The 72089-nt window shown below is 45.1% G+C and overlaps 2 protein-coding genes across 2 annotated transcripts in view; one reads left to right on the plus strand and one right to left on the minus strand.

The window, feature by feature from the left end:
* Positions 1 to 3170, plus strand: part of LOC137332884 (chloride intracellular channel protein 2-like) — an 18385-nt gene extending 15215 nt beyond the window's left edge. Inside the window, exon 6 of the mRNA XM_067996864.1 lies at positions 956 to 3170. Within this exon, the coding sequence (XP_067852965.1) occupies positions 956 to 1117 (162 nt within the window). The 3' untranslated portion in view covers positions 1118 to 3170. The remainder of the gene's footprint in view (positions 1 to 955) is intronic.
* Positions 3171 to 5250: 2080 nt separating this feature from the next.
* On the minus strand, positions 5251 to 28654 carry urp1 (urotensin-related peptide 1). The gene is made up of 4 exons (XM_067996866.1): positions 28340 to 28654; positions 27874 to 27908; positions 11213 to 11318; positions 5251 to 5464 (listed from the first exon to the last, which is right to left on the minus strand). Exons 1-4 carry the CDS (start codon positions 28473 to 28475, stop codon positions 5433 to 5435), a joined length of 309 nt encoding a protein of 102 aa, XP_067852967.1. The 5' UTR covers positions 28476 to 28654; the 3' UTR covers positions 5251 to 5432.
* Between the last annotated feature and the right edge of the window lie 43435 nt (positions 28655 to 72089).

Genomic DNA, 72089 nt, shown 5'->3' on the forward strand with positions numbered 1-72089 from the left:
TGGACTGGGAGCAGGAGCCAATCAGCCAATGTCCCCACTTCTGATCACTATTTAGTGACCCATGGAGGACAATTGCATATGTATGTGGGAGGGAGGGAGACATCAGGTGAGGCCAGGCTTAGGCCAAGCTATGATGCCCCCACAGTTGAATAAGTCAAACAACATTCATCGTCTAGGGTGACATATGAAGAATTGCCACTTGAGCAAGGTAGCAGTGAGCTATCAGTACCTGTGGGACTGTCCCCCAGATGAGTTGTTACCCTCCAGCTACAGTATCTGAATTAATCAATATATGAACTTTTGTCTGTTGTATATTCTGCCAGCATTGGGCTATTGATAGAAAATGTCTAACTGGAATCATAAAATAGGGCTGTTTTAATTTAATGTGTAACGTAAATATCCAGTTATGTGGAAGTTTAGGAATTACCTTAGCAACAGAAAGGTGCATTATGTTGTGCATTATATGGTGCAATAATTCAGTCATTTTAAAAAAGGACCTCACCTGAGCCATAAGCAATGCCACGAGATACCTGCTAGTAAATATTTTTAAAGTACTTAATGAATTCTGAGGTCAAAGGTCAATTCATTGGAAAAAATCATAGGCGTTTTAGTTTAGTTTCTTTTCTGTTTGTTGATGACTGATGGCTCTATAGATCAGATTTTAACTCAACCTGCCCAGCGCGAACGGTCAATAGTGTAGCGTAAAATTGGGCAGCCAAAATTGGGTGTCTGACCCGAACCTGCCAGGTTAAAATTGGGCCATTTGTTTCTTTGTATACATATGTTAAAGACATTTTGTAGCTTAGTACTGCTGACCGTTTAACATTACTTGGAGAGAGTGAGCTTCCAAACTACACTTAAGTTGATAATGTAGCCCACATGTACCTAACTGTATTTGTTTATTTTCTTCAACGCTAAAGTAATATTGTATCTGTCTGTCTGGCCTCTTCTGTAGGTGGCTGCAAAGAAGTATCGGAATTTTGAGATTCCTGTAGAAATGTTTGCTCTCTGGCGTTATCTGAACAATGCATATAAACGAAATGAGTTCAGCCACACCTGCCCAACCAATGAAGAGATTGAACGTGCCTATGCTGATATTGCCAAAAATCTGCAATGAAGATAAACCTATCCACGTTGTGGTGCAGAGTTCCAATGTATATAATTGCCCACAAGGCCATATATAATTTCTTGAACAGAAAGGTGACATGGACATCTGATTCATTTCCACTTGTTCATAATGCAGTCCTAGTGGGAAGCCTGTTGAGTGCAGCTTGGTTACTGCTAGTTATTATTACCATTTTTATGCTATTCTTCATGGGTGCCTCAATAGTGCTGGGCCATCTAACTATAAAAGTCTTGCATCTAGCATCACACTTCAGAGCCACATACTTGATACACTTTGTTACAGATGCAAAACAATCTTAAAAATAAAACATAGAGAAAGAAAGACAGTCATCGACCCAGAGCCTGAAATTCAAAAACAATTTCCAACCTGCAGCATTGCCTCACCAAACAGCACTTAAACTCTGCTTGCCCTGAAGCTTTGTTTACTTAACTACAATTAGACTTTGTGGCCTTAAAGGCATACAGCTCCACTTTAGCAGTAGTATAATACATTTTGCACTGCACAATATAATCCTTCTGTACTTATAAAACAACATATCATCTGAATTACCATAAGCAACACCACAGGGGGTGAATAATTTTGATGGCATACTTCAAAAACTGGCCTGTTCTTAACTCATGGGATGGAGTGCATAATCCATTCTTGCACTGAAGTGAACTTCAACAATGAATCTTATCTTCAGTGAAAACAGACCAGTTATTTTCAGAATGTATGTTCCCTTTCCTCTAATTATTCAGCCACTTTGTAGGCAAAGAAATCCAAATGTACATTTAATTTTTAATGAAAATTGTTGATACATCTTTAATTTCATTTTTGGAGAGAGCTGAGCCCCATTAACTCCTTGGAATCCCTTATTGTGTTTTTGCTTTTTCCTGGCAGTTTATGAATAAAATTTGAGCAAAATTGAATATAGATAAATACACAGACAATGAGACCTTGCTACATTGAACCTGGTTATAATAAACTCTGCTTACAGTAAAAAGTCCCAAAGTAGTTATAACCCTCTGACAGTTCCAGATACATTGAAATTGCACCTATAATGGTCATGGTAGTTTTTTGTACTCAAAGATAATGATCCTCATTAGAAAGAGATCAGTCATGATAAACAGGGCTGGTGTCTATTTAAATTTAAGTCTCCTCTAATAGGAAAAACACCTCGGGAATAGATTTAAGTAGAAGTGGTTTGTACTGAACCATCTCCACCCTCGCATTCCTCAGTTTGCATTCCAAAAGCCGGCCAAGGCATGATCGTTAACGAGCTTCCAACTTCAGAATGCAGCCCAAGGGCATCAATGGACAATCCTGGAGCACTCTCCACCTTGTAGCACAGCACTGGATTGTGCTGTAGCTCGATTCCACAGTTTTGCTATCCATGTATTTCTAAATCAGGACTCCATATGTGGGACAGTCAGACTGTAACTCAGCCGTTCCAGCTCACCGTGCCCACCCCCCCTCAAATCTTAGGATCTCATATTGATCCCTCCCTCTAGGCTCACAAAACTCAAACAGACAAAACCAACAGAGCAACAAATATAATGGCAAATGGAGGCTCTCAATTTGTAATATTGCAAATTTGTATTTTTGATTTGTAATTTTGCTGACGATTTTACAAATATTCCAGAAGGCATTTTGTCTGACCTTAAATGTATGTTTGAGTTGACAAAGGAATAAAACTCTGAATTCCTGTAAAAATAAATCTGCTTTATATTGACAGGTCAGATAATCCTAAAATTCTACCAGGGAATGAGATGAATGTATGCAACACAAAGATTGTTCCTTTATTAATAGTATTATCTGAAAAATGTAAAGAAATCGCAAATATATATAATATTTTAATAATATTGTGCAAAATTGTCTTGCAACATGTTCTTTAATATATTCCTGGAACTGTTTTGTTTAACTACAATATAGAATTGTAGTATTGTTTTCTTTCAAAGTCGGCTGATATTTTTACATGCTTTAGATATGCCTCGTTGATCTGCTAATTCATTGCATGCTCTTCTACAGCCTCATTTTCTTTTGAATTAAATATTCCTTAATTCAATTTTTCATGCTCTTCAAAGTGAATATTTGATCTAATGGTTTTTAGTAAATATTCAAACATCAAATAGGTTATTCATAAGCTTATACATCTGAATATCCTAGAGCAGAGGATGCTGCCATTGTAGCAGCAAAGGAGGAGGTAGTAGTGATAATGGATAGGATGAAAATAGATAAAGAGGAGGTACTTAAAAGATTGGCAGTATTCAAAGTAGAAAAGCCACCTAATCCAGATGGGATGCATCCTAGGTTACTGAGGGAAGTAAGGGTGGAAATTGCGGAGGCTCTGGCTACAATCTTCCACTCACCCTTAGATATGGGCAATGGTGCCGGAGGACTGGAGGATTGCAAATGTTACACCCCTGTGATAAACCCAGCAATTACAGGCCAATCAGCCTAACGCCAGTGGTGGGGAAACTTTTAGAGACAATAATGCAAGACAAAATCAATTGGCACTTGAAAAAGTATGGGCTAATAAATGAAAGTCAGCACGGATTTGTTAAAGGAAAATCATGTTTAACTAGCTTGCTTGAGTTCTTTGATGCAATAACTGAGAGAGTTGACCAGGGTAGTGCGGTTGATGTTGTGCATATAGACTTTCAAAAGGCATTTGATAAAGTACCACATAATAGACTTGTAAGCAAAATTAAAGCCCATGGGATTAAAGGGACAGTGCAGCATGGATATAAAATTGGCTAAAGGACAGAATGCAAAGAGTAGTGGTGAACGGTTGTTTTTCAGACTGGAGGGAAGTATACAATGGTGTTCCCCAGTGATCAGTATTAGGCCCACTGCTCTTTTTGATAAATGTAAGGAGTCTTACAACACCAGGTTATAGTCCAACAGCTTTATTTGAAATCACAAGCTTTCGGAACTTTCCTCCTTCGTCAGGTGAGTGCAGGGTTCCATAAAGGCACCGCATATATAGTCACAGAACAATGCCTGAACACCAGGTATTGTTCTCTGACTATATATTTTTTTACGCAGCGAATAGTTATGATCTGGAATGCAATGGCTGAAAGGGTGGTGGAAGCAGATTCAATAGTAACTTTCAAAAGGGAATTGGATCAGTACTTGAAGGGAAAAAATTTACAGGGCTATGGGGAAAAGCAGGGAAATGGGATTAATTGAATAGCTGTTTCAAAGAGCCGGCAAAGGCACAATGGGCCAAATAGCCTCCTCCTGTGCCGTACCCACTATGATACCATGATATCTAGCGTGAAGTCAGCTGTCAAATTTACGTTTATCCAGTTATTAATTATCCTGATTGAATGAAACTGTGGGGATTGAATTCATCGTTTGTATGTATATAGGTTTTGTGTTAATCAAAATAAGGAGTAATGATTCATTTCTTTCACATCAACAAAAAATCCCTGGTAGACATCGCATTGATCAAGTGCTGTTAAGTAGGGGGGCTACCATGGGTTAAGCAACAAAATCCCATGGAAATGTTTTCCTTTCTTTGTAATATTTTGGGGAATCCTTGTGCTTATTTAAGTGAAGGATGTTAGCAGCAGTCATGGAATACTTTCCCACATTAGGCGCCCAGAGGCTAACGTTCCCAGCTTCTTTACTCCATCGCAACAATGCACCAAACCTCATCCCCGACTGCATCTGTGTGACATTTCCATTTCTCACATCAGCTATCCCTGTGGGCTTTCTGAGTGAGATGGCCATTTTAGTGCAAATTCATGCCAAGCAAATTTTGAGCTGTGGACCCACACTCACAAGTAACCGTATTAAGGCTGCCCTTAATTAATTTCTTGTAAAACCTTTGCAGCCAGCAGAAAAATGAGACTTTCGTTTCCTAAGCCCGCATTGTATTCAGACCCATATCCCAGTGTAACAACATTATGTTAACCCATTGTAGCCTTAGTCACTTTCAAATTATCCACATAATATGAGTCAAACAATTTGTAGAAACTAAATGCTAGTCTTTCATTGCCACTTATATTTTATTTTATGACCATTTCATTTATTCTGGAAGTTGATGAGCTCTTCTCTAGTTGAGATTGGCAAACGAGTCGCACCTATGGAATCTTGGGTAACGTGTCTGTCCAATTCACAAGGAGCAATAGAACTGATCTCAGTACAAAAGTATCATTTATTAACATTGTGTTCTAGATGTTTAATTACAAAAGTATTTACACATCCTCTGGGCTGCAGCTTCTCACAGGATCTGCTAAAATAGGAATTAGAGATTGGCTCTGGCATTGTGTAGAGCTGCCTACCGAGCAGTGGGATGTTTAGGTGTTGAGTCTGTCAGTCAGTCGGTGACACAGTACTTCCAGAAACAGGCTAAAGAAGAAAAAAGAGACACCACGGTCACCCATTGCTCACAGCAGTGACTTTGACTTAGAAACATAGGAACAGGAGGAGACCATTCAGCCCCTCGAGCCTGTTCTGCCTTGATTGCTTGAAGATGCACTTATTGTATAATGTTCATATGCAAATCTAGATGTTATCAAAACATTCTAAAACACAAATGTCCTATTTAAAGTCATTTTTCTTCTTTTTGTATCATATGGAGCCTATTCAACACCATACTTCATTTCTAAATAAAAATAATCCAGTTTGCAAACTCCAACTTCAATTTTAAAAACAGTTAAAACTTTTCATACTAAAAATGATTCTTTTCCTTTTCTTTTGGTGTTAGCGCAATTTGTGCAGTGCAGGTGTGTGTTTCATTCACTCCACAAAGCATTATTTTCCACTTTCGTCATGAAATTTGGTCAAATACAAACCAATATATCTTTGCCCACCTCTGCTTTTGAATGTTTTGTAGAGAGAATACCAGCAATATCACTCACCACAGCTAAAGATACATTTGACTCTGATTCTCAGCTTTTATTTAGCTTCGTTTGAAATGTAGTAATTGGGGTCTCCTACCTCTCTGTAGTCAGAAGTCCATTCTTCCAACTATTTTAAAGTGTTCACTAAATTGGAATAGGTTTGAGGAAAGTATGAGACCAACTTTTAAACTGCCATGAAATTGCTGGACTATAACTTGGTGTTGTAAAATTGTTTACAATGATTTTCAGTGCCAACTTGAGGACTGATTCATTGACAGTCACTAATGGCAAGAACATAAGAACATAAGAAATAGGAGCCTTATGGCCCCTTGTGCCTGCTTCGCCATTCAATAAGATCATGGCTGATCTTCGATCTTATCTCCACTTTATTGCCTGATCCCCATATCCCTTGATTCCCATAGAGTCCAAAAATCTACCTATCTCAGCAATGAATATACTGAACGACTCAACATCCACAGCCCTCTGGGGTAGAGAATTCCAAAGATTCACAACCCTCTGAGTGAAGAAATTCCTCCTCATCTCAGTCTTAAATGGCCGACCCCTTATCCTGTGACTATGCCCCCTAGTTCTAGACTCTCCAGCCAGGAGAAACAACCTCTCAGCATCTGTCAAGCCCCCTCAGAATCTTATATGTTTCAATGAGATCCCCTCTCATTTTTCTAAACTCCAGAGAGTATAGGCCCATTCTACTCAATCTCTCCTCATAGGACAATCCTCTCATCCCAAGAATTAATCTAGTGAACCTTCATTGCACCGCCTCTAAGGCAAGTATATCCTTCCTTAGATAAGGAATGCCGGGCCGCCCCGAGCCTGTCACTTCTATTTCCCTCTTTTTTCCATCTTTTTTTCTTTTTTTCTCTTTACCCCTCTCTCCTGCCCTCATGCCTCTTTTCATTTCTCCCCTCTCGGGTACTCTACCCCCTCAAATTCCTACCCCAACCCTTCAGCACTCCTCGACATTCCTACTCTTCTGCCACCGTCCTAGGCTTGATTCTCTCTTTGACAAGCCTACGGCTTCCCTCTGTGCCTCTCTTGGCATCCACCGAATGGCCCATCGAGGCACTCATCGCTGCCTCCTTACAAGCAGCAACCCCAAATGCCTCATCCTACTCTCTCGCCAACCTTCCCGCCCAGCACGCCCACTGGGGATTAATCTTGCCAATCTCCTTCCCATCCCAGTCACCCCTCCCAGCACTGACCCTGTGGACTCTGCCAGCGGATCAGCTATCACCGCATCTCCCTCCAGAATGTCTATTCACTTGTGAACAAGGCCCTTGCTATCTATGAGCTTATTGTGGATGATCGCATCGCTATCATAGCCTTGACGGAAACTTGGCTGACGGGTGATGACACCTTCCCCCTTAATGAAGCCTCCGTGCCTGGCTTTATCTTCCACCACTTGCCCCGTCCAGACCGCCATGGTGGCAGTGTGACCCACATCACTTAATCACACCTTGGTCTGCCCCTGCTCCTCTGGTACCTTTTCCTCCTTTGAGCATCTCATTTTATTCTACCCCTTTCGCCTCTCCTTTAAAATCCTTGCTCTCTACCGCCCACCCAAGTACCACGCCAAGTTTCTCACTGAGATATCTTCACTGCTTTCCACCCTCAGCCTCTGGACCGAGCGACTTCTCATCCTCAGTGATTTCAACCACCATCTCAACTCATCATTCCCTCTCTCCTCTGAGTTCACTGCGCTACTATTCTTCCTTAATCTCTCCCTTCATATAAACTCCCCGACCCATATTCATGGCCACTCCCTTGACCTTGTCATTTCACGTGGCCTTTCTACTCCTATCGTGTCAATCACAGATACGGCCATCACTGATCACTTCCTTGTATCCCTCTCCACCCATATCCCCCTTCCCCCAACCAATCCGACTTCCTTCTGTGTCCACCCCTGGAAAAAACTCTCTCCCATGTCATTTACAACGGCACTTTCAAATTCCCAGATGTCTAGCGTTTGGCCTTCCATTCACCACAACATTTCTGCAGCTATTGATCTGCTCAAGCACACCCTCACTTCCATCTTTGATGCCCTTGTCCCCATTAAAACTATTACTTTCTCTCACCCTGGTCGCTCCTCCTGGCACGGTCTTCATCTCCACTCTGTTAAGTCCAAGGGACACAGGCTTGAACGTTTATGGCGGACAGTTGGTTTAGCCATTCATCACCAGACCTGGCTGGACCACATGAAGCACTATTGGGTCCTGCTCTCCTCTACCAAAACTGCTCACTATTCCAGGATCATCCTGGAATGCAAATATAACCCCCGGCTTCTCTTCTCCACTACAAACTGTCTTCTTAAACCCCTCTCCTCTGCTTCCACCACTCTCACCTCCAACAACAAGTGCGAGGGGCTCATGGACTTCTTTGTCACTGAGATTGAGACCATCCGTTCAGCTGCCTCTGCCGCTTCTCTCTCTTCTCCTAGTCCACCAAACCAAATTTCCCCTCAGGATCCCCTCTGCCCTAGCCCAGAACTCGCATCTTTCTCTACCTATCTCCCCTCATGCCCTCTCCAAGCTTACCTTGTCCATGAGACCCACCTCTTGCTCCCTCGACCCTATTCCCACCAAACTGCTGACCACCCAACTACCCTTCCTGGCCCCCATGTTAACTGATGTTGTTAACACCTCCCCCTCCTCAGGTACTGTTCGCTCCCCTTCAAATTTGCCATCGCCATCCCTCTCCTCAAAAAGCACATCATTGAATCCTCTGTCCTTCCAAACTACCACCTCATCACCAACCTCCCTTTCCTCTCCAAAGTCCCTGAACGTGTTGTCGCCTCCCAAATCCGTGCCCATCTTTCCTGCAACTCCATGTTTGAATCCCTCCAATCAGGTTTCCGCCCCTACCACAGTGGTGAATCAGCCCTAATCAAAGTCACAAATGATATCCTATGTGATTGTGACCATGGTAAACTATCCCTCCTCATCCTTCTCAACCTGTCTGCATCCTTTGACACGGTTGACCACACCATCCTCCTCCAACACCTCTCCTCTGTCATCCAGCTGGGTGGGACTGCCCTCACCTGATTCCATTCCTATCTATCCAGTCGTAACCTGCAATGGTTTCTCATCCCACTCCCACACCGGTACCTCTGGAGGCCCCAAGGATTTATCCTTAGCCCCCTCTTATTTCTCATCTAAATGCTGCCCCTCAGCGACAACATCCCAAAGCACAACGTCAAGCTCCACATGTACGCTGACGACACCCAGCTCTACTTCACCACCACCTCTCTCGATCCCTCCACTGTCTCTCTGCTGCTTTGTCACGCTGCTAGTCCGATATCCATTACTGGATGAGCAGAAATTTCCTCCAACTAGATATTGGGAAGACCAAAGTCATTGTCACTGCCACAAACTCCATTCCCTAGCCACTGACTCCATTCCTCTTCCTGGCCACTGTCTGAGGCTGAACCAAACTGTTCGCAACCTTGGCATCCTGTTTGACCCTGAGATTAGCTTCCTACCCCATTTCCGCTCCATCACCAAGACCGCCTACTTCCATCTCTGTAACATCGCCCAGCTCTGCCCATGCCTTAGCCCATCTGCTGCTGAAACCCTCATCCATGCCTTTGTTACCTCTGGACTTGACTATTCCAATGCTCTCATGGCCGGCCTCCCATTTTCCACCCTGCATAAACTTAAGCTCATCCAAAACTCTGCTGCCCATATCCTAACTCGAACCAAGTCCTGTTCACCCATCACCTCTGTGCTCACTGACCTACTTTGGCTTCCGATCCAGCAAGGCCTCGATTTTAAAATTCTCATCCTTTTTTTCAAACCTCTCCATGGCCTCGCCCCTCCCTATCTCTGTGATCTCTCCAACTCAACAACCTTCTGTGATCTCTGCACTCCTCCAATTCTGGCCTCGTGCGCATCCCCGACTTTCATCGCTCCACCATTGGCGGCCGTGCCTTCAGCTGCCTAGGCCCTAAGCTCTGAATTCCCTCCCTAAATCTCTCCGCCTCTCTACCTCTCTCTGCTCCTTTAAGATGCTCTGTAAAACCTACCTCTTCGACCAAGCTTTTGATCACCTGTCCTAATATCTCCTTATGTGGCTCAGTGTCAAATTTTGTTTGATAGTGCTCCTGTGAAGCACCTTGGGACGTTTTACTACATTAAAGGTGCTATATAAAGTCAAATTGTTGTTGTTGTAATAATTTTGGTAATTTTTATTTATTTGTGCTGTGCAGAATTACTGATAAAGGCAAATGGATAAATCTAATTTGAGATTTTGTTCCCAACTAAATGTTTTAATTGTCAGTATACTAAATGTTACCACATTACCTATTTTAACTATGCACATTGGAAATCTAATCTCTCACATGTTAGAGTCATAGAGTTATACAGCACGGATAGAGGCCCTTCGGCCCATCGTGTCCGCGCCGGCCATCAAGCCCTGTCTACTCTAATCCCATATTCCAGCATTTGGTCCGATAGCATTTCGCAGATGATATTTTGTGCAGTAAATAGTTTTGAATTATCATCATTCAGAGTCAGCTACATGGAATGACATAGAAATTACAGCACAGAAACAGGCCATTCAGCCCAATTAATCTATGCCGGTATTTATGATCCACACGAGCCTCCCCCCACATTACTTCATCTTACCCGATCAACACATCCTTCTATTCCTTTCTCCCTCAGGTGTTTATCTAGCTTCCCTTTAAATGCATCTATGCTATTCACTTTAACTACTCCATGTGGTAGCAAGTTGTACATTCTAACCACTAAAGAAGTTTCTCCTGAATTCCCTATTGGATTTATTAATGACTATCTTATATTTATGGCCCCTGGTTTTGGACCTCCCCACAAGAGGAAACATTTCCTTTACATCTACCCTATCAAACCCTTTCATAATTTTAAGGACCTCTATCAGGTTACCCCTCAGCCTTCTCTTTCCTCGAGAAAAGAGCCCCGGCCTGTTCAGTCTTTCCTGATAGGTATAGCCTTTCAGTTCTGGTATCATCCTAATAAATCTTTTTTGCACCTTCTCCAGTGCCGCTATAGCTTTTTTGTAATATGTTGCAGAATGAATGATTAAAAGGGCGGTTCATACAGGATATATTTGAATGCAGTGGTCGTTAAAAATCCCTAGTCAAAGCTTAAATGTTTTAGCAAATAAATGAAAGCCTTTCTCATGGTTTCAGCTGTGAATTGTGAAGATTTTCTGGGGCAGGGAGCGGTATAAATGAGCAGCTGTTTCTGTTTGCACAGACTCTCACCTCTCTTACTGGACTTCTCAGCAGTCAGGTCGGAATTTGTGAACCTGCGGTGTTGAAGATGTTGAGCAGCAGTAAGTTTCCACAATAGCACCTTCATGTCATCAACCTGCATGTGAAATGTCCACCAGAAGCAACAAAAATAAAATTGTCATTGAGAAAAATAAATAAATTACAACTCTATGACAAGATTTATGGAGTGTTTGGGCATGGCTACCAAAGTGATGAAATGTTCCATTAAGACAATTGGCACGAGTCCCTCTCTAGGTTATTTTTATCTGTTGCTTGTAGAGTTCTAGATAATGCCATCAGGGTGTGTTAGCACTGATGAGTGACAATGCAGAGTTAAGAAAAAAGGAACTCGTATTTATATTTTGTCTTCTCACATCCTCAGGCTGTCCCATAGCATTTCTCATCTATTAAATTACTTTAGAAGTGTAGTCACTGTTGTAATGTAGGAAATGTGGCAGCCAATTTCCACACAGTAAGGTCCCACAAACAGCAATGAGATAATGATCAGATAATCTGTATACTGATGTTGGTTAAGGGATAAATGTTGGCGAGGCACCAAAGAGAACTCCCCTGCTCTTCTTTGAAAGAGTGCCATGGGATCTTTTGCGGCCACCTGAGGTGAGAGTGCTACCTCTGAGCCATGGCTGGTCACACACGTCTGTTATTGTGTTCAGTCACTCGGTCACATTTGTTAAATTGGATGGTGATCAGCTGTTAGGGGATTTTCCTACACAGATTCAACTCCTGATCTTTCTGGACATTTATACCAAGGCTTTCCCTAGACAGTAAATTACACATCTCATAGAATCATAGAACGGTTACTGCACGGAAGGAGTCCGTGCCAGCTCTGTGCAAAAGTAATCCAGCTAGTCCCACTCCCCCGCCCTACCCACATAGGCCAGCAAAATTTTTCCTTTCATGTACTTGTCCAGTTCCCTTTTGAAGGCCATGATTGAATCTGCCTCCGCCACTCCCTTGGGCGGTGCATTCCAGATCCTAACCACTCGCTGTGTAAAAAAGCTTTTCCTTTGGTTCTTTTGCCAATCACCTTACATCTATGTCCTCTGGTTCTTGACCCATCCGCCAATAGGAACAGTTTCTCTCTATCTACTCTGTCTAGACCCTTCATGATTTTGACTACCTCTATCAAATCTCCTCTCAACCATCTCTGATCCAAGGAGAACAACCCCAGCTTCTCCAGTTTATCCAGGTAACTAAAGTCCCTCATCCCCAGAATCATTCTAGTAAATCTCTTCCGCACCCTCTCTAAGGCCGTCACATCTTTCCTAAAGTGCGGTGCCCAAAACTGGACACAATACTCCAGTTGTGGCTGAACCAGTGTTTTATAAAGGTTCATCATGACTTCCTTACTTTTGCACTCTATGCCTCTATTTATAAAGCCCAGGATCCCATGTGGTTTTTTTAACCACTTTCTCAACCTGCCCTGCCACCTTCAACGATTTGTGCACATATACCCCCAGATCTCTCTGTTCCTGTACCCCTTTTAGAGTTGTGCCCTCTAGTTTATATTGCCTCTCCTCGTTCTTCCTACCGAAATGTAACACTTCCCATTTTTCTGAATTAAATTTCATCTGCCACGTATCTGCCCCTGCCACCAGCCTGACTATACCTTCTTGAAGTCTATCACTATCCTCCTCACTGTTTCCTACCCTTCCAAGTTTTGAGTCATCTGCAAATTTTGAAATTGTGTCCTGTACACCCAAGTCCAAGTCACTAATATATATCAAGAAAAGCAGTGGTTCTAGTACTGACCCCTGGGGAACACCACTGTACACCTCCCTCCAGTCCGAAAAATAACCGTTCACCACTACTCTCTGTTTCCTGTCGCTTAGCCAATTCTGTATCCATGTTGCTACTGCCCCTTTATTCCATGGGCCGCAAACTTGTTGCTAAGCCTACCATGTGGCACTTTATCAAACGCCTTTTGAAAGTCCATATACACATCAACTAAATTGCCCTCATCTACCCTCTCTGTTACCTCATCAAAAAACTCAATCAGGTTAGTTAAACACGATTTGCCTTTAACAAATCCGTGCTGGCTTTCCCTAATAAATCCACACACTCATCCAAGTGACTGTTAATTCTGTCCCAGATTATCGGTTCTAAAAGTTTCCCCACCACTGAGGTTAAACCGACTGGCCTATAGTTGCTGGGTTTATCCTTACACCCCTTTTTGAACAAGGGTGTAACATTTGCAATTCTCCAGTCCTCTGGCACCATCCCTGTATCTACGGATGTTTGGAAGATTATGGCCAATGCCTCCGTAATTTCCACCTTTACTTGTCCCAGCTGCGACATTAAGCACATCCCCAAGATACGGTTGTGTAAATTCAGAGTGAGGGAAGTTATGTCACAGCACCACCAACTGGCCATCCCAGAAGCAGCATTTGGGTATTTATGTCGGCAATCAACACTGGAGGATTTTGTAGCATTGGATACGTAACTGAAAGAGGAGATATCAAAAGAGATCATTTCAAACATCGTTTTTTTCAGTTGACGAAGCTGAAGTGAAGTGCTAGCCTATCTTTTCTTTTCAGATGTTGACTGACGTGCTTTCATCGTCAACATTTTCTCCTTTTAGTTCTGATTTCCAGCATTTATATATTTTCATCGAGTTACATCGAGTCTACAGCACAGAAACAGGCCAATCGGCCAAATTGGTCAAAGCCAGCGTTTGTGCTCCACAAGAACCTCCTCCCTCCCTACTTCATCATACCCTTCTATTCCTTTCTCACTCATGTGCTTATCTAGCTTCCCCTTAAATGCTCAACTAGAAACATAGAATCATAGAAATCATGGAATCATAGAAAGATTACAGTATAGAAGGAAGCCATTTGGCCCATCGAATCCGCATCGGCTCTATGCAAGAGCAATCCAGCTAGTCCCATTCCCCCGCTCTATCCCTGTAGCCCTGCAAATTTTTTCCTTTCAACTGCTTATCCAGTTCCCTTTTGAAAGCCATGATTGAACCTGCCTCCACCACCGCCTCGGACAGTACACTCTGCTTCCTGTTACTTAGCCCATTCTGTATCCATGCTGCTACTGCCCCCTTTATTCCATGGGCTGCAATCTTGATGACAAGCCTATTATGCGGCACTTTATCAAGCGCTTTTTGAAAGTCCATATGCACCATAACAACCGCATTGCCCTCATCTACCCTCTCTGTTACCTCATCAAAAAACTCTATCAAGTTAGTTAAACATGATTTGCCTTTAACAAATCTGTGCTGCTTTCCCTAATCAATCCACACTTGTCCAAGTGACTGTTAATTCTATCCCGGATTATCGTTTCTAAAAGTTTCCCCACCACCGAGATTAAACTGACAGGCCTGTAGTTGCTGGGTTTATCCTTACACCCTTTTTTGAACAAGGGTGTAACATTTGCAATTCTCCAGTCCTCTGGCACCACCCCATATCTAAGGATGTTTGGAAGATTATGGCCAGTACCTCCACAATTTCCACCCTTACTTCCCTCAGCAACCTAGAATGCATTCCATCCTGACCGGGTGATTTATCTACTTTAAGTACAGCCAGCCTTTCTACTATCTACTCTTTATCAATTTTTAGCCCATCCAGTATCTCAACTATATCTTCCTTTACTGAGACTCTGGCAGCATCTTCTTCCTTGGTAAAGACAGATGCAAAGTACTCATTTAGTACCTCAGCCATGCCCTCTGCCTCCATGAGTAGATCTCCTTTTTGGTCGCTGATTGGCCCCACCCCTCCTCTTACTACCTGGTTACTGTTTACATGCCCGTAGAAGATTTTTGGATTCCCTTTCATGTTTGCCGCCAGTCTATTCTCTTATTCTTTCTTTGCCCCTCTTATTTCCTTTCTCACTTCCCCTCTGAACTTTCTATATTCAGCCTGGTTCTCACTTGTGGTATCAACCTGACATCTGTCATATGCCCCTTTTTACTGCTTCATCTTACTCTCTATCTCTTTTGTCATCCAGGGAGCTCTGGCTTTAGTTGCCCTAACTTTCTCCCACGTGGAAATGCACCTATCCTGTACTTGAACCATCTCCTCCTTAAAGGTCGGCCACTGTTCAATTACAGTTTTGCCTGTCAATCTTTGATTCCAATTTTCCCGGACCAGATCTCTTCTGATCCCTCTGAAATTGGCCCTCCTCCAATTAAGTATTTTTACTTTAGAGTGGTCCATGCCCTTTCCAAAAGTTTTTCTAAACCTTATCATACTATGATTGCTGTTCCCTAAATGTTCCCCCACTTACACGCTCCACTTGGCCCAATTCATTCCACAGAACCAAGTCCAGCAATGCCTCCTTCCTCATTGAGCCGGAAACGTACTGGTCAAGAAAATTCTCCTGAACACACTTCAAAAATTCCTCCCCCTCTTTGCCCCTTATATTATTACTATCCCAGTCTATATTAAGGTAGTTGAAGTCCCCAGTTATCATTACTCTATAGCTTTTGCACCTCTCTAATTTCCCTGCAAATTGGTGGCCTATAGAATACACCCAGTAGTGTAATGGCACCTCTATTGTTCCTTAACACTAACCAAATAGATTCTGTTCTTGACCCCACTAGGACATCCTCTCTCTCCAGTACTGCAATATTCTCCTTAATCAATATTGCCACCCCCCCCCTCCTTTCTTTCATTCCCTATCTTTGCTGAACACCTTGTATCCGGGAATATTTAGTACGCAATCCTGCCCTTTTTTGAGCCAGGTCTCCGTTATTGCCAAACATCATATTCCCATGTGGCTATTTGCGCCTGCAGCTCACCAACCTTGTTTACCACACTTTGTGTGGTAACACACATGCACTGTAAACCTATCTTAGACTATCTTGTACTCTCTCTCAGTCTGATCCCACCTAATACCATGCTATTTCTTGCTCCAGTGCTATCTGTCTCCCCTGATCCTTTGTGCCCCTTGTTTCTCCTTTCTAATGCTACATCGTGATGCCTATCCCCCTGCCAAATTAGTTTAAACCCTCCCCCACAGCACTAGTGAACCTCCCTGCGAGGACATTGGTCCCAGCTCTGTTGAGGTGCAACCCGTCCGGCCTATACAGGTCCCACTTCCCCCAGAACTTGTCCCAGTGCCCCAGGAATCTAAAGCCCTCCCTCCTGCACCAATTCTCCAGCCACGCATTTATGTGCTGTATCCTCCTATTTCTATACTCACTAGCACGAGGCACCAGGAGTAATCCGGAGATTACTACCTTTGAGGTCATGCTTCTTAATCCCTTTCCTAACTCCTTAAAATCTGCCTGCAGGACTTCATTCCTCTTTCTACCTATGTCATTGGTACTGATATGGACCACGGCCTCTGGCTGTTAACTCCCCACCCTCCAGAATGTTCTGCAGCCGCTCAGTGACCCTGGCACCAGGGAGGCAACATACCATCCGGGAATCATGTCTGCAGCCACAGAAACCCCTGTCTGTTCCCCTAACTATAGAATCCCCTATCACTATCGCTCTCCTGACATTTCTCCTTCCGCCCTGTACAGCTGAGCCATCCATGGTGCTGTGGACTTGGTTCTGGCTGCACTCCCCAGAGGAACCCTCTCCCCCACCAGTATTCAGAACCGAACACTGGTTAGAGAGTGAGATGCCCTCAGGGGACTCCTGCACTACCTGCCTGGTCCTCTTTGTCTGGCGGTCACTCAGTCCCTCTCTGCCTGCACTCTCTTAAGCTGTGGGGTGACCCCCACCTCCTGAAACGTGCTATCCATGTAGCTCTCAGCCTCGCGGATGCACTGCATTGACTCCAGCTGCTGCTCAAGCTCCGAAACCCAGAGCTCGAGCTCCTCCAGCTGACGACACATCCTTCCTATTTATTAGATTATTAACTAAACTTAACAAAAATAAACTTAAAGACTGGAAAAAAACACTCATCAGAAAAAGAACACTCACCAGCTACTCACCAATTAGCTCCTTCCCTTGTGTTGACGTCACTTTAGGTGTTTCTTTCACCTCTCACCCTAACTTGGACTCTCCTCCCGCTCTCGGACTCTCCTCTTACACCGTGCTCACCTCTCGGACTCTCCTCCCGCCCTCGGACTCTCCTCTTACACTGCACTCACCTCTCGGACTCTCCTCCCGCCCTCGGACTCTCCTCCCGCCCTCGGACTCTCCTCTTACACTGCACTCACCTCTCGGACTCTCCTCCCGCCCTCGGACTCTCCTCTTACACTGCGCTCACCTCTCGGACTCTCCTCCCGCCCTCGGACTCTCCTCTTACACTGCACTCACCTCTCGGACTCTCCTCCCGCCCTCGGACTCTCCTCCCGCCCTCGGACTCTCCTCTTACACTGCACTCACCTCTCGGACTCTCCTCCCGCTCTCGGACTCTCCTCTTACACCGTGCTCACCTCTCGGACTCTCCTCTTACACTGCGCTCAACTCTCGGACTCTCCTCCCGCCCTCGGACTCTCCTCCCGCCCTCAGATGCTCCTTTTACACTGCGCTCACCTCTCGGACTTTTCTTTTACACTGTGCTCACCTCTCGGACTCTCCTTTTACACTGCGCTCACCTCTCGGACTCTCCTTTTACACTGCGCTCACCTCTCGGACTCTCCTTTTACACTGCGCTCACCTCTTGGACTCTCCTTTTACACTGCGCTCACCTCTCGGACTCTCCTTTTACACTGCGCTCACCTCTCGGACCCTCCTTTTACACTGCGCTCACCTCTCGGACTCTCCTTTTACACTGCGCTCACCTCTCGGACTCTCCTTTTACACTGCGCTCACCTCTCGGACTCTCCTTTTACACTGCGCTCACCTCTCGGACTCTCCTTTTACACTGCGCTCACCTCTCGGACTCTCCTTTTACACTGCGCTCACCTCTCGGACTTTTCTTTTACACTGCGCTCACCTCTCGGACTTTTCTTTTACACTGCGCTCACCTCTCGGACTCTCCTTTTACACTGCGCTCACCTCTCGGACTCTCCTTTTACTCTGCGCTCACCTCTCGGACTCTCCTTTTACACTGCGCTCACCTCTCGGACTTTTCTTTTACACTGCGCTCACCTCTCGGACTTTTCTTTTACACTGCGCTCACCTCTCGGACTCTCCTTTTACACTGCGCTCACCTCTCGGACTCTCCTTTTACACTGCGCTCACCTCTCGGACTCTCCTTTTACACTGCGCTCACCTCTCGGACTCTCCTTTTACACTGCGCTCACCTCTCGGACTCTCCTTTTACACCGTGCTCACCTCTTGGACTCTCCTTTTACACTGCGCTCACCTCTTGGACTCTCCTTTTACACTGCGCTCACCTCTCGGACTCTCCTTTTACACTGCGCTCACCTCTTGGACTCTCCTTTTACACTGCGCTCACCTCTCGGACTCTCCTCCCACTCTCGGACTCTCCTTTTCACTGTGCTCACCTCTCGGACTCTCCTTTTACACTGCGCTCACCTCTTGGACTCTCCTTTTACACTGCGCTCACCTCTCGGACTCTCCTTTTACACTGCGCTCACCTCTCGGACTCTCCTCCCACTCTCGGACTCTCCTTTTACACTGTGCTCACCTCTCGGACTCTCCTCCCGCTCTCGGACTCTCCTTTTACACTGCGCTCACCTCTCGGACTCTCCTTTTACACTGCGCTCACCTCTCGGACTCTCCTCCCACTCTCGGACTCTCCTTTTACACTGTGCTCACCTCTCGGACTCTCCTCCCGCTCTCGGACTCTCCTTTTACACTGCGCTCACCTCTCGGACTCTCCTCCTGCTCCCGGACTCTCCTTTTATACTGTGCTCACCTCTCGGACTCTCCTTTTACACTGCGCTCACCTCTCGGACTTTTCTTTTACACTGCGCTCACCTCTCGGACTTTTCTTTTACACTGCGCTCACCTCTCGGACTCTCCTTTTACACTGCGCTCACCTCTCGGACTCTCCTTTTACACTGCGCTCACCTCTCGGACTCTCCTTTTACACTGCGCTCACCTCTCGGACTCTCCTTTTACACTGCGCTCACCTCTCGGACTCTCCTTTTACACTGCGCTCACCTCTCGGACTCTCCTTTTACACTGCGCTCACCTCTCGGACTCTCCTTTTACACTGCGCTCACCTCTCGGACTCTCCTTTTACACTGCGCTCACCTCTCGGACTCTCCTTTTACACTGCGCTCACCTCTCGGACTCTCCTTTTACACTGCGCTCACCTCTCGGACTCTCCTTTTACACTGCGCTCACCTCTCGGACTCTCCTTTTACACTGCGCTCACCTCTCGGACTTTTCTTTTACACTGCGCTCACCTCTCGGACTTTTCTTTTACACTGCGCTCACCTCTCGGACTTTTCTTTTACACTGCGCTCACCTCTCGGACTCTCCTTTTACACTACGCTCACCTCTCGGACTTTTCTTTTACACTGCGCTCACCTCTCGGACTCTCCTTTTACACTGCGCTCACCTCTCGGACTCTCCTTTTACACTGCGCTCACCTCTCGGACTTTTCTTTTACACTGCGCTCACCTCTCGGACTTTTCTTTTACACTGCGCTCACCTCTCGGACTCTCCTTTTACACTACGCTCACCTCTCGGACTTTTCTTTTACACTGCGCTCACCTCTCGGACTCTCCTTTTACACTGCGCTCACCTCTCGGACTCTCCTTTTACACTACGCTCACCTCTCGGACTTTTCTTTTACACTGCGCTCACCTCTCGGACTCTCCTTTCACACTGCGCTCACCTCTTGGACTCTCCTTTTACACTGCGCTCACCTCTTGGACTCTCCTTTTACACTGCGCTCACCTCTCGGACTCTCCTTTTACACTGCGCTCACCTCTTGGACTCTCCTTTTACACTGCGCTCACCTCTCGGACTCTCCTTTTACACTGCGCTCACCTCTTGGACTTTTCTTTTACACTGCGCTCACCTCTTGGACTCTCCTTTTACACTGCGCTCACCTCTCGGACTCTCCTTTTACACTGCGCTCACCTCTCGGACTCTCCTTTTACACTGTGCTCACCTCTCGGACTCTCCTCCCGCTCTCGGACTCTCCTTTTACACTGCGCTCACCTCTTGGACTCTCCTCTCACTCTCGGACTCTCCTTTTACACTGTGCTCACCTCTCGGACTCTCCTCCCGCTCTCGGTCTCTCCTTTTACACTGCGCTCACCTCTCGGACTCTCCTCCTGCTCCCGGACTCTCCTTTTATACTGTGCTCACCTCTCGGACTCTCCTTTTACACTGCGCTCACCTCTCGGACTCTCCTCCCGCTCTCGGACTCTCCTTTTACACTGCGCTCACCTCTCGGACTCTCCTCCCGCTCTCGGACTCTCCTTTTACACTGCTCACCTCTCGGACTCTCCTCCCGCTCTCGGACTCTCCTTTTACACTGCGCTCACCTCTCGGACTCTCCTTTTACACTGCGCTCACCTCTCGGACTCTCCTTTTACACTGCGCTCACCTCTCGGACTCTCCTTTTACACTGCGCTCACCTCTCGGACTCTCCTCCCGCTCTCGGACTCTCCTCCCGCTCTCGGACTCTCCTCCCGCTCTCGGACTCTCCTTTTACACCGTGCTCACCTCTCGGACTCTCCTCCCACTCTCGGACTCTCCTTTTACACCGTGCTCACCTCTCGGACTCTCCTCCCGCTCTCGGACTCTCCTCCCGCTCTCGGACTCTCCTCCCGCTCTCGGACTCTCCTCCCGCTCTCGGACTCTCCTCCCGCTCTCGGACTCTCCTCCCGCTCTCGGACTCTCCTCCCGCTCTCGGACTCTCCTCCCGCTCTCGGACTCTCCTCCTGCTCTCGGACTCTCCTCCCGCTCTCGGACTATACTTTTACACTGCGCTCACCTCTCGGACTTGGAATCATAGAATCATAGAATCATAGAATCATAGAAGTTACAACATGGAAACAGGCCCTTCGGCCCAACATGTCCATGTCGCCCAGTTTATACCACTAAGCTAGTCCCAATTGCCTGCACTTGGCCCATATCCCTCGATACCCATCTTACCCATGTAACTGTCCAAATGCTTTTTAAAAGACAAAATTGTACCCGCCTCTACTACTGCCTCTGGCAGCTCGTTCCAGACACTCACCACCCTTTGAGTGAAAAAATTGCCCCTCTGGACCCTTTTGTATCTCTCCCCTCTCACCTTAAATCTGTGCCCCCTCGTTATAGACTCCCCTACCTTTGGGAAAAGATTTTGACGCGTTACAGCACAGAAAGAGACCTTTCGGCCCATCGAGCCTGTACTGGCTCTTTGTAAGAGCAATCCAGCAATCCTGTTAGTCCCATTCCCCCACAATTTCCCATAGCCCTGCAAATTTTTTCCCTTCAAATATTTATCCAATTCCTTTTTGAAAGTTACGATTGAATCTGCTTCCACCACTCTTTCAGTCAATAGACTCCAGATGAAAACTACCAGCTCTGTAAAAATGTTTTTCCTCATGTTGCCTTCGGATCTTTTGCCAAACACCTTAAATCTGTGTCCTCTGGCTCTTGACCATTCTGCCAATGGGAACATTTTCTCTTTATTCATTTTGTCTAAACCATGAGGCAAGAAAGTAGGGCAACTAAAGCCAGAGCTCCCTGGATGACAAAAGAGATAGAGAGTAAGATGAAATGGAAAAAAAGGGGTGTATGACAGATGTCAGGTTGATAACACAAATGAGAACCATGCAGAACATAGAAAGTTCAGAGGGGAAGTGCAAAAGGAAATAAGAGGGGCAAAGAGAGAGTATGAGAATAGACTGGTGGCCAACATAAAATGGAATCCATAAGTCTTCTACAGGCATTTAAACAGTAAACGGGTAGTAAGAGGAGGTGTGGGGCCAATTAGGGATCATAAAGGAGATCTACTCATGAAGGCAGAGGGGATGGCTGAGGTACTAAATGAGTACTTTGCATCTGTCTTTACCAAGGAAGAAGATGCTGCCAGAGTCTCAGTAAAGGAAGATATAGTTGAGATAATGGATGGGCTAAAAATTGATAAAGAAGATGTACGAGAAAGGCTGGCTGTACTTAAAGTAGATAAGTCACCCAGTCTGGATGGGATGCATCCTAGGTTGCTGAGGGAAGTAAGGGTGGGAATTGCGGAGATACTGGCCATAATCTTCCAAACATCCGTAGATACGGGGGTGGTGCCAGAGGACTGGAGAATTGCAAATGTTACACCCTTGTTCAAAAAAGATGTAAGGATAAACCCAGCAACTACAGGTCAGTCAGTTTAACCTCGGTGGTGGGGAATCTTTTATAAACAATAATCCGGGACAGAATTAACAGTCACTTGGATGAGAGTGGATTGATTAGGGAAAGCCAGCACGGATTTGTTAAAGGCAAATCATGTTTAACTAACTTGATAGAGTTTTTTGATGAGGTAACAGAGAGGGTAGACGAGGGCAATGCAATTGATGTGGTGTATATGGACTTTCAAAAGGCGTTTGACAAAGTGCCGCATTGTAGGCTTATCATCAAGATTAGGGCCCATGGAATAAAGGGGGCAGTAGCAACATGGATGCAGAATTGGCTACGGGACAGGAAACAAAGAGTAGTGGTGAACGGTTGTTTTTCGGACTGGAGGGAGGTATTCAGTGGTGTTCCCCAGGGGTCAGTGCTGGGACCGCTGCTTTTCTTGATATATATTAGTGACTTGGACTTGGGTGTACATGGCCCAATTTCAAGTAAACAGTGAGGAGGATAGTGATAGACTTTAAGAGGATACACTCAGGCTGGTGGCAGGGGCGGATACCTGGCAGATGAAATTTAACTCAGAAAAATGGGAAGTGATACATTTCGGTAGGAAGAACGAGGAGAGGCAATATAAACTAGAGGGCACAACTCTAAAAGGGGTACAGGAACAGAGAGATCTGGAGGTATATGTGCACAAATTGTTGAAGGGTGGCAGGGCAGGTTGAGAAAGCGGTTCAAAAACCATATGGGATCCTGGGCTTTATAAATAGAGGCATAGAGTACAAAAGTACTTTACTCTCCTAGTTCTTTTATTTTCAGACTTATGCTATTTCCATCAGATCCCTCCCCCGTCTTACTAGTTTAAAGTCCTATCCACAGCCCTATTTATCATTTTCGCTCGGACACTGATCCCATTCAGGTGAAGCCCGTCCCAGTGGTACAACTCATTCCTGTCCCAGTACTGGTGCCAGTGTCCCATGAAATGGAATCACCCCTTCCCACACCACTTTCTCAGCCACGTATTCACATTCCTGATCTGCCTATCCCTGTGCCAATTGGCATGTGGCTTGGGTAGCGATCCCAAAATTACCATCTGTGAGGTCCTGTTTTTTTAAATTTAGTTCCTAACTTCTTATATTCCCTTACCAGGACCTCCTCCCTTTTCTTCCCTATGTCATTGGTCCCAACATAGACCACGACAACTGGATCTTTCCCTTCCCTTCCCAAGTTCCTCACCAGTTGCTCCAAGATATATTTTACCTTTGCACCAGGTAGGCAACACACCCTCCTGGATTCTCAGTCGCAACTGCAGAGTATGCTATCTATCCCCCTAATTATCAAATCCCCTATGACTATAACCTTTCTATTCTGGTCTTTCCCCCCTACCCCCCTGCCTTGGACTGCCTCCTGCTCCATGATGTCACGGTTAGCATTCTAGCTGTCCATCCCGCAACCTACATCCTTATCCTCACAGGTAGCAAGTACATTGTAGCTGTTGGATAGGACCAATGCCTGTGGGACCTCCTCCTCTATCTCCCCTCGGTTCCCCTTACCCTGCTGACTAACAGTTACACCCTCCTTTTCCTGTTCTTGTGCTTTCCTCTGATGTGTGACTGTATCCTCGGCAAAACTATCCAGAAATTCCTTCCCCTCCCTTATGTGTTGGAGTGTCTAATTCACACTCCAGCTCAAGGACACTGAGCTAGAGAGTCTCAAGGCAGAGACGTTTCCTGCAGATGTGAAAATCCGGGACAGTCTCACTGTCCACAAATTCCCACATATCACAATCCCGAAACGTAGCCTGCTCTGCCGTTTCTAGTTTTTTAAAATGTATTTATTTGTTAGTGTTAATTTAGTTCTAGATATAATATTTGAGATCTGGATTATGTTTAGTAGACGGGTTTAGCTGGATTTCAGATTATTATGCAGCTAATTAGCCTTGTTTTTGTTTATTAGCTTCTTTATTTTATTATTCCCTTAACTCCTATTTATTATTTATATATACCAGATTTTAATTTGATGAAATTCGGATCCCTTTAATGTTAGTATCCTCTGCTGAGTTTATTTTAATTTTATCCTCTTCGATCTGATTAATTAATTAAACACTTAGCTTCATTATATAATAAATTAAACACTTAGCTCAATTATATAGTAAATTAAACATTTAACTCAATTATATAATAAATTAAACACTTAGTTGTAATTCCTTGGGCTCCACTGCTCCTCCCCCTGCTCTGACATCACTTCCTCAGATTCAGAAATGTTTTTCAGATTTTTCCTTGCTTTTTGTTTTACAGCCACTTCTCTCTCGTGCTTTAAGTGCTCCTCTCAGCCGTTTCTCCCGCGCTTTAATGCTCCTCTCAGCCGCTTCTCTCTCGCGCTTTAATGCTCCTCTCAGCCACTTCTCTCTCGCGCTTTAATGCTCCTCTCAGCCACTTCTCTCTCGCGCTTTAATGCTCCTCTCAGCCACTTCTCTCGTGCTTTAATGCTCCTCTCAGCCACTTCTCTCGCGCTTTAATGCTCCTCTCAGCCACTTCTCTTGCGCTTTAATGCTCCGCTCAGCCACTTCTCTGTCGCGCTTTAATGCTCCGCTTAGCCGCTTCTCTCCCGCGCTTTAATGCTCCGCTCAGCCGTTTCTCCCGCGCTTTAATGCTCCTCTCAGCCACTTCTCCTGCGCTTTAATGCTCCGCTCAGCCGCTTCTCTCTCGCGCTTTAATGCTCCGCTCAGCCACTTCTCTCTCGCGCTTTAATGCTCCGCTCAGCCGTTTCTCCCGCGCTTTAATGCTCCGCTCAGCCGCTTCTCTCTCGCGCTTTAATGCTCCGCTCAGCCGCTTCTCTCTCGTGCTTTAAGTGCTCCTCTCAGCCACTTCTCCTGCGCTTTAATGCTCCGCTCAGCCACTTCTCCTGCGCTTTAATGCTCCGCTCAGCCACTTCTCCTGCGCTTTAATGCTCCGCTCAGCCACTTCTCCTGCGCTTTAATGCTCCGCTCAGCCGTTTCTCCCGCGCTTTAATGCTCCGCTCAGCCGCTTCTCTCCCGCGCTTTAAGTGCTCCGCTCAGCCACTTCTCTCTCGTGCTTCAAGTGCTCCTCTCAGTCGCTTCTCCCGCGCTTTAATGCTCCGCTCAGCCGCTTCTCTCGTGCTTTAACTGCTCCGCTCAGCTGCTTACCTTTTAGAGTATTGCGCTGTTAGTACAGCTGTTGGTGATTCGGTCCTCCGTGGGCCACAGCAGTATTTTGACATCATTAGCATATCCTAATCTGAGTTGAACTATCCTGAAACCCACAACTGAGGACATTGAATCTTGCAGCCAATCATCTATTAGTATCCCAATATTGAATTCATGCCCCAGAATTCTCTCCAACTGCAGACACCCACCCCCCAGTTTTCCCAGACCATCGAGTGCTGCCAAACAGACAATCTCTCCAAATGGTCCCAGATCCTAGCTTGTCTTCCCCTTCCCAAGTTCTCCTGAATCTCAGGGCCCCACCATTGCTTCCAGACCTCTCTTTCCCTGCACAGTACCAATGGACACCTAGCTAGCCACCTCCACCCCCACACCTGGACCCCACTGAGTGCTCCCAAGTTCCAACTTTCCCATCTTCCTCCCACACCCCCACTACAGACCCCCACATTCTCCTCGTCAGCTTGTGTTCCACCACCTGCCACATATCTTTTCCATTCCTAATCTGTGTACACACATCAATATTTTTATTGTACTCAGGATACGTTTCAATAGTACAGCTCCAATGATGGTGAAAGTAAGTTACAGGCAGAATTTATTGCCAGTACTAATAAATAATTTCGGGCACTTGGCAAGAAATAGTGTAGAAACTTGGAAGTGTAGTGAACCATAAGGAGGATAGTGATAGTCATCAAGAGGATATAGACAGGCTGGTGAAATGGGCGGACACGTGGCAGATGAAATTTAATTGCAGAAAAATGGGAAGTGATACATTTCGGTAGGAAGAACGAGGAGAGGCAATATAAACTAGAGGGCACAATTCTAAAAGGGGTACAGGAACAGAGAGATCTGGGGGTATATGGGCACAAATTGTTGAAAGTGGCAGGGCAAGTTGAGAAAGTGGTTAACAAAACATTAGGGATCCTGGGCTTTATAAATAGAGGCATAGAGTACAAAAGCAAGGAAGTCATGATGAGCCTTTATAAAACACTGGTTCAGCCACAACTGGAGCATTGTGTCCAGTTCTGAGTACCGCACTTTAGGAAAGATGTGAAGGCCTTAGAGAGGGTGCAGAAAATATTTACTAGAATGATTCTAGGGATGAAGGACTTTGGTTATGTGGATAGACTGGAGAAGTTGGGGTTGTTCTCCTTGGAACAGATACGGTTACAAGGAGATTTGATAGAGGTATTCAAAATCATGAAGGGTCAGACAGAGTAGATAGAGAGAAACTGTTCCCATTGGCTGAAGGGTCAAGAACCAGAGGACATAGATTTAAGGTGATTGGCAAAAGAACCAAAGGTGACACGAGGAAAAACGTTTTTACACAGTGAGTGGTTAGGATCTGGAATGCACTGCCCAAGGGGATATTGGAGGCAGATTGAATCATGGCCTTCAAAAGGGAACTGGATAAGAACTTGAAAGGAAAAAAATTGCAGGGCTACGGGGATAGGATGGGGGAGTGGGACTAGCTGGATTGCTCTTACATAGAGCTGGCTGGACTTGATGGGCCGAATGGCCTCCTCCCGTGTTGTAATCTTTCTATGATTCTGTGTAACTGAATTATCCCGCAGTTATTTAATCTTAGATCCGAGTTAAAGCATCTGAGATCGTAGCATTTTACAGCACAAAAAGAGGTTATTCAGATCACTGCACCTGCACCTGATGTCAAAAAAGTTATCCATTTGGTCCCATTCCTTTACCCCTTCTCGCTCCTTTCAAATATTATCCACTTCCCTTTTCAAAGGTATTATGGATTTTGCTTCCACCACCGTTTCTCATAGTACATTCCATGTCCTAACAACCGTCTACATAAAAAAGATCTTTTCCTAACCCCTGTCCGTTTGGTGATGATCTTAAAATGTTGCCCCCGTGATGGTAGGTGAAACTTAGTCCAGGATCCAGAAGGGAAACATTTATTTCCAAAAGGATAGCCCCTCATTAAAATCAACCGCTCTGGGGCTGATTTGGATGCTCGAGCTGTTTAAATGCTCGACTCCCAAGCAACATGTTGCAAGTTCAACATTCAGGAGCGCCTGTCATTGACACTTGGAATTTGCTTGAGGGGATCAAACAACTTCAATATTTCTCAGCTGGGTTGCTAGCTGGAGCACCTCACAAAAAAGGAGGCATTTTATTCCCGGATGTCATCCACCTCACTTCATTGGATTGCACCCGTTGCTATCCAGTCCCGCAGTGACTATGACAGAAATCTATGGCCCCAATGTTCTTATTCTTCCACAAGAGGCACATGATGGCAGGTGACTCAACGGGGAAAATAACAGAGAACAAGAAGAAATACAATCTACAAAAGTTAGTGAACTCATCCTGTCACTTACCAGGTTGGCATTATCTCCAAGTTGCTGTATGGTATCTGTAAATGATTAAAGCAATATATTAGTATTGGGTTCTTAAGGAAGGATTATTGCCAGCAATCCTGAAACCAAGGCAACTGAATATGGCACAACTCAATGCCAAAAACAGTACAGGAGGGAATTTAATTGTGGATGAGATGGTGTTCAGAAATGTGTTGTATTGGCCAAAGTAAAGTGTAACTTCGTCAAAAACATGCAGAAGAGCATTAAATATTTACAAACTCATGATGGTTCGAGTTGGGCCTAATTCAGGTATTCACAAGTAAATCAAATGTGAGCTGCACTCGATTTTCCTTGCAGCTTTCCATCCATTGTCGTACACCAAGAGCAGTTTGCAAAGGTAAAAAAAAGGAGAAAGATTCTAGAAAAGAGAAAGGAAATGGGTCAATCACACAATGAAGAGTTGTTAGGAAGGCATTACATGCATTACCTTCCTTCAGACCAGCTCGTCCCATATCTATCACCGTCTCCTCTCGCTTTGGAAGCACAGAATAGAAATCAGCCATCCTCCTAGCTCCAACAGAGGAAATGTCATTCGACAGGAACCCAACTGCATCCTCAGCCATGCTGGGGTCGAATTCTATCAAACGTTAATGCACAATGATACTAACAGTTAGGCAAAAGCATTAGCTGCATTATCTTTGCATATTTTCACATTTTTCCAGAGCTATTAGCAATTCTATTTTCTACAAGTCAACTGTCAGTGTTTCATGCTGACAGTTGACTTTCGATCCACATGTCAGCCTGTTGATTTTTGGAAAGGAAAAATCAGCTTGTTTTCACCAGGATTGGAGGTTGTCAGTATCAACCAATCAGAATGATTGGAGAGCAGAGCAGCGGGCTGCTAGTGTCAATCAAATCATTTTGCGATTGAAGGCTGTTAGGACCAATTAGATCAGTTGGAGGGTGGGGCTGAAGGCTGGTTGAACCAATCAGATCAGTTGGAGGGTGGGATTGAAGGCTGGTTGAACCAATCAGATCAGTTGGAGGGTGGGACTGAAGGCTGGTTGAACCAATCAGATCAGTTGGAGGGTGGGATTGAAGACTGGTTGAACCAATCAGATCAGTTGGAGGGTGAGACTGAAGGCTGTTAGAACCAATCAGATGTTTCTTCTACCATTGTTGGTAGCACACAAATTTTAAGACAGAAAACTTCATATTGAGCTGTTGGTTTCTGAGAGCTGCAATTAGTTGTCTTGTTTATTTAATGCTTGTCTCCAAAGAAGTTATACATAACAAATAATATTCCTTAAAAACACTCATAGAAAATAGGAGCAGGAGTAGGCCATTCAGCCCTTCGAGCCTGCTCCGCCATTCAATAATATCATGACTGATATTCTATCTCAATACCATATTCCCGCTCTCTCCCCATACCCCTTGATGCCTTTTGTGTCGAGAAATCTATTTAGCTCCTTCTTAAATATATTCAGTGACTTGGCCTCCACAGCCTTCTGTGGTAGAAAATTCCACAGGTTCACCACCCTCTGAGTGAAGAAATTTCTCCTCATCTCAGTCCTAAATGTCCTACCCCGTATCCTGAGACTGTGACCCCTCGTTCTAGACCCCCCCAGCCAGGGGAAACATCCTCCATGCATCCAGTCTGTGTAGCCCTGTCAGAATTTTATATGTTTCAATTAGATCCCCTCTCATTCTTCTAAACTCGAGTGAATACAGGCAGAGTCAACCCAATCTCTCCTCATACAACAGTCTAGTATATCCTTTCTTAGGTAAGGAGACCAAAACTGCACACAATACTCCAGGTGAGGTCTCACCAAGATCCTGTATAACTACAGGAAGACATCCTTGCTCCTGTACTCAAATCCTCTTGCAATGAAGGCCAACATACCATTTACCTTCCTAACTGCTTGCTGCACCTGCATGTTTGCTTTCAGTGACTGGTGTACAAGGACACCCAGGTCCCTTTGTACATCAGCATTTCCCAATCTATCATCTCCTGGGACATGCTGAGCTGTAGTCTTATGAAAAGATTTGTTTTCTTCATGACTTGTTGCAGCTTCCTTTTTGAGATAAGAGCCTAAATTTTAACTCGGATAAACGGTGGGTTGGGGCAGTAAAAATTTTAAAAATCTAAAACCCACCCCAACCTGCCTCCAACCCGCCCATTTCCGGTTTAGCGGAGGCGGGACGAGGGGCGGGCGACCAACCCGCTCTCTGGAGGCAGGTCGGTCGCTAAAAGCTTTCAAAGATGCTCCGGGTCTCCATTTTTACAGCTTTTTTGATTTTAACCCCTGGGCGTCAGGGTTCCCAGGCCTTCTACTTCATGCCACGTGAGAAGAGGTGAAAGGGCCTGAATCAGCAGGTAAGTGCCTTTATAGCACAGCTTGTAGGCCCGGAGGAGCAGGAGTTCATCCCCCAGGCCCAACAAGCCTACCTGCAGTGACCCCCCGCCACGATCTCCGACCCCCCGATGAACCCCGTTCCCCCAATGAACCCTGATCCCGACCTCCAATGACTCCCGACTCCGACCCCCTGATGACCCCATCCCCTGATGACCCCCGACCTCGACTGCGATGATTCCCGACCCCGGCCACCCACACCCCCATGACCAACCCCCCCCCCCTCCCCCCATCCAAGAGTTACCTCCTCGCATCCGTTTCCTTCCTTTTCTCCCGACCGACTGAGACCAGCCTTTCTATCATGTTGGCCTGTGGGTGGGAAACTGACAAAAAATAATAAAAACCCCGTACTTCCAGGTTTTCCTTAAGAAATTCCCCCTCCATCCCTGTCCTCTTCCTGGCTCCGTGTTAAAATTTAAGCCAAGAAATCTGTTCCCTGGTGTAAAGGCATTGTCTGATTTTAGTGGAACATTCCTGTCGCTACATTTGTGGAATCACCAGTGTTTGGAAATAAAATAATCCTTGGACACCTCCCAGAACTGACCAGGATGAGATTTCGTATGGGGCTATCACAGATGTCCTATTGCTGATAACAGTGGAGTGGCTCCATGGTGATACATGGTGAGTTAAAGGGCCACGGATGGCTGAGTGGCTAAATTTAAGTTGTGCTGAGCCATCCAAAGCACAAAGATTCCAAAGTTCAAGTCTTGAGCCATGGCGATTTAGCCAATCTCTGCAACAATTGGTCTCAGTATCCTCTGACTAGGGAGGGGTAAATCATCCAGCATTCTGACTCCTTGTAGCTGTACAGCGAACCTCGCTGAAAGTTCACGGGTGTGGATATCAGGCCAGGCTAGGCTCCACTGTGAAGTAGCCTGTGAACATTCATTGTCCAGGTTGACATGCGAATGACTGCCACTTGGGTGAGGTACCAGAGAGTTGCCTGCACACTTGGGACCACAACATACCCCGCATGAGTCACTGTCTTTGTAATGGAAGAGACGAGGGGAAATTAGGGGAGAAAAACGATGGGCTTGAAAATTATGAAAATCACATTAGGAACATAGGAACAGGAGTAGGCCATTCAGCCCCTCATGCCTGCTCCGCCATTTGATAAGATTATGGCTGATCTGTGATCTAACTCCATATACCTGCCTTTGGCCCATATCCCTTAATACCTTTGGTTGCCAAAAAGCTACCTATCTCACATTTAAATTTAGCAATTGATCTAGTATCAATTGCTGTTTGCGGAAGAGAGTTCCAAACTTCTATCACCCTTTGTGTGTAGAAATGTTTTCTAATCTCGCTCCTGAAAGGTCTGGCTCTAATTTTTAGACTGTGCCCCCTACTCCTAAAATCCCCAACCAGCAGAAATAGTTTCTCTCTATCCACCCTATCTGTTCCCCTTAATATCTTATAAACTTCGATCAGATCACCCCTTAACCTTCGAAACTCCAGAGAATACAACCCCAATTTGTGTAATCTCTCCTCGTAACTTAACCCTTGAAGTCCGGGTATCATTCCAGTAAACTTCCGCTGCACACCCTCCAAGGCCAATATGTCCTTCCGAAGGTGCGGTGCCCAGAACTACTCACAGTACTCCAGGTGCAGTCTAACCAGGGTTTTGTATCACTGCAGCATAACTTCTGCCTCCTTGTACTCTAGTCCTCTAGATATAAAGGCCAGCATTCCATTAGCCTTATTGATTATTACCTCCTCTGAGTTATGAATTTTTAAACTGCCTCGTCAGAATACTTTGGGAGTAATGCTTAATGCCGAGAGAACTCCTCCCTTCTTTTTTATTCCTTAAACACGTTGAATTTTTGGCGAAGGTTTATGCTGCTCAAGGGATACAACGCTGTTTAACTTCAAATACCCAGTGTCAGCATCAAGTACTCTCCGATTACACAAATAACACCGGTAAATTGCCTTAACCTCAATCTCAGATAAGAAAGAAAGCCAGTCATTTCCAACACACAGAGAAACTTTCCTGCCAACGAACAATACCTTCTAATTGACTTCAGGAGTCACACTTTAAAAAACGATTATGAGAAAGAAAGGAACTCTGCCGATTAATTAACCTGAGGGCGACTAATTGACTGAGGAAGGCACAGCAGTTACATCGTGTGGCCTGAAAGGGACATTTTAAATTTAGACACAGCTGTACTTTTGCAGAATAATTGTGCATCACATGGTATAGTACCCCTGATGTTATAAAAGAATGAAAGGGCTTGCATTGATATAGTATCTTTCATGATCTCAGGACTTCCCAAAGTGCTTCAAAGACAATTAAGTACTTTTGAAGTGTAGTCACTGACGTAATGTAGGTGAACACGACAGCCAATTTGTGCACAGCAAGGTCCCACAAACAGTGATAAGATAAAAACCGGATAATCTGTTATGGTAATGTTGGTTGAGAAATAAATGTTAGCTAGGACACCGGGGGGGGGGGGGGACTGCCCTGCTCTTCTTCCAATAGTGCCAGGGGATCTTTTGCATCAGTCTAAGAGGGAAGATGGGGGCTCGGTTTAATGTCTGATTCAAAAGACGGCACCTCTGACAATGCAGCACTCCTTCAGTACAACAACATATCCTCCGACTTACCAGAAGCTGGCTATTGGAGCAGCACCACAGAAAATCTGTCTGTTTTGGCAAAAAGTTAGACACGAATATAAAGTGATGGAGCCTGCTTTATAGTCACATCCACTAATACTAGAGGAAGATATAGCCCTAAATGTGTGGATGAACACAATAGGGTAAATCACAAAGTTTAACCTTATAGATCAGCTGAGTTCTGGTCTTTCACTCAGTTTGTGTATTATGCTGTTCATTCTAATTCAGAAGCAGAATAAAGGTCATACATTTAGAATATTAAACCTTTGATGACCTGCATTAAAAATCAAACATAGATATTCCATATTGTGGGCTAACCAATGTTCTGTGTGCACCATCTCAATTCTTCTTCACAGCACCAGCTTAGAATTTGGCATTTTGTTGATACGATGCTATATAAAATAAAAGATGCATTTGTATTTTGAAGGATAAAATCAGTGTTCAAGAGAGTTAGAAAACAAATGAGCACATCCATCACAGAATTGCGCTGAGTGGCGATCGAACGTTGCCCGCCACTCATTGGTTATAAACTTACCCACAAACTATTAGTGGGCTTTTGTGCAGCAACTTGCTTCAATGGAGAGCAGCAAAAAGTGCAACGTTCTTTCCTGGGCTTCTGTGAGCTGTGAGAGCGGGGAAAGAATTGCCCTCTCCCCTCAATCAATCAGCTTGAAGCATCTTTGACAAACCGCGCAGTCAGAACCAGGAAGTGAAATCTACAACAGTAAATTCAATATAAAATCAGTTAGAGAAAGCAAAATAAAGAGAGTGTAAGAAATATCAAGTTAAATGACAGAGATAAAAGAGACAGAAAGGAAAAAGTAAAAAAAAGTTTAATTTTTTTTTATAAATGTCCAACGACAATTAAAATCGGAACTAATGAGACTCCATATTTTTAAAAGTAAATTTTAAATGTCAGAGAGGTTGTTTGGCAGTTATTAATACTTACCACACCCTTAAAAGTTGGTTTAGACCTAAAAACAAAACCCAGCGTACCTTTTTTCTGGAGAGATTAGTTTGTTTCCAGCTGTGCGGGAGAGCAAGTTCGCGCTGGTCCATTGATTCAGCCGGCGAGCTGTGCTTCCTGCGCAACTTTCGGAGGAGCAGGGAAAATGTTAGAGCAATTTCCGGATTTCCATGTTCAACTGCGCAAGTGCGCTCGCTGGAACTTGCTCTTCCATTTGCCCTGAAATGAGCCCAGTTAGCATCGCCGTTATTTTATGAGCAATTTTCAGGCCATTATGTCTTCCGAAGTATATCCTCTGAGTAGATCTACCAAAGATTGCGGAAATGGGTTTGTGGCTTTTTGGGATGAGCACGAAATTGGCATGTGTAGGTGGCGTCAGCGTGAAAAATGATCTGGAAAACTGTACCAAAAAAGTGTGAAAGTGCAAGAAATATAATTATTTATATGAGTTCATTTTCCTTGATTCTGTCTGCAGCGCTATTGTCTACAGTGCAATCAATGCACACTTTTAACACCTAAGTAAAAGTTTGCAGAGGAAGCAGACAGAAGGTATGGATGGACGACAGTATGAATGGAGCAAAATTCGAGAATAATCCTCCTAGAATAACAGACAAAATGTTTGAAGATGACGTAACATTGGCTAGAGTTTAGTGCCTCGCAGAGAATTACTGGGAAAATGCTTTGATGCTACTTGCCTTTATGAGAGGAATATTTTGACCTTTGTCTGTTGGTGATTTTCTCCATTTCTTGCATAATTGTCTCTGTTCTCACCATTGTTAAGAAACAATAGAGGCACCATTACACTACTGGGGGTAGTCTATAGGCCACCAACTAGTGGGAAGGATATAGAGGAGCAAATTTGCAGGGAAATTACAGAGATGTGCAAGAACCATAGAGTAGTATCGGGAGACTGGAGTACAGAGCGAGCGCAGACCTGCAAGAGACCGGGGCCGGAGCATCGGAGCATCGGAGCAGGTAAAAAGCGAGGCCCACGGAGCGAGGAAGAAACTTAAAGTGATGTGAGCACAGGGGACAGAATTGATTGGTGAGTAGCTGGTGAGTGTTTTTTTCTGCTAAGTTTATTTAGTAGTCTAATAAATCGAGGCATGGCAGGGCAGCTCAGACCCATTGGATGCACAGCCTATGCCATGTGGGAACTCCAGGACAACCAGATGTGCAGGAAGTGTCATCAGCTGGAGGAGCTCAAGCTCCGGATTTCGGAGCTTGAGCATCAGCTGGTGTCACTGCAGTGCATCCGCGAGGCTGAGAGCTACGTGGTTAGCACATTTCAGGAGGACGTCACCCCGCAGCTCAAGAGAGTGCAGGCAGAGAGGGAATGAATGACTGCTAGACAGACAAGGAGGACCAAGCAGGTAGTGCAGGAATTCCCTGTGTGCATCTCACTCTCTAACCGGAATACTGGTGGGGGAGAGGGTTCCTCTGCGGAGTGCAGCCAGAGCCAAGTCTACAGCACCATGGGTGGTTCAGCTGTACAGGAGGGGAGGAACAAGATCAGGAGAGTAATAGTGATAGGGGATTCAATAGTTAGCGAACAGACAGGTGTTTCTGCAGCCACAGACGTGATTCCAGGATGGTATGTTGCCTCCCTGGTGCCAGGGTTAAGGATGTCACTGAGCAGCTGCAGAACATTCTGAAGGGGGAGGGTGAACAGCCAGAGAGAGGATGTCCTGGTGAGGTCAAGGACAGAATCTATTTGGTTAGTGTTAAGAAACAATAGAAGTGCCATTACACTACTGGGGGTAGTCTAAAGACCACCAACTAGTGGGAAGGAGATAAAGGAGCAAATTTGCAGGGAAATTACAGAGATGTGCAAGACCCATAGAGTACCATGATAATGGGGGACTTCAACTATCCTACTATAGACTGGGATAGTAATAGTGTAAGGGGCAAAGAGGGGGAGGAATTTTTGAAGTGTGGTCTGGAGAACTTTCTTGACCAGTACGTTTCCAGTCCAACGAAGAAGGAGGCATTGATGGATCTGGTTCTGGGGAATAAGGTGGGCCAAGTGGAGCAAGTGGAGGAACATTTAGGGAACAGTGATCATAGTATCATAAGGTTTAGATTAGCTATGGAAAAGGACAAGGACCACTCTAAAGTAAAAATACTCAATTGGAGGAGGGCCAATTTCAGTGGAATGAGAACGGATCTGGCCCGGGTAAATTGGAATCAAAGATTGACAGGCAAAACTGTAATTAACAATGGGTGGCCTTTAAAGAGGAGATGGTTCAGGTACAGTCTAGGTACATTCCCACAAGGGAAAATGGTAGGGCAACTAAAGCCAGAACTCCCTGGATGACAAAAGAGATAGAGAGTAAGACGAAGCAGAAAAAAGGGGCATATGACAGATGTCAGGTAGATAATACAAAGGAGAACCAGGCTGAATATAGAAGTGAAGTGAAAAAGGAAATAAGAGGGGCAAAGAGAGAGTATGAGAATAGACTGGCGGCTAACATAAAAGGGAATTCAAAAGTCTTCTATAGGCATATAAGTAGTAATCGGGTAGTAAGAGGGGGAATGGTGCCGCTTAGGGACCAAAAAGGAGATCTACTCATGGAGGCAGAGGGCATGGCTGTGGTACTAAATGAGTACTTTGCATCTGACTTTACCAAGGAAGAAGATGCTGCAAATGTCACAGTAAAAGAGGAGGTAGTTGAGATACTGGATGGGCTAAAAATTGATAAAGAGGAGGTACTAGAAAGACGAACTGTACTTAAAGTAGATAAGTCACCCGGTCCAGATGGGATGCATCCTAGGTTGCTGTAAAGGTGGAAATTGCAGAGGTACTGGCCGTAATCTTCCAAACATCTTAGATACGGGAGTGGTGCCAGAGGACTGGAGAATTGCAAATGTTACACCCTTGTTCAAAAAAGGATGTAAGGATAAACCCAGCAACTACAGGCCAGTCAGTTTAACCTTGGGGAAACTTTTAGAAACGATAATCCGGGACAAAATTAACAGTCACTTGGACAAGTGTGGATTAATTAAGGAAAGCCAGCACGGATTTGTTAAAGGCAAATCGTGTTTAACTAACTTGGTAGAGTTTCTTGATGAGGTAACAGAGAGGGTCGATGAGGGCAATGCGGTAGATGTTGTGTATATGGACTTCCAAAAGGTGTTTGATAAAGTGCTGCACAATAGGCTTGTCAGCAAAGTTGAAGCCCATGTAATAAAAGGGGCAGAGGCGGCATGGATACAAAATTGGCTAAGTAACACGAAACAGAGTGTAGTGGTGAACGGTTGTTTCTCGAACTGGATGGAGGTGTACAGTGGTGTTCCCCAGGGGTCGGTACTAGGACCGTTGCTTTTCTTGATATATATTAATGACTTGGACTTGGGTGTACAGGGCACAATTTCAAAATTTGCAGATGATGCAAAACTTGGAAGTGTGGTGAACAGTGAGGAGGATAGTATTAGACTTCAAGAGGCTATAGACAGGCTAGTGGAATGGATGGGCACGTGGCAAATGAAATCCAATGCAGAAAAGTGTGAAGTGATACATTTCGGTAGGAAGAATGAGGAGAGGCAATATAAATTAAAGGGTACAACTCTAAAAGAGGGTGCAGGAACAGAGAGATCTGGGGGTACATGTGCACAGGTGGCAGGGCAGGTTGAGAAAGCAGTTAAAAAAGCATACGGGATCCTGGGCTTTATGAATAGAGGCATAGAGTACAAAAGCAAGGAGGTTAGGATAAACCTTTATAAAACACTGGTTCGACCACAACTGAAGTACTGTTTCCAGTTCTGGGCACTACACTTTAGGAAGGATGTGAAGGCCTTGGAAAGGGTGCAGAAGAGATTTACTAGAATGATTCCAGAGATGAGCGACTTCAGTTACTGGATAGACTGGAGAAGCTGGGCTTGTTCTCTTTAGAGCAGAGAAATTTGAGAGAAGATTTGATTGAGATATTCAAAATCATGAAGAGTCCAGACAGAGTAGATAGAGAGAAACTGTTTCCATTGGCAGAAGGGTCAAGAACTAGAGGACATGGATTGGCAAATGAACCAAAGGCTACATGAGAAAAAACTTTTTTACACAGTGAGTGGTTATGATCTGGAATGCACTGCCTGAAAAGATAGTGGAGGCAGATTCAGTCGTGGCTTTCAAAAGGGAATTGGATAAGTACTTGAAGGGGAAAAAATTGCAGGGCTATGGGATAGGGCGGGGGAGTGGGACCACCTGGATTGCTCTTGCAGAGAGCCGGCATGGACTCGATGGGCCGAATGGCCTCCTTCCGTACTGTAACCATTTTATGATTCTATGAACTATAATTTCCAGTACTTAGATCAATCTTGTTTCCCATCATAACATTACCTAACACCAGTTATTTAAATGAAATTTGTGAGCTTAGATTAGGTGGCATTGGAGCATTGTGTTCAAACACTGTTCTTTCACTTCCAAGACCTGGGCTGTCTTTCAACATACAGAAGTTGGATGAAGCTCTCCCGTGTGCTAGCTGTTAGTGTCCTGAGTTAGGCCAATCTCAGCCCAGTTATCCATGGACATGAATCCATAGGACAAACTCAGCATAACAAACACACAAAAAAAGGTTTGCAAATATCAATGTTAACTTTTACATTAAATGTGCTGCTGGCGTTCCACTTACCTTCTTGTATCCTGGAGGTCTCAGGAAAGACTGGAAGAGCTTTCAATCGACTGGCTGCCGACAGAATAGCCACGGCACAGATGAACGTCCAGGTGTACATGATGTCTCTGAGGTGTCTGCTGACTCTCTGCTCCTCCAAGCACTATTTAAAACCCTCTGAGGCCAATCGATCTTCCAGTGGCTATTTTGTCATGTCACCCTTTTCCGCTTGCATTTGCTCCAGTCCTTTTCTGTAATTGATGTTAGTGACAGGTCAGACGTCAGTACCTTCACAGAAGGTGATGAGGGCTCTAAATCTCTTGTTATCACTGCTTTAACAGGAAGAGTTCACAAATACCTACAATTCTTGTCTTATCTGTTTTCCGACCTGTATTGGGGATTTTTTATTTTCTTAATGATAGTTTATCTGGTAACAAAAGACCTGAATACACAGTGCAGGAAATATGAAAGGCAAAACTCAGGAAACCAACTCTTTGCCTAGAATGTGAACAAGGATGTTGACCATTAGAATTTTTAATATTTTTACAGGATTTCCATTCAACAAGACATGTATACAAAAGGATTTTGACCCAATAGATTGCAAAATATAATAAAACATAATTTAATAAATAAATACAATTTAAATGCAGATAAGGCAAATCGTTAACTGTTAAATACACATTGTAAACCAAATATTGGCTGTGCTATTATGTAATTATCGGAACAATATCAAGGCTTCTGTTGTGCAGCTTATAACGCAATTATAGCGCAATAACTGTTTGTCACACTTATTGAAGGATTTGCAGTTTACCCCGTCATTAATGCACACAGGAAGGTAATGGGGCAATAAAGGTTAGACATTTAAGCCCTGGTTTTAACTCGGAGGCGTGAGTGCAGGGAGCAGGGGCGGGGCAGGTGGCCAATGTCCATGATGTCGCCGGTGTGTGAAGCTTGGCCCATTTTAATTCGCGGGCCTGATTTCAATGTTCCAAGTCGATCCCGGTGGGAATGCCTAACTGGCCAGCAGGCAGGAGCAGGATTTCACGTGGCAGGAGGAGGCAGCCACCGGGGACCCGAGAGATCAGTCCCCGGAATAAGATAAGTGATGAGGAGATGTGGGGGGGGTGGCATCTGCTACTCCCAGCCCACAGGGAAACCACAAAAAAAATTGATTACTAACTTTCCTGGCCCCACTCCTGTTTGCCGCCATCTTTCACTGGTGGCTCTGGTACTTAGCACTAATGGTGCAATCCTGAGTTAAAATAGAGACAGACGGGTGCACGGTGCGAACACAGAGGTAAGGACATGCACCCGATTTTAACCCTCCGCCCGCTCCATTCTTGTCGGGTGCGGGGGAGGGAGGGGCTTAAAATCAGGGCTTCAAACTAGTTAGTCCACCAAAATCAGTTTCAACTCAATTCATTTTTTACGGTACTATGAAGGGAAGAATTACGTTTGCTTTTTATAATTTGCCACATGCATGTTTGGTTTGTGAACTCTGTAAGGTGGAGTTTTGGTCAATGTTGAAATATAGGAATATGTTGTGTATTGGGTATCTATAACATCTAGTAATGTGTTTGTTCTTTATGGAGGGTGCAGGGAGAGAGATGGTTAGGTAATATTCACTCTCGGAGAGTAAAATACAGAAGATTTATGGGTAAACTTGCCACTGTTGTACTGCTGGTGTGGAGTCTTGCCTTCAGCGGTTAGGAAACTGGCCTTTCATGACCAATGTTCTTATGTCCATTAATTTTAGTGGATGGATAATTATGATCTGTGCACGCACAGTTTTCGGATATGTCCTTCTGATGGATGAGGTTCCCCTGTGGGGTGCAAAGGCAAAGAATGAACCCTTTAATTGTTAGCAAATCTATCATTTTATAAACATTGATTCAAAATAATGGACACCAAATGCACAGTCCAGGATGGACAAGTTATTTCTTACTGCACTTCATAATGCTGGTTCGGATGATGTGGCTCAAACATTTTTGGGTAGGTTTTGTCTCTCTCTCCAAGTAAAACAACAACAAGAACTTCCTGCATTTAAGTAGCATCTTTAATGTTGCAAGACACTTCACAGAGGTGTGAGGAAAATAGGCAGCGAGCCAAAGAGGTGGATTTTAAAGAGGGTCTTAAAGGAGGAGAGAAAGATGAAAAGGCCGAGCGGTGTTGGGAGGGATTTCCAGAGAGCGGGATGTAGGTAGCTGATGGCATAATTGCCAATGATAGGACAATGGGAGGTGGGGGGAAGCACAAGAGGCCAGAGTAAGAGCAACGGAGAGAGGCTGGGTGGGAGAGGGAGTTATAGGAGCTGGAGGAGATTACAGAAGTAGGGGGGGACAATGCCATGCAGGGATTTAAACACAAGAACAAGAATTTTAAATTATAGGCACCTGAGTTTTGGATGAGCTGGAGTTTATGGAGGATGTAGGATGGGAGGTTGCCAAGGAGAGCATTGGTGTAATGGAGTCTAGAGATGATAAAGACATGTATGAGAGTTTAAGCAGCAGATGGACTGAGGTGGGGGCAGAGGTAGCGATGTTACAGTGATGGAAGTAGGCAATGATGTTGGGGTTCTAAAACTGGCTTCAGAATCACTTGGAAGAGGAAACATCAGCAAAGTTTCCTGTTCCGTACTGACCCTGGTAGGATATATAAATGTACAGATACCAGGTGAGAATCCTCCATGGTGAATAGCTTATTTTATTTGCTCCTGGGATGTTGGCAACACTGGCATGGCCACATTTATTGCCCATCCCCAGTTGCCCTGAGAAGAATAGCAATTGTTTGTACAACTGGCTTGCTGGTCCACTTCAGAGGGGATTGAGAGTCAACCCTGTAATGTAGATTAGAATTTGGGCTGAACATCTATGTGTCTATTAACTTTTAATATGCTACAGAAAAGTGTACTTATCCATTGGCTTCCTGATAACACATGTCAGGACCAACTTGAGCAATCAATCTTTAAGTCTTGGAAACAAGAATGCACAAAAAACTTAAAAACAATATACAAAAAGATTACATTGGTGGGATCCATCATATAAATTAGGAAAAGTAAAAGTATTAAATTAAAATAATATGAATAGAAGACAGAGATAATGGGGATAAGGAAGACACTGTGAGATGTAAAACATTTTAAATGTTCTGTTCTTATTAAACTGTATTTTAAGCATTTATTTTATCTCTATAGGTCGATCATATAGTTTTATTCAAAGCTGGATTTAATTCACTATAGAGTTCTGTGGGAGCCTAGTGCATTATCATGGGCCAAATCTTGCTGGAGTGGGGCATCTCACGGTGTGCGCTTTATTTAGATTTTTTCCTGCACCCTTCTGCTTAAAAATAATTTGCACCATAACTTGCTGGAAGTGCAAGCTGATAATGGCGTGGTGAAGGCAATAGGGAATCTGGGGCCTTAGTGAACAACGGAACCAACAGTATATCTCCTTAACCAACAAGATTTAAGGGTAGAGACACTAAGGGAATTAATGGATATGGGGATTGGGCGGGAAAGTGGAGTTAAGGTCGAAGATCAGCCATGATCTTATTAAACGGCGGAGCAGGCTCGAGGGGCCGTATGGCCTACTCCTGCTCCTATTTCTTATGTTCTTATGTAGAAAGAAACAGCAGAACAACGGAGAGGGAGGGTGAATTAGAGTGGGTGAAGTAGAGTCAGATCAGATACAGAAAGAGAAATAAAGAGAGGGAAAGATTGGATTCAGAGAGAGAGAAAAAAGCGACAGAAAGGAAAAGTAAGAAAAAATTTTAAAATGTAATTTTGAAACTTTTTAAATCTCTAAGGACAATTTACGACATGCAGAAATGGGACTCCACAGTTTAAATTGTTCCATCTCTGGGCGGAAGAGATCAATTGACATTACATCAACAATTATCACATCATTAAAAGGGTACTTACGCTGTTAATTATGAGCCCTAAATTTCTGCAGCAAATTTAATGGGCAATTAATGTGCAAATCCAGCGAGTACTTAAAAATAATGGGGAAGCTAAAGGCGAGATGTCATTTGTGCAAAGCATACGGCGGAGTGGAGTAAATCAACCAGCAAAGTCTGGAGATTCGCACCTCACAGCGAATCCCTTCATCCTCTGAACTTACTGGTCGATTTGCTCATTAATGAAAGCGTGCGTTGAGAACTCGGCGTTATTTTTCCAGGAAGATTTGGCCCAATCTGTTTATATTGCATTAAGAACAAAGTTTGGGAATAAAAATTGAAGCCCAAGTTCTTCAATTGGTTTAAATCCCTCCCATTGCCGTAAATAATGCATTTAAGTTGCTGTAAAAGATTTTGTAAAAGTAGAAAAGATATTGGAAAATATATTCAACAAGAATACAGCGTATCACTGATGTAGTAACATGTGTTTATTCACCGTAAATGTGCAAATCATGTTATAGTCAATGCAAAACCAATGGGCGCTAAATTAGGCCGTGGTGTGCCCGTTGTTTCGGCGCTACAAGGCCTCTCCGACATCCAAGATGGCGTCTTGGATGTGCATGCACGTTTCCTGCGTGACTTCGCCAGACGCCATCTTGGTGTAGGAGTTAGCGCAGGCGCAAATACCGAACACTGGAAGCATGTAAAGTAGGGAGAAAATGCATGCAATCAGTGTGCAACGCTGATTTAAAGTGATACACACCATTTTCGACCTTAACGCTTAACTCAACACACAGTCTTAACCCCGACCATCGAAACGTGTCTTACAATGCCTGAAGGACCCTCCACCAGCGCTATTTAAAGGGACCATGCAGTTGTTGCAGATTAGTTGCTGGATTATTGCCTCTGGCTGCTAGAGGAGTAGGAAGTGTTTTTTGAAGCTCCCTATTCTTACTGAGAGTTCCTAAGCTACTTTTGAGAGTGGTTTGGCAGGTACTGCCTTACGGGTCGGAAAGTTACAACCTTGGTGGAACAACATTCCTGCCAACCATGGGTGGTCTGCTAGGGCTATCACTGGGCATTGAGTAAGACTGGGAGCATGCAGAGAGGCCACGCACAGCAAGTCAAGCTGTGAGGAGATGGAGGACGAGGAGGTGCAGGGCACTGAGCAGGAGGCCCTACCCAATGAGGGCCTTCAGGGATCAATTTTCTTACCTCAACATGACCGAGGAGGATTGCATCCAACGCCTGAGGTTCACCAAGGAAGCCGTGACCGAGATCTGTCAACTGGTGCGGCCACAACTGCAGCCTCAGAGCAGGGTGAGGACAGCATTGCCTGTGGCTGTGAAGGTCACCGTGGTGCTGAATTTCTACTGTTCAGGATCATTTCAGGCCTCTGCTGGTGACATGTGCAACATCTCACAGTATGCAGTGCACTGCTGCATAAGGGAGGTCACAGACGCACTGTACCAGATGAGGAACAGAGTCATCACCTTCCCTCTTGACAGAGACGAGCAGAACGAGTGAGCACGGGGGTTCGCTCACATTGCTGGATTCCCCATGGTGTAGGGTGCCATTGACTGTACGTATATTGCCCTGCGTGCCCCGAATATCAACTCAGCCGTCTTCGTCAACCGAAAGGGCTTCCACTCCCTGAACATGCAGCTGGTGTATGACCACACGCATCGAATCATGGAGGTCGATGCCCGCTACCCTGGGAGCAGTCATGACGCCTTCGGCATGCGGCAGTCCAATGTGCCAGCTATCTTTCACCCGACTCGGCAAGTCAAAGGCTGGCTACTGGACGACAAGAGCTATCCCCTCACGCCGTGGCTCATGACACCAGTCAGGAACCCACGCACACGTACACAGCAGGCCTATAATGAGAGCCATGGTGCCGCACACAGCATCGTGGAGCACACCATAGGTCTCCTCAAACAATGCTTCCGCTGCCTGGACTGGTCTGGAGGAGCCCTGCAGTACTCCCCTGAGTGGGTGGGCAGATTCGTGGTGTTATGCTGCATGCTGCACAACCTCACCATCATGAGGGACCAGCCTTTGCCACCAATGATTGCAGAAGACCCTGAGCCAGAGGTGGAGGAGGAGGAGGCTGAGGAGGAAGAGGCTGAGGAGGAGGAGGAAGAGGCTGAGGAGGAGGAGGAAGAGGCTGAGGAGGAGGAGGGGGTGGAGCCGGAAGAGGAAGTGGAGGAAGACGTAACGGTGCAACAGGAACCACACGCCTTGTCTGCAAGGGCTCTGTGTGCTCGCCTGATCCGTGCCCGCTATCAATAATGTGAACTACATCCCCCAACTCACCAACAGTCCTGCACTCCTCACCTTTCCGCTCACACAAGACAATCAAATGGCCCGCCATCTGATTACACATTGGTGTCCCTCTCAGCTCATTGCATAAATAAAAATCACCACCAAATGCAAAATCAAAGTCTCATTTATCAATGAATAAATGAAATTATGCAAACATAACAGAACTATTCACCCTTGCACATTCCCTTAGTGCCTGTTCTTCGTGTGCCTTTACCTATCTTAGTGCTCCTACGAGATGCTTCCCCAATGGCTGGAGCATGGGTGGTGGGAGGCTGCTGGCCTTCAATTGAGGAGAGTGCAGATGGCCTTGGAGGACGACTTCGAGCAGCTCTGGGCCGGGAGGGCCCGGCTTCAGACTGCACCATCTCAGCATGGGCTGCAGCAGTCTGGCCTGGCTGGCTGAGAGGCAACAACAGGGGCACTGGCGGAGTGGCAGGGGTGGGAGCAGGAAGGCTGTCACTCTAAGAGAGGACAGCAGGTCCGACTGCCATGGCACCACTGCCACTCTAGCGGGGCGGCGCCTCAGCAATCCTGGTGATCAGCTGGAGAACGGATTGCTGGAGTGCTGTGATGCCCTGGAAGCCCCGTTCCACAGTGGTCCCCAGACCCACAATAGCAGCAGTCTGAGCTTCCAAGGCAGCAGTCAGACCTTGGATGGCAGGTGTTTGTGCTGCAATGGAAGCTGTGACATCAGTTATCAGACACTGCGTCATGGTGGGTTCCACAGGTGCGCTGATGGAGGTGACCACCCATTCCATGTTGGAAAGGGTGGGCTCCAAGCTCTGCGCAAAGTCCTGTGCCAAGTTGGAGCTGGACTCCTTCATGCCCCTTCTTATTGTGCACAGGCTTTCTGGCAGGTTGTCCAGTGCCCCAAGCATTTGTTGGTGTACGCTCATCAGCCGTCTTCTGTAGCCTGGCCCATCGAGGTCATCATCTGACTCCTCTGCAGCAGAACTAGTGAGTGACCTCACCCTCCGGCGAGCTGGCACCTGTGGTATCCGTTCCCCCCACCCCGGCTCCTGTGCACTTGTGCTCGGTGTCTCACCATGTGCAGATCCCTCCTCTAACCTGACCTCTAAAGGACGCGCAGTGTCAGTCTCTGAGCTGGTGGAAGCAAGTGTCAGATCGAGTGACGGTGTGGCTTTAGTGTCCTCCTCCTCCTCGTGTGCCGTCACGTGTTCTTGGGTATCTGCAATGACAAAGGGAAACAGGTTGAGTTGTGGAGTGGGGAGAGGAGCAAGTAAGACGTGTGTGCTGGCAGCATGTGCAGCACATGAGTCAGAAAAGATTATGGGAGGAGAGAGATGTGGAAAAGGAGAAGGTGCATTAGATATGCAGAAACCCCCTTCACCGGGACCTCCAGTGCGGCATGCTGTGACAGCTGCAGTGACGGCCCGCCCAATGATCCTGAGCACTGTCTCCACTAGGGTGGGTGAGGACGTGTAAACGTGCCCGTCCACCCTCAGATCCCTCCTGCTGCCGGCTGTTATGCGCCACCTTCTCCTGCAAGACAGAGGACAGTGTGTCAGTGAGTGTCCTGCAAGGTGTGTGGGTGATGTGCCTGTTGTGGTCGAATAGCTGCCAGTTTGTGTGACTTGTGAATGGTGGTTGTGTGGCCTGCAAGTGTGGTATTATGTGCGGGTGAGATGCAGCATGCCGAGAGCAGTATTGCGCTTGGATGGGCAGTGTTTGTTGGTGGGTGGGTGACTGCAGGTGTGATGTGTGGAGCAGTGGTGCAGTTGATAGAATAGGTAGGATATGCCACTTGACACTTGTATTCACTCACCTTGACCGCTCGTGTCAAATCATTGAACATCTTCTGGCACTGCACCCACATTCGTGGTGTAATGCTCCTGGCATTAACTTCCTGCGCCACAGCCTGCCAATACCTGCGGAGCTGCAGCCTGGAGGGTCTCCAGCCACCCTGTGGGTACATGCTGGCCCTCCTTTCATACACCCCTTCCACCAGAGCCTCCAGAGCATCATCCGAGAAGCGTGGAGCCCTCTCTCGTGCCGGTCCTGCTATTCTCGTGGCCATCTTTCCCTCCTGCAAGTAAGCTGTGTACTTGCCATTTGAAATGTGCACCTTCATCTTTAAGAGGTGCAGGCTGCTGATGATGTGCGCTGTGCACGCCCCATTTCTAACTTCCTCATTCTTCATGCAGCCTCTCAGCAGTGCGAAATGCGTTGGCTGCACGGAGATTTCATGGTAAGTAGCAGGCATCGCACTACCACCGCCCAAAACGGACCCTTATCGAAATTTTCTCCCAATGGTGTCTTAAGAAAATTACTGAAATATTGCAACTACATTTTTCTAACATTTAGGTTTAAATTATATTTCACACAAAGTATAATATGTAATGCACATACAAAATTTTGTATCACTTGTGCATTATACTATACATGCTAGAACACTGTTAACTCCTCCTCCTATAATCCTTCGAGAACTCTGCCTTATATAAATGTAAGTTGTTGTTGTTGTTGAGTTCATGATCCCAAGCCACCAACCCTGCTGTATGGTCCTGAAATTGGATTCTACGATCCATCTGACCAACATCACACAGAACACATGCTCCTATCATCAACCATAAGAGACCAGAAGAGATAGGAGCAGGAGTAGGCCATTCGGCCCCTCGAGCCTGCTCCACCATTTAATGAGATCATGGCTGATCTGATTTTTACCTCAACTCCACTTTCCCGCCCTTTCCCCATAACCTTTGACTCCGTAGCTGATCAAAAATTTGTCTAATTCAGCCTTGAATGTATTCAATGACTCAGCCTCCACAGCTTTTTGGGGTAAAGAATTCCAAAGATTCACGACCCTCTGGGAGAAGAAATTCCTCCTCGTTTTCGTCTTAAACGGGCAACCCCTTATTCTGAGACTATGCCCGCTAGTTTTAGATTCCCCCATGAGGGGTAACATCCTCTCAGCATCTACCCTATTGAGTCCCCTCAGAATCTTGTATGTTTCAATAAGGTCTCCTCTCATTCTTCTAAACTCCAATGAGTATAGACCCAACCTGTTCAATCTTTCCTCACAAGACAACCCTTCCATACCCGGAATCAACCTAGTGAACCTTCTCTGAACTGCCTCCAATGCAAGTATGTCCTTCCTTAAATAAGGGCACCAGAACTGTACGCAGTACTCCAGGTGTGGTCTCACCAGCACCCTGTACAGTTTTAGCATGACTTCCCTGCTTTTATACTCCATCCCCTTAGAAATAAAGGCCAATATTCCGTTTGCTCCCGGATTACCTGCTGCACCTGTATGTTGACTTATTGTGTTTCATGTACGAGGACACCCAGATCCCTCTGTACCACAGCATTTTGTAGTATTTCTCCATTCAAATAATATTTTGCTTTTTTATTTTCCTCCCAAAGTGGATGACTTCACATTTTCCCACATTATATTCCATCTGCCAAATTTTTGCCCATTCGCTTAACCTGTCAATATCCCTTTGCAGACACTTTGGGCCCGATTTTACCAGGGGTGCGGGTTGGCAGCGGGTGGTCAGTCGGGCTCGAGGAAAACGCGCCGTGCGAATTGAGTGCGTTGCGCGCGCGATCGCGGGATGATTGATGTAATTAGCCGGCAGTTACGGGTTCCGCGCTTCTCAGCTGCGTGCCGGCGGCCTGCGCATGCGCATTGACATCTGAGCGATGGTGGAGCTCTATTTAAAGGGGCAGTCCACCAAAGCCCCTCCAGCCACAAACTATACTCCATGAAGGATGGAGGAGCGCAGGGGTAAGGCTGCTCCCTGTTTCACGGACCACGCCCTCCAGGTGCTGCTGGACGGGGTCCGCATGAGGAGGGAGACGCTGTTCCCCACAGATGGAAGGAGGTGCCCTGCCAGCGCCACCAAGAGGGCATGGGAGGAGGTGGCCGCTGAGGTCACAAGCAGGGGAAACACCACCCGCACTTGGATGCAGTGCCGCAAGAGATTCAATGACCTCACCAGGTCCGGGAAGGTGAGTACACTAATGCACTCTGCGTCACTCCGTCTTCCACATCACCTCAAACACCTCACAACCCCATCTCCACTGACAGCACTGCGCTCCCGCACCAATCCTCACAGCCACCCAACTATCATACTCACAGTGCCTGCACGTACCCACCGTCCCTGTCCCCACTCGACCACTACTACACACCCCAATGCCCATACAATGGGATGGCCATGTGGCACACGCATCCTCCCATCCATCTGGCACACGCTCAACCCACTCACACCAATGCTTGAAGCGTCTCACATTGTAATCATCACTCAATAACGTTTTTGTGTTTTGCCCTCACAGGAGAAGAGGGCCAGGAACGCACGCGATAGGGCACGCACCGGAGGGGGCCCGCCACACGAGGTGGCTCTGACAGACGCCGAGGTCGAGGCACTGGAGATCGGCCGCACGCTGCATTGCCTGTCGGTGGCGGATGGCGAGTCTGGTTCTGGCGAAACGGCGGGTAAGGGAAAGCTGGCACTCATGACTCATGAGCGCGAATGATCTTAGCATCACATGGCATATGCCACACCGCCACATTTGGTCACATGCCTCATATTGCCCTCTGTTCTCTTGCAGGACCGTCTGCGATCGACGTTTCAGTTGAGGGCGATTCCTCAGAGGACATGCCCGTCTCTGAGGGTGCATTGTCACACATGAGCCTTGCATCCACCAGCGCAGATACACACACCTCGGTGGGTCCCCCCCTCAGTTAGTTGGGATTGCACATGGTGAGTCACCGCGCACACGTGAGCATGAGCAGACCCTGGTGGCAGGGCCAGCCGCGGAGGGTCCGCGTCGGTGGGAGCACTCTTCTCCAGGCTCTGCTCAGCCGGACCCAGATGCTGAACCCAGGGGGCCACCAGTCAAAAGGAGAGTCATCGAGGGGCACCAGCACATTGCTGAGGTACTGGGAGAGGTGCCACGCGCACTCTCCACAATTGCACAGAGGATGGAGGAGTCCAACTCCTGCATGAGGGGAATGGTGGCACAGGTGCAGGAGGGTATCGCCGAGATAGTGTCGCAGGGACGTGAAGGCATCTCTGAGATAGTGTCGCGGGTAGGTGTGGGAACGTTTGCGGTGGAGGACAGGCTAGCCTCCCTCGAGCGTCACGCACAGCTCACCAATGAGTCCTTCCAGGCCCTCACAACGGCTGTTCGGATTCAGGGTGAGCAACATTCCGCCGCCATAAACAGGCTGACGGACACACTAGAGGTGGCCTTGCAAGGTCTCACCCACGTCATCCAAACTGCCGTCCAGCAGGGTGGAAGGGGTGATGTGGGCCTTGGCCATGAGAGGGAAGATGGTGAACGGGGAAATGGAAGTGTGGACGCTACTCAAGGCGCCCCCACGTCTCACCCGTTGCCCCCCTCTCAACCAGTGCCCGCAATAGTCCATCCTCTCCAGGTGGCCGAGTCTGCCCCTGCTCAGGTGCAGGAGGAGCAGTCTGTGGAGGTGCCCTCACGGGCACCAAAACCCAGGGAGCGTCGGCCCAAAGCATCTACCAGGTCAGGGCACGAACAGGAGCCACCTGCCACCACCTCTGCTGGAGCCACAGGGGTAGCACCACGTAGGGGTACCCGGAAACGAAAGCCTAAAGTTCCGTGAGCACACAGGGATTGCACCAGGGTGTTTGCCTATTTGTTTTTTTTTAATTTCCACTCTTCGAATGTCAACACAAAATAAACTCACTTTTTCTCACCAATGCAGCCACCTCTTGTCCATAATTCTGCGGCTTGTGCAATATGTCCCTTCCGTGCGCCTCATCATGACGACGACCATCCCGTCCCACCCATTGGGCATAATACAGTGGGTGCAGGTGTACAGGCACCACTCTTCTGTGGAGGGAGCCTGTACGGACCCTCGTCTGTGCACGTTATGACATGTGAATGCCTCACACAGTGTGATGTTAGGAGAACCGTTGGCATATGAGTGCCTCCCTGGCCTGACGAGCACGCAGGTGAGCCGGTGTTCGGCCCATGGGTCGTTCCTCCTCCTCTCCCTCTTCCTCTTCCTCCTCCTCCTCCTCCTCCTCCTCATTGTCGTCCTCAATGTGGGTGGCGGGTGTGCATGGGGCCTCCTCCAGCGGCTCCCCTCTCTGTAGTGCCATGTTATGCAGGGCACAGCAGACAATTATAATTCGTCCCACTCGGAGTGGCGTGTATTGGAGCGCCCCCCCGGAACGATCAAGGCACCTGAAGCGCATCTTGAGCAGCCCTATAGCCTGCTCAATTGTAGACCTGGTAGCAATGTGGCTGTCATTATACCGACGCTGCGGCTCAGTAATGGGGTTCCTCAGAGGTGTCATAAGCCACGTGTGCAGGGGATATCCCTTGTCGCCGAGGAGCCAGCCGTTGCCGGCGTTGGGTGCGTGGAAGAGGGGCGGGACGGTGGACTCCCTGAGGACGAAGGCATCGTGGCAGCTGCCAGGGTATCTGGCGCACACGTGTGGGAATCTCTGGCGGTGGTCACAAATGAGCTGGGCGTTCATGGAGTGATACCCTTTCCTGTCGATGAGCAGCCCTGCCTCATGTGGAGGTGCCCGTATTGCTATGTGGGTGCAATCGATTACACCCTGCACCCGTGGGAAGCCAGCCACAGCATGGAATCCAACCGCCCTCTCCGTCTGGCTGCGCTCATCCATGGCGAAGTTGATGTAGGTCGAGGCCCTGCGGAACAACCCATCGGTGACCTGCCTTATGCACTTGTGTGCAGACGACTGACAGACCTCGGTGATGTCCCCGCTGGCACCCTGGAAGGATCCGGAGGCGAAGAAGTTGAGGGCAGTGGTGACTTTGACGGCGACGGGTAAGAAGATCCTGCTTGGTCCATCAGGGAGCAGCTCGGCATTAAGGAGGCTGCAGATGTCGGCGACTACCTGGCGAGTGACTCTGAGCCTACGTATGCACTTCTGCTCAGAGAGGTCCATAAAGCTGAGCCTCGGTCTGTAGACCCTGTGCGGAGGGTAGTGCCTCCTGCGACGCATCTCTCTCTGCGGATGCCCTCCATCCTGCTGTGCAGGTAGATGTGCCACAGCACCGTGTTGTGGGGATGCACGTCTCTGAGGCGGACGGCGTGGACTGCGAGGCTGCTGAGGCTGATCATGCTGTTCGTCCTCCGAGGATGTCAACGCAGCACCCATCTGGCAGGTGTAGGTCTGCGGGGTTGTGCACGGTAGAAAAGTGTGTCCTCGCACAGGGGTTGCACTTCCACACCGGCGAATCTTCTTGCTTGGAGGAGGGTGGTGGAGGGCAGGCGTTGCCCAATGTTACGGAGTGTCCTCCTGCGTTGGTGAAGGCTCTCCCCCCCACCTGTGGAATGCACCTTGGCAGCTGCCACAGGCTGCTGGCTGCAACACGTCCGTTGGCAGTGTGAGTGTTTCCCCCAGTATGGGAAACAGTCTCATTTCACCGTAAAATCCCACACCTGTTAAATAAACAGCTCAATCAGGTCATTTAATGACCTGAAATACCTAGATAAATACACTCAAGTGGAACCCCGCTGGCTTTAATTGCCTGCGGGATTCCCACCAGCGGGGGCTACGCACGCACCCCCGCACGTCAGCGCGGAACCCGGAAGTGGGCGGGATCGAGGCGCGATCCGGTCCCGTTCCTCGAAATCGGGATTTTAGAGGCCCCCCCGCCGAGAACGCACCCGGGACCGGGTGCTAAAATCGGGCCCTTTGTGTCCTCATCGCAACTTGCTTTTCCACCTATCTTTGTATTATCAGCAAATTTGGCCACAAGCACTCTGTTCCTTCATCCAAGTCATTGATATATATTGTAAATAGTTGAGGCCCCAGCACTGATCCCTGCGGCACCCCACTAGTTACAGATTGCCATTTTGAAAATGACCCTTTTATCTCGACTCTTTGTTTTCTGTTAGTTAGCCAATCCTCTATCCATGCCAGTGTATTACCCCTAACACCATGAGCTCTTATCTTGTGCAGTAATCTTTTATGTGGCACCTTATCAAATGCCTTTTGGAAATCCAAATATACTGCATCCATTGGTTCCCCTTTATCCACCCTGCCCGTTACTTCCTCAAAGAACTCTAATAAATTTGTCAGACATGATTTCCCCTTCATAAAACCATGTTGACTCTCCTTGATTGTATTATATGTCTCCAAATGTCCTGCTACTACTTCCTTAATAATGGATTCTAGCATTTTCCCAATGACAGATGTTCGGCTAACTGGTCTATAGTTACCTGCTTTCTGTCTCACTCCCTTCTTGAATAGGGGTGTTACTTTTGCGGTTTTCCAATCCGCTGGGACCTTTCCAGAATCTAGTGAATTCTGGAAGATTACAACCAATGCACCCACTATCTCTGTAGCCACGTCCTGTTTCCGACTCTGCTATGACCATGTGGCCATGTGGAATTGATCAACTGATACAAAATATCATATGACGCAAGTGATACTGCACGATTTTCCTATCATGAGATTACCCATTATTATCACATCAGTGGTTTAATTCATAACACTGCTTCAGCAAGATCAGTCAATATAGACAAACACATTTTGATTAAGAGCTTTTGAAGCTCTTAAAAAAAAAATCATTTGTTAAACATTTACTTAGTAGTTTTCTGTTCTCTTACATAAAGAGACTTGTTATCAAAGTACAATTGTATTTATGTGTTTTGTACAGATGGAAAAAAAGGAACCTTTTAGACCTTTTGCTTTCTTCATCAAGTGAATTTTGTTTGGTGGTTGTTTGTCCATGCACAGTATCTTGTTCTCTTTTGTATATGTGCCATTTTGTACCTACTTTACATCTGCTCCCAGATACTGTAATTTTGTTAACTGTTCAGTTACTTCCTATGTGTGAATTAGTTTAAGTTTCTACTTGTGAAATATACTAGTTCTGTATTTTAAAATAGGAGGTTTGCATTTATATAGCACTTTTCACGACCTCAGCATGTCCCAAAGAGCTTTACAGCCGATGAAGTACTTTTGAAATGTAGTCATTGTTATAATTTAGGAAACACAGCAGCCAATTTGCTAACAGCAAGGTCCCACCAACAGCAAAGTGATAATGAACATGTCATCTGTTTTAGTGATGGTGGTTGAGGGATAAATATTGGTCAGGACACTGGGGAGAACTCCCCTGCTCTTTTTTGAAATATTGCCAAGGAATCTTTTACATCCACCTGAGAGAGCAGACAGAGCTTCAGTTTAACATCTCATCCTAAGGATGACGCCTCTGTCAGTGCAGCACTCCCTCAGTACTGCACTGGAGTGTCAGTCTGGATTATGTGCTCAAATCTCTGGAGTGGGACTTTAACCCACAACCTTCTGACTCAGAGGCGAGAGTGCTACCACTGAGAAATCACCAAGTACACCAGCGGATTAAAAAAGCATGGCAGGCCTCTCCCTCTCGGCAGACCTGGGACTGTGCAGGATGTGCCAATCCACCAAAGATGGAGGCTATTGCAGCTGGACCAAGTCAACATGTGGCAGAGATGGAAGAACATTTAGGTGTGAGAATAGAATGGAATTTTGCCCATTATATTTTTCTGGTCAGATCAGTTGTGAGGTAATATTCTAGCAGCACTCACCATTCAGATTCAGGTGGCCCGAGTGGACGGCCTATCTCAGTTTTCAGCTTTACCCCTTGAATCGTTCCATTTCAGGGAAAAACTGTCAAGAATTTGACACCCCAGGCTATCCCACTATCCTAGCGCGGTAACAAAATAGGAAGAAAATTATAATGCAAGTGGACACATTCCTCCTTTGGCAAATTGTAACCGAGAATCATAGAACTTTACATCACAGGAGGCCATTTGGCCCATCACACCTATGCCGGCTCGCTAAAAGAGCTGTCCACATGGTGCCATTTCTCTCTTCTTTCTCCATACCCTTTTACCCTTACCTTCCTCACACCAAACAGGGGCCATACTCCTGTATGACAAATGCCAAAAGAACGTGTAATGCATGGATTCCATTTGGGGTTCTAGAAATACCAAGTCATTTGGAGTCTCTTCCTGGAATCCTACACGACCCATGTCCCATGACCCCTCCTCCACACATAAACTCAGACCAACCCCCCCACAGAAAGTAAGAATGGGTCAATTCAGAATGGGACCACAGCCAACAACAGTCCTCCCAAAACTCCACAAACGGCAGCAACTCAACCCTGCAAGATCAATGCCTTGGCAGGAGCCTCGATATCCTCTAACCCACTGAATGCCAGGGACCACTGCCATGTTATCTGGACACCCTTCCCCTCCATCAAATGGTGTGCTGTTCCCAGCACAAATATAACAATAACCCAACGTACCAATATAGTCTCCTGCAAGCAACTGTACAGGGGTGTCAAAAATATGTATGTATGTTTTTGCTGACTGAATTTTTTTTTAAACGTTCTATTGTTCCCTCATTTACTGAGTAACATCCAGAGGTAAATATTTGTACAAAAGAATTTTTGCAATTGTTATTCGATAGAAAATGTGCATATTTTGAAAGTTGTAAAGTGGAGCTAACACTCAAATGGCCGAGATGAATAATTTCCGGGGTGGAAAACAATGTCCCATGTTCATCAGTCTTTGCCATCATAACTGTTCAAAGTCACCATTCTCATCATTTGACATTTAAAGCCACTTTAATGGAGCTTCATTTCTGTGCTGTGATGGAAGTTATTTATAGAAAATAGGGGCCTTAGGCGTAGAAAAAATACTGAAATCAGTTATTTGATATTAGCAGAAATTTATCATTTGATATTGTTTCCAAGTTTAGAAATGAATCATTGTCTTTCTGTAAGTCATTTCAAAAGTGTTACGACAGCGATTACCTCAAGCCATTGTCGACTGTCCTTGAGCGCAGTTTGATTGATGGCATGAAGCTGCTATAAATCTGTGCCAGAAAGTAACGCTGAAGACTTCACTTCAATATAACGGTTAATGGGATTTGTCTGGTCTGTAGCCTTTCAGTGTGATTAAAAGTCATTATTGCTTTGACTTACATGTGACTATAAGTACAAAGAAATCATGTTACAACAAGGAGTCCCTTTAAATCTTTGTGACATGGACTCAAAACAGCAGCATGTCAAGGTGCACTCATTCCACTTACTAGACAGATACACTCATCTCTTAGGAAAAAACTTAGGTCAGTGCTCACACTGGGAAACTTTTATGGGTTATTTCTTGCAGATCAAGTTGCAGGTTATGATTGGGCTATTTGGAAATATTTACTCTTTAATTGCTCAGGCGAAGAGAATTTTTGTTGCATATTGAAACATGGAAGTTCTAGAGCTTAGGCGTTACTTTCAGGAGAGTATATTAGTACAATGGATTATTGGAAAGGCTAAGAGTAAGATTTATGATCACAATGAACATTACAAACTGTAAACTCATTCACATGCAGGGTAATTTTACAATATTGTGCTCCCAGTGTAGATAGAGCCCTGCACACTGGCAGCAAATATTAGGAATTCAGACGCACCCAATGATTTTCTATCTGAAATATGGACAGATAATCATGGGGAGTGCATCCCTCTTCCCCCCCCAACTCCAAAATCACAATGTGCCCTCTCAGTGACCGAGGATCTGGGCCTAGTGTCATATTGTAAAATGACCCCAATGGAACGGTGTTTATTTTTCTAAGTGAGAAATATCAAAATAGGTTCACTTTTTTTAAACTGGGTTGAATAAGCCTCACTCCAAATAAATGAGAGTTGGCAGATCTGCACAGATAGGGAGCAGAAAAATCGCTAAGGTTATGCAAAAGTTATAAAATAGCCATCACTGGCATGTATGGTAATACTCTACAGGAAAGTATCTAAAGAGCACAGCAACCAGAGTTTGGAATTGGTATTATCTATTTAGTCCATAGTATTTAGTCAAAAATTTATATCAAATGAGAAAAAATGAAAACATATCATTTGAAATGAGACATTAACTGATATCCAGATTACTTCCTTTTACTATGTAATTAAATTATACTGATGTCTCTGATGTATAATCATGTAATCCTTGCTTTTCCAGAGTTTGGGCAGTTTATTCAGAAGAATGCATCCACCTTGTCTAGTGACACCCACAATGTCAAATTTTGTACAGGTCCATAAATAGCTTTCACCTTCTGCTGCAAACCCTTTACAAAAAACGATTGTTATTGGTCCTCTTCCATCTGGAAAACATAGCAGAAGACCTGAAGGAAGAATATGATGTTCTCGGCCCCATCCTTGCAAACACGCTATAGTTTATCCAGGGTGTTTTTAGGGACAGAGAGAAGAGCACCAGTCTGTAATCCAGTAAATAGAAAAAAATATGCATTAAAGATATTCTTCGTTGAATAATGTATTCCTTGGGAAATCTGCTCATCTTATTATTGCTTACAGGACAGAACATAATTGAGAGTTCCATCTGATCGATGTGAATGAATTATTCCATTTTTTTACAGTGCCCAAGTGAGTGTGTTTCTCCTGTCAGAAGCTGCACAATGCTTAGCTACAGACTTGGAGACTTCACCATAACCATTTTACCTTTCTTCTTCAGAGCTGTTCTCAGGAAGTTGCTTTGCATCAATTCTAGTTTTGGAAATGGGCAACTAGGAACTACGGAAAATCTTAAACGTTTGAATTTTGCCATTGGTTAGAGTTGAAGAAATTGAAACACAGAGGGCGATAATTTGGCCCAGCAAACTCTTCAGTTAGAGCTTTCTACTCTCATCCCATTTCTCTGCTCTGGATTTTTTATTAATTGAAAACAACTTGAAGACCAAGGCCGAGGTATTGCAGCAAGAGCTGTTCCAGCTCCGCCATTATAACTTCGTCGGAAGTGTAGCAGTGACAAGGTTTCCGTCGCAATTCCAGCTAAGTTGTGGCAGTGGAGTGGGAGCAGTTCTGAGGAGATTCTCAGTGAATGCTGTTTCAGAAGATCTGCTTATCAAAGTGACACAAATTAACATTGTTCTGATTAAGCTGAGTAAAGGGAGAAAATCAGAAGGAACTTCAGATGGGAAAAATTGCGTTTTAACTTAATTTTGTCCCTGATGATGCTTGAGATCTTAACAGTCTCAATCCCTCATATCCCATTCTAGCACTGTTAGTAGTAACATACTGTAGGCAGTCACTGGGTACTCAGCTAACAGTTTAAAGGAGCCACCAGCTTCTAGTCATCAACGCAATGTGACACAGAAATGCTGGGACATGTATCCACATGCATGATTCCCAGGAGAGTCCTCAATTGCATCAATGCCAGCAATGAGGCATCAAAGAGGGACCAATCATTTTCCGATTTGGAGGGGGAGAAGGGAGAACTTGTAGATGAGTCATCATTACAGATCACTCTTGCACATCTTTTATTGACTTGCACTGACTAGCACAAGCAGAAGCCCAGGCACATTCTCTAACCAATCCTTCATCCCCCCCTCTCCAATCTGTAAATAGCGCACAGCAAGTAAAACCTAAAGAGAACTGAAAATGACTAAGATTGGGCAAAATTATGGCCCGGAAATTGCTCTTCAACTAACAGTGAAGCTAACAATGCTTACCATTATTTCAACAAAAATGGAAGAGCAAATTTGGGAGTGTGCACATGCACAGTGAAATGCAGAAATCCGGAACTTGGTCTTCATAATTCACCGGTGATATGAAGGCTTCGTGTTAAAGGGACCTCGCCAGCTGCAACCAATGGACCAGCGCCAACTTGCTCTCCTGCCTAGCTGGAAATGAACTAATCTCATCACAAAAAAGTTTTTTAGGTCTAAACTAACTTTTAACAGCGTGTTAAGTATTAATAACTGCCAAACAACCTTTCCGGCACTGAAAATTAACTTCTAAAAATATGGAGTCTCACTACTCCTGATTTTAATAGTTTATGAACATTTAAAAAAAACATTTTTAATTAAAAAATGTAAAAAAATTTTTTTGACTTTTTCTTTCTGTCTCTTTTATCTCAGTCTTTATTTTGCTTTCTCTAGCTCATGGTATTGTACATTCACTGACCTTATCGGGCAATTCATGGTTTTTATTCTGCACATTTGTCAAGTGAGTATCACTTCCTGGTTCTCGCAGCGTGGCTTGCTTCAAGCTGATTGGTTGAGGGGACATAGAGATCCCTTTCCCGCTCACACAGCCCAGGAAAGAATGATGCTGTTTTTTGAACTCAGATTTCAAGAAAGTTGCCAACAAAAAGAACACGGTAACTTAGTGGGTGAATTTAAACCAAATGAGCAGCGGGCACTGTTGATTCACCACTCAGAGCAATTTAGGGGCCATTTTCTTTTGTTAAATAAGCAAAATGAAAGAATAAGATTGTCTGGATTTCAACCACTGGAGAAACTCATAATATTGGGAGCAACAAAGAAAAATAGCATTGTATTTCCTTACTATTTACCTGTTAAAGCTGCAGTGTCCTACAAGTGGAGACTTTTAACGCAGTAGAATTTGGCACAACAGGTGCAACCAGACTAGAACATTAAAAAAAATTGAATATGGCCAGACTGAGCATATCAATTTGTCACATAATGATAATTATTTACATGTTTAGATCATGTTTGATAAATTCATGGAATCTACATTTAACCTGGTAAACAAGGAATACTGACACCGATGTCAGTTTGCTGCTGGTTTACTGAACACTGATATATGTCTGGTTATAAATAATTTTTGTCCAACCAATGTGTTGTATTTAATGGGACTCCACTGTATATTGGGTTAATTGGTGCAACTTATGCACAACATGATCCCCATCCATCCCCACCACCAGCCAGCTGTGCAATATCCTGGGGGAGGCAAACACAAACAAAAAAAAACCCAGGCCAATTTAGGAAAGATAACTCTGGGAAATCCCTCACTGACCCCTGAAGGTGCTGAACGCAGTTATAGGAGGTCACAGTGACTGGGAGAGACATCCCCCAATACCCTACCTACCTTCTATACATAGGGATGTCAGCCACAATCAGGAGCTTGTCCAGCTCCCTTTTGAATGTTTGCACTCATTGCACGAGACGGCAACTTGTTCCATAGGCCAATGACTCTCTGTGAAAAGAAATACCTACTGACATCTAACCTAGTTCAATGATTAGGTAACTCATATTTAAGTCCCCTAGTCCTCCCTAACCTATCTAACTCAAATAGTCTATCCTAATGGACTGAATATAAGTCTGTCACTCTCATAAGTGATCGCAATGTCTAACTATATGAAATGGTGTAACAATAGGACCCACTTGTGATCTGAACAGGATATTCATGTCTTTCACATGTGGTCCCACGTACCTTTCCAATCCTTTTGAAGGCAGATCGAGAAAACACCTGGTCAGACGAAGCCTGATAAGGATCATTGAGCTCCTTTATTTCACAGCAAGTGAACATACAGTGCAATAGTCATGATCAGACTTATCAGACTTATCAATAGTCATGATCAGACGCAACGCCATCAACGCTCTCAAGGCCAACCGCAACATCGTCATCAAACCAGCGGACAAAGGAGGAGCCATCGTCATACAGAACAGAACGGACTATTGCAAAGAAGCATACCGACAACTGGACAACCAGGAACACTACAGACGGTTACCCGCAGATCCGACCAAAGAACACACCCACCAGCTTAACAAACTGATCAAGACCTTCGATCCAGACCTTCAAAGCATCCTACGCACTCTCATCCCACGTACTCCCCACGTGGGAGACTTCTACTGCCTCCCAAAGATACACAAAGCCAACACACCCGGACGTCCTATCGTATCAGACAACGGAACCCTGTGTGAGAACCTCTCTGGATACATCGAGGGCATCCTGAAACCCATTGTACAGGGAACCCCCAGCTTCTGTCGCGACACTACAGACTTCCTACAAAAACTCAGCACCCACAGACCAGTTGAACCAGGAACACTTCTCACCACGATGGACGTCTCGGCAGTCTACACCAGTATCCCCCACGATGACGGCATCGCTGCGACAGCATCAATACTCAACACCAACAACAGCCAATCTCCAGACGCCATCGTACAACTCATCCGCTTCATCCTGGATCACAATGTCTTCACCTTTGATAACCAGTTCTTTACCCAAACACACGGAACAGCCATGGGGACCAAATTTGCAACCCAATACGCCAACATTTTCATGCACAAGTTCGAGCAGGACTTCTTCACTGCACAGGACCTCCAACCAATGCTATATACCAGATACATCGACGACATTTTCTTTCTATGGACCCACGGCGAAGAATCACTAAAGAGACTACACGATAACATCAACAAGTTCCATCCCACCATCAAGCTCACCATGGACTACTCCTCAGAATCAGTTTCTTTCTTGGACACACGAATCTCCATCAAAGACGGGCACCTCAGCACCTCACTCTACCGCAAGCCCACGGACAACCTCACGATGCTCCACTTTTCCAGCTTCCACCCTAACCATGTCAAAGAGGCCATCCCCTATGGACAGGCCCTGCGAATACACAGGGTCTGCTCAGACGAGGAGGAACGGGATGGACACCTACAGACTCTGAAAGACGCCCTGGTAAGAACGGGATATGACGCTCGACTCATCGATCGACAGTTCCGACGGGCCACAGCGAAAAATCGCATAGACCTCCTCAGAAGAGACGCAACCAACAGAGTACCCTTCGTCGTCCAGTACTTCCCCGGAGCGGAGAAACTACGCCATGTTCTCCGCAGCCTTCAACATGTCATCAATGACGACGAACACCTCGCTATGGCCATCCCCACACCTCCACTACTCGCCTTCAAACAGCCACCCAACCTCAAACAGACCATCGTTCACAGCAAATTACCCAGCTTTCAGGAGAACAGCGTCCACGACACCACACAACCCTGCCGCGGTAACCTCTGCAAGACATGCCAGATCATCGACACAGATACCACCATCACACGAGAGGACACCACCCACCAGGTACATGGTTCATACTCCTGTGACTCGGCCAATGTTGTCTTCCTCATACGTTGCAGGAAAGGATGCCCCAGAGCATGGTACATTGGCGAGACCATGCAGACACTGCGACAACGGATGAACGGACACCGCGCAACAATCGCCAGACAGGAGGGTTCCCTCCCAGTCGGGGAACACTTCAGCAGTCAGGGACATTCAGCCACCGACCTTCGGGTAAGCGTACTCCAAGGCGGCCTTAGAGACATACGACAACGCAAAATCGTCGAGCAGAAATTGATAGCCAAGTTCCGCACCCATGAGGACGGCCTCAACCGGGATCTTGGGTTCATGTCACGCTACACGTAAGCCCACCAGCGAACAAAAGCTATCTGTTTTTGATATAACAGGTCATTTGCTGGCTTTCTCTGCCTTCCGGATGTTTCTACCTCTCTCTCTCTGTTTTTTTTTCCTGTTTGTTTTTTTTGTTGAATGTATATTCAGGGGTTCTGTCGGTAACACCTCTCTGTCTGAACATGGTGATTGCCTTGGCAACGGGCAGTTGCAAAGGCTGTCTGTAATCACCATGTATTGTTCTGTGATTTATAAATGCGTAGGCTTCGAGGAGTTCCTGACATTTACCTGAGGAAGGAGGAAGCCTCCGAAAGCTTGTAGATTTCAAATAAAATCGTTGGACTATAACTTGGTGTTGTAAAATTGTTTACAATTGTCAACCCCAGTCCATCACCGGCATCTCCACATCAAGACTTATTTAATTCAACCTGTACAATTTGTCTTTGTGTATTAATACAAAATAGTGAACACACAATGCCTCCCTACATCAGTGACTTAAAGAAAATAACTCCTTACTCCTCTCTGCATTATCCTTCTGCCCCTAGCAATGCATGCCCTTGCAGTTTTCCATTTTAAAGCCTGACTGACTGCATGTGTCTGTCTCCATCTTTTATCTCTGTCAAAGAAGGAAGGGAGAGCCCTGCACCAAACATCCTCTGCTTTTTCCAATCCTTTTTGTGGAAAGATGGTCAAAAAATTTGAAATTTGACATCTATTAACACCGCCCCCCCCCACCGCCTCCCGTTCCCCCGTCCCAGTAGCTCCCTTGTGTGTGAGCGCTACGACTCATTCACAAAGATTGTGCACTCCTGACTAGATGCGCCACCATGACTGCAAATCTTCCCAGAATCAGGAGCTCATGAACTGCATGGAGACTTATCCAAGAGATGTACAACCCTAGTGCCAAGTGCCTCTGATCCCTGCAACAAGTACATTCTACGTGTTATACAGCAGTCTGGCACAATCTAAATTGGCTGGGCATTCCATGTAGCCAGGCCACCGTACACCACCAACTTCATACCAGGACTTTAATGAAGTTAGTAAACGACACAGAAACAATTCAATAGATAAATCTAATCACGTTAAAGGGCAGCATCATTTTTCTGCAAGAATGGCCGTCAACAGCTGATAGGATTCCAAGATTCCCAGACGCATCCTTGGAGGTCCCTTTGGCATCAGTCAGGGCCAGAAGACCAAGACTGTTGGGTGCTGAGGGTAGGAGACCCCATAAGAGGATGGTGTAGGCTGCCTGGATGGAGATAGTACAGGCAGTTACGACTGACTCCTTCATCCCAAGAACTGCCACACGGTGCCAGGTGAGGTTCATCTTCATACCTCTTGTACCCTTTCTCTTTCAGCATCTGGATATCAGGGCAACCTTTGTCAACACTTAATCAAAAGCACTCTGCCAACTCATATTGCCTGCCACAAGATCTATGAGTAGTCTTCAAGGATACTTCATTTAAAGGGGCAATGCAGCTCCACATCTTATCATCATGGGATGCAGCCACTCATATGGGGCGTCAGAGCTGTCAATGCCACCCACATGCCTTTAACGTCATCTTATCTCCCTCCAAAGGAAAAGATGGCCTTCGTCCAGCGCCAAAGAGATATAACTGGGGGAGGAGCAACAGCTCTGAAAACCCGGAGTGCACATAAATAGGCGCTACACATCGTGGGCATGAAGACAGGAGAATCTGTGGAAGAGGATGAGGTTGGAGGTGAGGTGCAACAGAAGGTTGGAAAAAGCTGGGAAATGGTGATCATAGGTGGTCTCTGCTTCATGTGTTTTCTCAAAGTATTGCATTGCCTTTAAATTCAGCACTACCTCTTCAAGGATCAATGTCACTGTCTGTCCAGTTAAACAAGCTTTTCTGTGTCTCACATCATTGGGGGGCCTTGCAAGAAGAGGCAGGCAATATGATGACCATCCAAGCAGTTCCACTGAGGAAGGGGTTAGCCGTGCCCCCTTAAACCCATTTGAATGGGGCAGACTAGACTCCTGGAAAGCCTGAAAGGGGATTACCCCTTTTTTGGGAGGATAATTCAGATTTAGATTTCAGAACCCATTTTAGTCCATTAATCACCTAAATCCACCCCAAAATGTGCAATAATTCGGATTAATATCTAGACCAAAATGTGTTACAGGAAGCAATGTTTGTGGACAGGAAGTGTGCATCATATGCAAGATTTTTAATAATATGTAGATGTGTAATACAACCAACATGACTACTGAATAAACTTCCTCAAAATTACTTATTTTTCTTGTACACAAGTGAAGTTAGCAGGTACTGATATTTGTTGAAATGCCACTGTACAAGGTGGAGTGCAGATCATGTTGCACTGTAGCCCACAGATCTCTCATGCCTGTTTCAACACTCTGGGACTTCTGATGCCTCAGAGGTCTGCCTTGAAAGAAGGGACCGTTCTTTAGGCCCTAGACATGTGTCATCTATCCATGCTCATGCACTCAGATTCTAAAAGGTGAACCTGCACCTTATTCCTCAGGGGCGTGTAACATTTTTAGATGATTGAATTTGGCCTAATAATCAGCCCTATACTTTCCCTGAAACTGATGCTACGAGACACAAAGCTCTTGCTTATCTTTGTGGGTACCAGAGATTTTAGGATGTAAAGTCCTCCTGCAGTACCTCTGAAAATCGAGCAATTGACTGCAATCTTCTCCTGGCCAGCCTACTTGACATCATTAAGCCTTTTTCCAGACATTGTCAGGTACTCTTATTGTGAAGGATCTGCAAAACTGCTCAACCACACTTTCCCAGGCCATTGTAGGGGCTGTGGGTTTTTGTGTATTGGTGATGTCTTTGACGATTTATCATTGGTATATTTCCTTGCAAAAATGCACGAATTCTCTTGGGTAATAATTGCAGGTGTTTACTATGCAAATAGTCATAACTGTTAGATAAGAGGCTGCCACCAAATATCTCCAGAATAGAATTACATAAAGTTAAAATTTTTCAGTGCACCACTGCAGTAACTCGCCAAGGCTTCTTCAGCAACATCTCCCAAATCCGCGACCTCCACCACCTAGAAGGACAAGGGCAACAGGTACATGGGAACACCACCACCTCCAAGTCTCACACCATCCCAACTTGGAAATATATCGCCGTACCTTCATCGTCGCTGGGTCAAAATCTGGGACTCTCTACCAAACAGCATTGTGGGAGTGCCTTCACCACATGGACCGTAACGGTTCAAGAAGAAGGCTCACCACCACCTTCTCAAGGGATGGGCAATAAATGCTGATCTTGCCAGCGCGCTCCTATCCCGAGAATGAAAAAAAAAATTGAAGTATCTATCCAAATTGGGGGCTGATTGGTCTTACAACTTGTGCTTATTTTTTGTTTTAAATTCATTATTGCTAACTGGTACCAATTCTGCACTGGGTACCATTGAAGTCAATTGTAAAACAAAGAAACAGTATGGATGACCAAACCTCTAGATCAAGGCTCCAGTAGCCTTACAGCAGACTATAGTTGTGAGTTTCTGTTGCCTGTACAGAACTAATTCCAGTGCTTCTGGTTTCAGCACCATTGCCAGTCCAGTATCCCTGCTGGCCTGTCACTAATTTAAAGACAGGGGTCTCTTTTGGATTATGTACGAAACAAATGAATTTTGTTGCATAATATAAGCAAGAATATTAAGACCTGAAATATGCTTAATTTTACAGACCACAATAAACAATAAATAAACATTTTTTTTACCGTAACAGAAATACATTACAGCTCTTAAAGGATTGTTGTAGGAACTTCCACACTGTCCCCATTTCAGAATTAATCTTTACAGGACTGTAATAGCATTTTCGCACCATAATGATTGTTTTTGGGGGGGTTTCCGTTACCTTTTTTTTAATCTAGATATTTTAGGCTTCCTCATTTTAGACTAGTCCCATCAACTATCATCCCATGTCCCAGAGAATATTTCACTTGCCCAGATATCTACGTAAATTTGTAGTGTGCCCAGGGAACAAACAGATTCCTCTTCAATTTATTTCAGCTACTGGTTTTGCCAAGTGATCTTCCTTGTCTTCAGAAGACAACAGATTAGAATCAGACTTCAACTGCCAAAAAAGTTCATTAGAACAGGTGAAAAGCAGCAGTAACACTATATATTTTTACAGTAGTTATTAAGCTTTGCTAACTCCTGTAGTAGAAAATAATGAATCATTCACAATTGCTGCGTTAAATTATTAGATACAAGTAAAATCTTGCATAGCAATTCTGTTTCTTGTTCACCATCTACAGAAACAATCTACCCTACATATCTCTCTTTGAAGGTTGCAGGGAACTCTGATTTAAAAATGATAATCTGACAAATGCATTCAAAAAATGACAGCGACCAAGCAGAATATGAGGAATTGTCTGTCGAGCTGAGAAAGACCTGTCAATCAAACACATATCTGAACAAATCACACAGAATGCTTGAATTAGAAATAAACGCCTCGACCCCTCAGTAGGACATCTGTCTTCAGTCAAACCATTTAATTATTGCAAGAATTGCAACAAAGGGAGCTGGAAGATTCTTCTGTGAAGTTGGCTGTTAACTCCTTACATACCATGACAGAATTAAAGAAGACACGCCACATCATAGACAGAATTGCTTCATTTATATCGCAGTAATATAGGATGGTGTTACCACTCTTCACTTTATACTATGAATTAAGAAATTACAAGGGCCAGTTTTCAGATGGCTGAACCATATACTTTTCAATGGAGATTGTAACCATTTCATTCCATAGCGTCTGTATTGCACATGTATGACAGATGCTGTCACATATAACTGAAAATACAGCGTACTCAGACTTAAGAAATAGACTTAAAATTATTTTCTGCACACAAAAGGGAAATGAATGACAGATTATTTAAATAGTTCTCCTATTTAAATAATCTGTGGCCAGTGCGAATGTTATTTTTGGAAGTCCTTTAATTTTCCAAAGCGAATGTACTGTACTTAGAGTAGATTTATTATCACTGGTACTGGACCAAGGTCAAATTGTTACAAAATTATCTTGTTTCCCATATCTATCAATTCAACCTGTTACCTTTCCCATAGACTGTGAAGCAGGTCTCTTGCAGAAATCCACTTAAAGCCATTCACTGCACTAAGCAACAAGAATTCTCCTTTGATACTTAAGACACAAGGGACAAATTTTTGTTACTGATTGCAACAAATGGAAATAAACTGGGCTGATTCAAGCTTCTGTAGGGCAGGTACGTAGCTTTCTTAATAGAGATTCAATATGATCAGAGGATCTGACCAGCAGAGTGTGAAAGAGGTTCCAATATAGTTAGTTCAAATATAATAGTTTCTAACTGCCACATTGTAACTGTATAAAACAGTTCTTACTTCTCTCCAAAAAAACCTCACTGATTTTGAAGAGGCCTATTTAAAGACAGATACAACAGTCACATCATATTGTTTAACCCATATTTTTTTTTAGGTTAATTAGTTCATTATCATATGCAAGGCATATCATATAAAAGTCCCTCTTAATGCATCAGGGCTAAATGTGTTTTCCTAATAAAGTGAGTAATGATTGCAGCCTGGAAATTATTGTGAGTAATAGCACTTAATGTGCTTTTAGCAAATTCTTCTCTCCGCTGTTTTAACAGAGACATTAAAAGCTAGATTAACACCTCTGTTAAAGTAACAGAGAGAGGAACTCGGTATGTGTTAAGGATCTGTAGGTTAACATTGCTGAGATTCATTTCTAGCCTTATAGTTGTTAGGAAATAAGTAAACATTTTAATACATTTGATTTCATCAGATATTTTTAGAGAGGCTTGACAGTTCTTAAAAGAAGTATTGATAAAGTTGCAAAACCCACATTGTAATCTTGGTAGGTGGTATCCCTAAAAATAATTGAATTATCTGTACAAAAAAATAACTACACTGATACATCATACATCTGCTTGGCTTTCGATTAGTAAACTGCTGTTCCTAGTTTGATCCCCTAAGCTTCCTGATGCCCTTCGGTTGGTTACATTTTGGCACTTCTCAACCAAGTTGAACCCACGTCTTTGTGCTGGAGTGCTAATGTTGACCAATTGCAAAGCGATATTAATTTCAGCCACAGTGAATAGTGCAGGGTACACCATCCTACCCTTCCAGCAGAAATGAGTTGCGCAGGAACAAATATAATTCATCATAGAATTTCCACAGCGTGGGAAGCCTTTTGTCCCCTCACACTTGCGCCAACTCTCTTAAAGAGTCCACTTAGTCCCATTCCCTATTCACATTACCAAAACCACTCATAATTTTGAAAATCTCTATTGGATATCTTTTTTATATTCTTGAAAAAAGGCCTCAATTTCTCTAGTCCCTCCTCACAACTAAAGCCATTCATCCTTAGTAAATCTTTTTTGGCGTTCCTTCCAAAACTGGACCCAATATTCTAACTGTGACCTAACCAAGGATTCGTACAGATTTAGCATTATCTCTTTCCCTTTGTACTCCATGCCCCTTTTTATTAGATATAAGATCCCATGTTTTTTTAAACAGATTATATATATATATATACATAAGAAAAAGAAAACAAAAAGATAAATATTGGAACCTGTGATTGAAAGAGCTTTGCTAAAGTGTAAAGGGAATTAATTATTCACCTCAAGAAAGATAGGAGACAAGGTGATTTGTAATAACAACAGGAAATATAACAACCCTGCTGCCAATAAATGGTGTTTTGATGGTTATCTTTCTATTCATTTACAATTTTCTTTCAATTCCTACTACTATCATTCACCAGCAAGCAACCTCCAGCAGCTAGGAGACCGCAGACAGTCAGTAAGAAATGTACCCTATGAAGGAGAGTGCCCATTTGTCTTTATTCTGTCTCTTTATGTCCCTTCTTTTCCATTTTTCCCTCTCCTGAAGCTGTTCCACAGTCACCACAACTCTCTGGTACCTCATCCATTAGTCATTCCTTCACGTATGAGCCTGAAGAGTGCGTGCTGGCAAGGATGGAAGGCACCATGACTGAGTTTATCCTGTTCTCATCCGATGTCCAAGCACATTCATTTTCTGACCAGAGCCACTGGATGACAATCTGGGATGAGAATCTAGGCTCTCTTTCCCCCCCTCTCTAACCTTAGGGCTTTGAGGTCAATTTTAGCACTTCTGCTACCATCTCTACTGTGATGCACCAAGTCCGCACAGATCAGGGGATCAAACCTGGGGGACTCTACACCTGCATGGTTCAGTACCGCAGCATGCATTACCTTCAGCCACTTAGCCCTGAGAAGAACCTCTCATGCTTTCATTGCATTTGACGGTTCATTCATAAAGTATTAAATCATACCTGCCCCAATCAAAAGTGCCCATCATGAGTGATCACATGCTGCTTTGCTATATTATACCTGGATTTGTTTCAGACAGAATAGGTAATTGCCTGTCTAAATACTAAAGCCAAGTTTGGTTCCATTGTTCAAACCATCACAAAAAGGTTTATACAATTTCAGTGGGGTTCTTGGTGACCCAATTACTTTACATTTTTACCTGAGTCCAGTTCCATCAGGACAGACATCATTGATTAAGTCCTTGCAATCCCCTGCCTGCGTATGACCTGTAGCACCACTTCTTTCAGTGTGAGCTAAACATAATGAGACCTTGAACCATAATCGTTAGTGTTGTTAATTATTAACTGCATTTGCTTGATAAAGAGGTTTATAGAATTTTAAGTTTAGTGGTTATTAAAAAATATAATAATGGCAGTTATTTATTTTGTTGGCTTTCCTGGTCTGTATCAATAGTGTGCAGGATACAGAATGGGAAGAGTGAATCACAAAACTTAAATCTCCTTTTGTCATCAGGTACATAATAGCGTAGATTTTTCCGTGATGATCGTGGATTAAGTAGGAACCTTGCGTAGCTGGCTTTAAGCTCCCACAGACTTGCACTTGCCTCACCCCAGGCCTAATCATATCTGCACAACAAGCGCCCGGCATGATGCTCGGAGTTTATTGTTTGGGAGGTAGAACATCTGGTACTGCTGCAGGGATTTAAAGGCCTGCAGCAGCAGTTTAAAAGGAGCACACTTTGGTGGATAAAAGTTACAAATCAATTGCAACAATGAAGCAGAGGCAACCACGAGCTCTTGTACTGCTGGATGATGGGCAGTAGTGAGGGTTGCCCTTTTGGGTACTGCAGGGCATCATCCACATGGGTGAGCCATAAATGGAAGGCAATGGCACTTAATGTCAAATGATGTTTCCACCACACAGACGGCCTAGCTGAAAATACAGAAGTTTAGAGATCTCAGCATATCAACCTAGCTACAATTAAATACTGTGACCTTACACCAGTAGATTGGCAAAGTATGCAATCCATAAAGTTTTTTGGCCCGCTCAATCTATTTTACAGCTCTTTGAATTTTGACCATGCGTACTCATTCTGCAGCAGGTACATTTTGCACCAGCACCTTATAAATGTAACTTTTGCCACAATTATATCCTTTAAATGATTGCACTCAAAAATATTTCAAAGAAAATCTAACTGCATGCTGCATGTGCGTGTACTCGGGCTATTGACTGGGCACCTGCATGTGATGATATGTGCTTGTGGTACTTTCAACCTCTCAACTCTGCTTGCAGGCCAACATGGGCATAACAGAAGGGAGAAGACACAGATGGGAGGAAGGCCCCATGAGTTACTCTGAAGAGAGCACACAGGAGATTATTGGTATATTGGTATATTATTGGGAGTGGTGGAGATTAAAATTAATCGTCAGAATATTAGGAGAATCATAAATTGGGCTCACTCTAGTGTGTGCCCAATTCACCAATCTATGCTCCCAACAACCGAGGCTCCATGTTTGGAGAATGTATCAAACTATGTCACCTTTCAGCATCATCTTGGAAAATGTATCAAACTATGTCACCTTTCAGCATCATCCTTCCTTTTAGTTAGTTATTTAAAGCTAAGCGACCTCCTGCAGCATTGCTCTCTGTTACATTATCAGAGAATGAGGGATGAGAGCAGAGAACACACATTGGGGAAAGTGAGAAGGGTCTTGGTACGAGGCAAGGAGTGGAGCTGGACCTTCAGCACTCAGGCTGAATCTGGAAGGGAAGGAATGGAGCAGAGCTGGTACACTGGGCAAGGTGTCCGTGAAGGAGCAGAGATTGGGCAGAGTGGGTGAAATGCCCAAAGTGCAAGATTAATAGAGGGGATTATGGAGAGCTATCAAAAATGGATTGAGTTGTTTTTTTCCTAATGATCTGATTGGTCCATGGTCTCATGTGATCACTACAGAGCAGTGTTGCGATCTAATTGGTTTATAGTATCACATAATTAGCATAGCCCAATCAACAACATTAAAGTCTCACTACAAATCATACAATATCATAATATAAATATGAGCTGCAACAGCCTCGGTTCTCCAGGTTTTCCAAAATGTGGGAAATGGGACTGTGAATGCACCTGGTCTCATCAAGGTGGTATCAATATGTCTGTTCTCATGTGCTATCAGTCGTTGGGTGTTCTGTGGTTCAGGTCTTAAAGAACCTTCTGTCTTTTCTTCCACTCTTATCTGAGAAATGTGAAGGCCTCTTAATTTATCAGTAACAAGCTGGACAAATACTAGACCTCAGTGATGCCTATTACTAAGCTAAAGGGGTCATATTAAACCATTCCTTGTTGCCAAGCAAATAGACTGAGGTTAAGAAAATCTTAAAAAGTATACCTCTGAACTATCCTCTAATGCTCCTCCTAAGTTGAAAATACACCACCTTACACATTCTTCCTCCTCTCTATATCCTCACTGTGTTAAAATTAAGTCTCATAGCAGCACCTTCTACTCTTACCTCATTCTTTCCCAGAACCTTAAATCTGCAGAACTCCCTTTCTCAGTCAACCCTTCCTTCCCTCTAAAACTTTGAAGCTTTCTAAACCCAAACTTAGCATTACCTAATCACTACTTCCTGATTTACTTCACCTCTACTTTACTTCTTTTGTTATAATTGCAACTGTTCTGGTTATAATACATTGCTGTACATTACATCCATAGTCCACAATGTACATTGTTGTAATTAATATACATAGTACACTGTGGTAGTGAGTGAGTTTTGCTGAGTGACTTGGGCTGTAGACAGATCTGGTGACTGACTCCCAGTCATTAGTGTGTAATGTGATGCTTACCTGCTGTGCCAGTACCTGGCAGGTCTCAGTTGTGTCACCATAACGATGGAGGTTAGCTTGATTGGATGGGGGGGGTGCTCTAAATGCTGG

Source organism: Heptranchias perlo, chromosome 15, assembly GCF_035084215.1.
Source record: "Heptranchias perlo isolate sHepPer1 chromosome 15, sHepPer1.hap1, whole genome shotgun sequence".
Classification (NCBI taxonomy): domain Eukaryota; kingdom Metazoa; phylum Chordata; class Chondrichthyes; order Hexanchiformes; family Hexanchidae; genus Heptranchias; species Heptranchias perlo.

What these genes read in the sequence shown, in the direction of transcription:
- urp1 (XM_067996866.1), bottom strand. Translation starts at nt 28,475, where the DNA reads ATGGCTGAGGATGCAGTTGGGTTCCTGTCGAATGACATTTCCTCTGTT. An exon ending in ACGAGCTGGTCTGAAGGAAG is followed by an intron (nt 27,909 to 28,339) that starts GTAATGCATGTA and finishes AATCATTTACAG; the next exon opens with ATACCATACAGCAACTTGGA. An exon ending in TGAGAAGTCCAGTAAGAGAG is followed by an intron (nt 5,465 to 11,212) that starts GTGAGAGTCTGT and finishes TTTCTTCTTTAG; the next exon opens with CCTGTTTCTGGAAGTACTGT.